Source organism: Oncorhynchus keta, chromosome 13 (assembly GCF_023373465.1).
Source record: "Oncorhynchus keta strain PuntledgeMale-10-30-2019 chromosome 13, Oket_V2, whole genome shotgun sequence".
In the NCBI taxonomy this organism is placed as follows: domain Eukaryota; kingdom Metazoa; phylum Chordata; class Actinopteri; order Salmoniformes; family Salmonidae; genus Oncorhynchus; species Oncorhynchus keta.
The window spans coordinates 12,810,694-12,882,511 of record NC_068433.1 but is presented as its reverse complement, the minus strand read 5'-3'; the positions used below and the strand labels follow the sequence as shown (position 1 = coordinate 12,882,511).

The 71,818-nt window shown below is 45.6% G+C and overlaps 2 protein-coding genes across 4 annotated transcripts; one reads left to right on the top strand and one right to left on the bottom strand.

The window, feature by feature from the left end:
• Positions 1-3,005: 3,005 nt before the first annotated feature.
• LOC118392696 (uncharacterized) lies at positions 3,006-9,161 on the top strand. Its single transcript, XM_052460739.1, has one exon. The coding sequence runs from the start codon at positions 3,250-3,252 to the stop codon at positions 6,223-6,225; it is 2,976 nt and encodes a 991-aa protein (XP_052316699.1). The 5' UTR covers positions 3,006-3,249; the 3' UTR covers positions 6,226-9,161.
• Positions 9,162-48,813: 39,652 nt separating this feature from the next.
• Positions 48,814-65,029, bottom strand: LOC118391879 (somatostatin receptor type 1-like). 3 transcript variants are annotated; one of them, XM_035783354.2, is made up of 4 exons: positions 64,695-65,029; positions 56,540-56,637; positions 52,500-52,523; positions 48,814-52,398 (listed from the first exon to the last, which is right to left on the bottom strand). In XM_035783354.2, exon 4 carries the CDS (start codon positions 51,510-51,512, stop codon positions 50,397-50,399), a length of 1,116 nt encoding a protein of 371 aa, XP_035639247.1. In that variant the 5' UTR covers positions 51,513-52,398; positions 52,500-52,523; positions 56,540-56,637; positions 64,695-65,029; the 3' UTR covers positions 48,814-50,396. The 3 variants fall into 3 exon arrangements, with proteins under 3 accessions (XP_035639247.1, XP_035639246.1, XP_035639245.1); XM_035783353.2 differs by lacking the exon at positions 64,695-65,029 and adding an exon at positions 61,888-62,371; XM_035783352.2 differs by lacking the exons at positions 56,540-56,637; positions 64,695-65,029 and adding an exon at positions 61,888-62,365.
• Between the last annotated feature and the right edge of the window lie 6,789 nt (positions 65,030-71,818).

The following is a 71,818-nucleotide window of genomic DNA, read 5'->3' as shown; positions in this document are numbered from 1 at the left end:
CTCCAGACTGATACCTCATCCCCAGAAGTATCAGTCCTCCCTAGACTGATATCTCCCCCCCAGACTGATACCTCCTCTCCAGACTGATACCTCCCCCAGACTGATACCTCCTCCCCAGACTGATACCTCCTCTCCAGACTGATACCTCCTCCCCAGACTGATACCTCCTCTCCAGACTGATACCTCCCCCAGACTGATACCTCCCCCAGACTGCTACCTACCCCCAGACTGATACCTCCTCTCCAGACTGATACGTCCTCCCTAGACTGATACCTCATCTCCAGACTGATACCTCCTCCCCAGACTGATACCTCCTCTCCAGACTGATACCTCCTCCCCAGACTGATACCTCCTCTCCAGACTGATGCCTGCCCCCAGACTGATACCTCCCTCCAGACTGATACCTCATCCCCAGAAGTATCAGTCCTCCCTAGACTGATATCTCCCCCCCAGACTGATACCTCCTCTCCAGACTGATACCTCCCCCCAGACTGATACCTCCTCCCCAGACTGATACCTCCTCTCCAGACTGATACCTCCTCCCCAGACTGATACCTCCTCTCCAGACTGATACCTCCCCCCAGACTGATACCTCCCCCCAGACTGCTACCTACCCCCAGACTGATACCTCCTCTCCAGACTGATACGTCCTCCCTAGACTGATACCTCATCTCCAGACTGATACCTCCTCTCCAGACTGATACCTCCCCTCAGACTGATACCTCCTCCCCAGACTGACACCTCCTCTCCAGACTGATACCTCCCCCCAGACTGATACCTCCTCCCCAGATTGATACCTCCTCCCCAGACTGATACCTCCCCCCAGACTGATACCTCCTCTCCAGACTGATACCTCCTCCCCAGACTGATAACTCCTCTCCAGACTGATACCTCCCCCAGACTGATACCTCCCCCCAGACTGCTACCTACCCCCAGACTGATACCTCCTCTCCAGACTGATACGTCCTCCCTAGACTGATACCTCATCCCCAGACTGATACCTCCTCTCCAGACTGATACCTCCTCCCCAGACTGATACCTCCTCCCGAGACTGATAACTCCTCTCCAGACTGATACCTCCCCCCAGACTGATACCTCCTCCCAGACTGATACCTCCCCCCAGACTGATACCTCCCCCAGACTGATACCTCCTCTCCAAACTGATACCTCCCCCAGACTGATACCTCCTCTACAGACTGATACCTCCCCCAGACTGATACCTCCTCTCCAGACTGATACCTCCCCCAGACTGATACCTCCTCCCCAGACTGACACCTCCTCTCCAGACTGATACCTCCCCCCAGACTGATACCTCCTCCCCAGATTGATACCTCCTCCCCAGACTGATACCTCCCCCCAGACTGATACCTCCTCTCCAGACTGATACCTCCTCCCCAGACTGATACCTCCTCTCCAGACTGATACGTCCTCTCCAGACTGATACCTCCTCTCCAGACTGATACGTCCTCCCCAGACTGATACCTCCTCTCCAGACTGATACCTCCTCCCCAGACATATCAGTCCTCCCTAGACTGATACCTCCTCCCCAGACTGATACCTCCTCTCCAGACTGATACCTCCTCTCCAGACTGATACCTCCTCCCCAGACTGATACCTCCTCTCCAGACTGATACCTCCTCTCCAGACTGATACCTCCTCCCCAGGCGTATCAGTCCTCCCTTGACTGCTCCTGCACAACCCCCCAGTTTGGTTGGCAACACAGTCTCCATTAACTCATGCCTTGTTTTCATTATAGAACCCTGAGGCCCTTTCCTGTGCAGGGCATTGGCCACTTTCTCTGCTTCCATATCTGCTTCCAAGGAGCGTTATTAGCAAGGTGAGTGGAATGATTGTTGCTATCATGGTTGAAAATGCAATGTGAGCAAGGCTGGTATCTTCTTTCTTGCTTGAGGCTATAGCGTCAGTGTCGGATGACACATTTTATGAGCGAAAGGAATCTTAATTTGATTCCAAAGGACAGATAAGCGAGTGGGGAATGCAGTATTTACAAAATGTATTACATGTGGGTGTACACACACACACACACACACACACACACACACACACACACACACACACACACACACACACACACACACACACACACACACACACACACACACACACACACACACACACACACACACACACACACAGAAGAACAGACGCAAGTATCATTCAGGTACACAGACACCCTTTGAGGATATCCATTCAAACCTTTCGTTACTTCCATTTAACAGACATGCTCGTTAAGCAAAAAGTGTTCATGTTCTCTCTGATAAAACAGAGATATGAAAGACGGACCAAAGAAAAGAGAGAAAGCTTCAGCTATGGACTGAAAGGAGACCAAGGGGAACAGAGTGGTGGGCTCTTGGAACACAGACAGGTCTTTGTCTGGTAATTCTCCTGCTTGTGGAATTATTGAAGAAAACCAAAACATTTTGAAGTGTCATAACTGAATATCTGCCTTGAAGGCCTGGTGGGATGGTGTGTTTTTGTGTGTGTATGTTTGTGTGTGTTTGTGCCTGGGTGTGTGTGCCTGTATGCCTGTGTGTGTGTGTTGTTGGAGGGTAGCGGATATGGGGGGTAGGGGACATGGGGGGTATGGCTGGGTACCAAGCTATTTCCATAAACTGACTTATGAAAACCTTACGACACACTCTTAGAAAGATAAATATACACAGTGCAGTGCACCTCCCCCAGCCTTCCCCGATACACTCACAGGCATCCCCCCTCTCTCTCTCTCTCTCTCTCTCAAACAACACACACACACACACACACACACACACACACACACACACACACACACACACACACACACACACACACACACACACACACACACACACACACACACACACACACACACATTGAGAACCCCCCACCTCTTCCAAAAACATAATTATTTTGTTCAATTCCCTCCCTCTTTCCTTCGCTCATTCCCCTTTTGCCCTCCCTCCCTCCCTCCCTCCATCCCTCCCTCTCTCTCTCTTCCCACTCCCTCTCTGAAATCTAGGGACAATCTGCAAGCACTCAACACCGGCACAGAACTCTGTTAGCAGGGAAGACTGAGGTAGTTGGAGAGAGAGAGAGGTTTGGAGAGGTATTGTGCAGATGAAGAGAGAAAAGTTTGGATGAGAAGAAAAAAAACAAGAAACAAATAGTAAAAAAGTTGAAGAGGAGAAAGAGAAAAAAGAAGAAGAAAAAGCGAGGATTTGAAAAGTAAGCTGTGTGGCGAGTGAACTAACAATGGGCTCCCCAGTGCGCTGTGCTGCTGCTGTAGTTGTCTCACTACTGGGTCTCCTCTACTATAGTCCCCCTGTATGGGGCCAGGAGCTAAAGGAGAGGGACGCTCTGTGCAATGAGGACGGCTGCTTCGTGGTCTACTTCCAGCGCAAGACCTTCCTGGACTCCTGGAGAAGCTGCAAGGAGAAGGGAGGCAACCTGGCCACAGTCAAACTCCAAGAGGGGGCTGACACTATCGCTGCTCTCTTCTCCAGCGTGGAGCTACGGGGCCTCAGAACCAAGGTCCGGGTGTGGATTGGTCTCCAGAGACAGCCTCGCCAGTGTACCGCCTCTCGCCCTCTCCGTGGGTTCTCCTGGATTACGGGTGACCAGGATACCCAGTACACCAACTGGCTGAGGGACGACTCACCCAGTACCTGTTCGGCCCCGCGCTGTGTGGTTATGACCTATGGCACAGCCGCCCACGAGCAGCATGATAATTTTAAATGGCTGGACGGCTCGTGTTCGGTGCCCGTGGATGGCTACTTGTGCCACTACACCTACAAGGGCATGTGCCCGGCTATTTGGAGCGAGGGGGGCGGCAATGCCCTCTATAGTACCCCCTTCAGTCTCCTCAGTAGCCTTCTTACCCACGTGCCCTTTGGATCTGTAGCCACGGTGCCCTGCCCGGGGGGCACCAAGGAGGAGCAGTCAGTGCTGTGTGTGCTGAGGGAGGATGGCACTGTGGGGTGGTCCAGGGAGACGCCCCTCTGCTCCGACACCACAGAGAAGAGCTGGTGTGATCGGGACAATGGGGGCTGCGAGCATTTCTGCCAGGAGGCCAGGGAACACTACTACTGTGAGTGCTCGGACGGCTTTCAGCTCGGTGACGACGGGCAGACATGTGTTGCTGTCGACCCGTGCCACAGTGCCCCCTGTGAGTTCGAATGCCTTCCGCTGTCGGACGGCTACCGCTGTGCCTGCCCCGAAGGATACATGCTGGACCCGGATGAGCGTGGTTGCCTGGATGTAGATGAGTGCCTGCAGAGTCCCTGCGAGCAGCTGTGCGTCAACGCCCCGGGAACCTTTGAGTGCCGCTGCCGCCAGGGCTACCGGACGGACCAGGAGGGCGACTGTGAGGACGTGGACGAGTGCATGGATGACCCCTGTGAACACGCCTGCGAGAACACGCCTGGCTCCCACATCTGCCACTGCCACCTGGGCTTCTCCCCCCTGCCCGAGGACCCCTCCCACTGCCAGGACACCGACGAGTGTCAGATCCCTGGGACATGTCAGCAGATGTGTGTGAACTACGAGGGGGGCTTCGAGTGTTACTGCGAGGTGGGTTACGAGCTACTCTCTGACCAATTCTCCTGCAGGAAGATAGGAGAGGACTCACCCACCGCAGTCACGCCCTCGTACCCCTGGGTCACCGGCCAACCTGGTTCCAAGTGGGACCCCCAGCAGACCTACACCGACTGGCCCCTGGAGGAGGAAGAGTCCCTGGACTGGCTCACAGACCCTCCCAGGCTGGAAAGTGACATCATCTGGGTCACCAGCGCACCCCAGGAGGAGCCAGTCCTAAACCACAACCCATTCCTGCCCTTCCCCACGGAAGAGCCTGAGGAGGAGGAAGAGGAGGAGGAGGAGGAAGAAGAGGAGGAGTATACACCTGGCTGGGACATCATGAATTGGAATGTCCCAGCCAAGGTCCAGCCAGAGTTGGAACCCACGCCCAGTCTCTCTCCCAGCCCCACATCCGACACAATCCCCACCCCAACACCCACATCTGACAGGTATTGGTTTGAGGAGGATGAGGAGACCACTACCAGTCCCTCAGTCCTCCCCACCCCCACTATCTCGGGAGGGGCCTGGAACTGGTTCTGGATCATTTCCACCCCCACCAGCCAGGACCAAGGACTTACGACGTGGCAGGAGCCAATCACTGACCAGTATGTCCCCGCATCCAACTATGGTGAAGCTGATGAGAATGAGGAAGTGGGGGTAACTGACGATGGGTGGGTGACATCCCCCCCAGAGATGGACCAGGACCCAGGCCAGCACACCCCCTCCCTGCCTTTTCCCCTGGCTCCTCAAACCCCCCTCACACCCAACCAGGGAGTGGTGGAGGTGGAGAGGGAGGATGAGAGGGAGCCGCCCCAGGAGGATGTGTTGGAGGTGGAGGGGGAGGATGAGAGGGGGCCGCCCCAGGAGGACATGGTGGAGGTAGAGGATGAGAGGGAGCTGCCCCAGGAGGACGTGGTGGAGGGGGAGGATGAGAGGGGGCCGCCCCAGGAGGACGTGGTGGAGGGGGAGGATGAGAGGGAGCTGCCCCAGGAGGACGTGGTGGAGGGGGAGGATGAGAGGGAGCTGCCCCAGGAGGACTTGGTGGAGGGGGAGGATGATAGGGGGCCGCTCCAGGAGGATGTGGTGGAGGTGGAGGGGGAGGATGAGAGGGGGCCGCCCCATGAGGACTTGGTGGAGGTGGAGGGGGAGGATGAGAGGGGGCCGCTCCAGGAGGATGTGGTGGAGGTGGAGGGGGAGGATGAGAGGGGGCCGCCCCATGAGGACTTGGTGGAGGTGGAGGGGGAGGATGAGAGGGGGCCGCTCCAGGAGGACTTGGTGGAGGTGGAGGGGGAGGATGAGAGGGGGCCGCTCCAGGAGGACGTGGTGGGGGTGCAGGATGAGAGGGAGCCGCCCCAGGAGGACGTGGTGGGGGTGGAGGATGAGAGGGAGCCGCCCCAGGAGGATGAGGGGGAGCCTCCCCAGGAGGATGAGAGTATCCAGAAGCAGGATGGTGCCAACTGGCTGCTGGTAGGCCTCCTGGTGCCCCTTTGTATCTTCATCGTGGTGATGGTGGCACTGGGCATCGTCTACTGTACCCGTTGCGCTGTCACGCCACGCAATAAGTCCGCCACCGACTGCTACCATTGGATCTCCGGGGCGCACGACAAGCAGGGCGCGCTCAATCCCAGCAAGGGGATGCAGTCACATGTTTAAACAGACAAAATGAGTAAAGACTTGTAGATAAATAAACTGGTTTTAATAAATAAGAGGAGAGGATATGAAGAAGGTAAGAGAGGACTTGGGTGGTTGTTTTATTGAATGCGACTCTGTGAAACACTTGGATGTTTCTGTGGAATATCGGTTGAAAGAGAAAAGAGAAGAAACAGGAAGCAATACAACAACAAAAAAACACAGATCCTTTTCTTGGGATGATTTGACATTATTGTTGCTTACGCAGATCTCACAGGACAAGGTATATGATCCCTATATGATTGCACTATAGGGTCATAATAGAAACCATCTATTGGGGTTGAATACGTCATCTGGTTATAGTTACAGATGCTGTGGGTATACACTGTTAATGTATTACCAGTGCCATCTGAAAACCTAAGCCAAAGAACTATACTGTAGCCTATAGCATTTTTTTGTTGTCGATGAAATCTGGGTGTCTGCACCTTTCAAACAAATGCTCAGGTTTTGAGCTCATTCCCCAAAGTGTGGTGTCACAAATTACTGTTTTTTGTCCACTTTGTCAAAGAAGCAGGTTCTTATTTACCTCAGAAGTTGTTGAATGAAGGCGGTTGTGATTCACAACCCTTTGCAGGACAGCAGACATTTCAGCAGTTGAACCAAACTATACAAGCATGACTGTCACGGCGCTGTCGACTGTCATGACGCTGTTGACTGTCACGACGCTGTTGACTGTCATGACGCTGTTGACTGTCACGACGCTGTTGACTGTCATGACGCTGTTGACTGTCACGACGCTGTTGACTGTCATGACGCTGTTGACTGTCATGATGCTGTTGACTGTCATGACGCTGTTGACTGTCACGATGCTGTTGACTGTCATGACGCTGTTGACTGTCATGATGCTGTTGACTGTCATGACGCTGTCGACTGTCATGACGCTGTTGACTGTCACGGCGCTGTTGACTGTCACGACGCTGTTGACTGTCATGACGCTGTTGACTGTCATGACGCTGTTGACTGTCATGACGCTGTTGACTGTCATGACGCTGTTGACTGTCATGACGCTGTTGACTGTCATGACGCTGTTGACTGTCACGACGCTGTTGACTGTCACGACGCTGTTGACTGTCACGACGCTGTTGACTGTCATGATGCTGTTGACTGTCATGACGCTGTTGACTGTCATGATGCTGTTGACTGTCATGATGCTGTTGACTGTCACGACGCTGTTGACTGTCATGACGCTGTTGACTGTCATGACGATGTTGACTGTAACGGCGCTGTTGACTGTCACGACGCTGTCGACTGTCACGACGCTGTTGACTGTCACGACGCTGTTGACTGTCACGACGCTGTTGACTGTCACGACGCTGTTGACTGTCACGACGCTGTTGACTGTCATGACGCTGTTGACTGTCACGACGCTGTTGACTGTCATGACGCTGTTGACTGTCACGACGCTGTTGACTGTCATGACGCTGTTGACTGTAACGGCGCTGTTGACTGTCACGACGCTGTTGACTGTCACGACGCTGTTGACTGTCATGCCGCTGTTGACTGTCACGGCGCTGTTGACTGTCACGACGCTGTTGACTGTCACGACGCTGTTGACTGTCACGACGCTGTTGACTGTCACGACGCTGTTGACTGTCATGATGCTGTTGACTGTCATGACGCTGTTGACTGTCACGACGCTGTTGACTGTCATGACGCTGTTGACTGTCATGACGCTGTTGACTGTCACGGCGCTGTTGACTGTCATGATGCTGTTGACTGTCACGACGCTGTTGACTGTCACGACGCTGTTGACTGTCATGACGCTGTTGACTGTCATGACGCTGTTGACTGTCATGACGCTGTTGACTGTCACGACGCTGTTGACTGTCATGATGCTGTTGACTGTCACGACGCTGTTGACTGTCACGACGCTGTTGACTGTCACGACGCTGTTGACTGTCACGACGCTGTTGACTGTCACGATGCTGTTGACTGTCACGACGCTGTTGACTGTCACGACGCTGTTGACTGTCACGACGCTGTTGACTGTCATGACGCTGTTGACTGTCATGACACTGTTGACTGTCACGATGCTGTTGACTGTCATGACGCTGTTGACTGTCACGATGCTGTTGACTGTCACGATGCTGTTGACTGTCACGACGCTGTTGAGAAGAAGCAGTCACTCGGATATTACTTTTACGCTTCTGCTTTTTTAAGTACCGGAACAAATCAATTCACACCACAGACCAAATTAGTTTTATACAGTATCCGTGTATATATGTGCTTGATTGATTTTGTGTATGTATAGTTTGTAGCAATGACTTTTCCAGACAATGTGTTAGTGTCATGATTCCTGATTCAACGAAGTGCCTTTTGTTTTATATTGACCACAGAACTCTTAGTAATTCCAAGGAATGTCTGTCTGTCTAAGGGGGATGGTTCCTTCCATTCAACTCCAATTAAACTAACTATCTCACCCATTCTCCTCCTGAAGGTTTGAGTGCAGCTGGAAGATGTGTTTGCATTACAGACTACAAGGACTGTAATGGGGGGGTCACAGGCTCCCGATTGACTTTACCATTGGCCTTTTCAGTGAACTCGTGATCTTTCAATCGCTCCCCAGTCACATACTGTAAGTGTTCAGCACGCCCCACTCCCTCTTGTCACAGGCCTGACCTGAGCTTTCTATGAACTTCCTTAATAGCCATGATGGGACAATACCAACATTTACAGTTTGAAGTCAATGCACCCTCTAGCAACTTTGACAGTAACTGCAGTCCCCATTCAAAGGATGGCTTGCACTTGTAAATTACAGACTATCAGAAATGACAAACAATGGAATGTTTGTGCTAAGATGTGCCTTCTGATCTAAGGACTGTGAAATGCTTTTTAAATGTTTTTGTTACCCGTTAGGTTTTAAGTAATTGTTAATTAAAATGATAAGGGTTCTATCGATATTCATGTCTTGTGATTTAATGGTTCATAGTCCAATCACTTCATAATGTAATCCTGAATGTTTTAGGAGACATGCAGAAACCTCAGTTTGAAAATTGATTCCTTGTGCACAGAGAGTATATGGAAGCAGCACTAAGTCGAAGAGGCCCTATTGGGTGTTTAAATAAACATCTTCAGGCGCCCTTCAACGCTGACAGGAGAGGCGGGAGGGTGTGTGAACTTAGGAATATCACAGCTCTGCGACAAACACAACGTTTAGAATCAATCAATCACAGGGGTGGGAAATGATTCATTAAAACTCTCAGACAACAATCTCACTGTATTAGGCAACACCCGTCCCCGATACCGAGGAATTGTTTATTTTTCATGTGTCAAATACAACAGGTGTACACTTTAGCGTGAAAAGCTTACTTGGGAGCCCTTTCCCAGCAACGCAGAGTTCAAAGGATAAATGATAAAATACTCGTCTTATCTTATTAGGCAACACCAGTCCCCAATACCCAGGCTGCATTGTGGTGTGTCATCGTAGCTGGCAGGGTCGGCTCCTTATTGCGTATTAACGGAATGTGTTGATCACAACCAGACTGGGGCTCAGTGTGGAGCTTTAAGGGGGTCTCTTCTGTGTTTAATCTCTGATTCATCCGGGTCACCTCTCAATGGAGGCCTGCTTCACCTCTCACTGGAGGCCTGCTTCATGGCATGCTGCTCTTAAAACCGGAGGTTATGTGATGCCACTGACCATCGAGATCACAGAGTTATTTATTCATCTGCAGCCAGCCCAAGGCCTGCCTGTGAGGCCGGGTGGTGATCAAATCAAATCAAATGTATTTATATAGCCCTTCGTACATCAGCTGATATCTCAAAGTGCTGTACAGAAACCCAGCCTAAAACCCCAAACAGCAAGCAATGCAGGTGTAGAAGCACGGTGGCTAGGAAAAATTCCCTAGAAAGGCAGGAACCTAGGAAGAAACCTAGAGAGGAACCAGGCTAGGAGGGGTGGCCAGTCCTCTTCTGGCTGTGCCGGGTGGAGATTATAACAGAACATGGCCAAGATGTTCAAATGTTCATAAATGACCAGCATGGTCGAATAATAACAAGGCAGAACAGTTGAAACTGGAGCAGCAGCACAGTCAGGTGGACCGGGGACAGCAAGGAGTCATCATGTCAGGTAGTCCTGGGGCACGGTCCTAGGGCTCAGGTCCTCCGAGTGAGAGAAAGAAAGAGAGAATTAGAGAGAGCATATGTGGGGTGGCCCGTCCTCTTCTGGCTGTGCCGGGTGGAGATTATAACATAACATGGCCAAGATGTTCAAATGTTCATAAATGACCAGCATGGTTGAATAATAGTAAGGCAGAACAGTTGAAACTGATCACTCACAGGGGATAGATGTGCCACTGACTACAGAGATTTTATTTTTGTAAATATCTTTATTCCTTTCTGTGCCACAGACAGAATGCAGTCAGATGGTGCCCTGTAAGGTGATAGCTCATGGGCCCTTCTGTGTGTTCAGGGTCAGGCTTAGCCACTCAGACACAGTGGGGTTGTGTTGCTAGGGGTTGTTAAGGGGCGCCTCCTTGATGATGTAAGCCCCATAGGGACAGATCTGGTCAGCTACTCTGCCTGCCTTCCGCCATGTTCTGCCGCATCTATCATCTAATCAGCTGATGACGCAATAGAAGGGCCATCTGGTCATGGATGGACGCACAAGATTTATATACCGCGAAACGGTGACGTCAGCAACAGTTGGCTTCGCCATACGTATATTCCTGCGTACCTGCGCAAGTTGGCCATCTCCAAAAGCACGTGCGTATCAGGGGAATAGTGGTGCGTTGGAGCTCTGTCCGGCAAGTTTCATATTTAATAGACCACAGAAAGGGGTGTACACTGGAGTTCATTCATTGGAGTACATTCTGAAGTTCAGGATGGCGACTCCCATTCGATAGTCTGTAATGCTGAATACCAATTGAATACAATCAGAATACAAAATTGGCGTTGAAACTGAGTTATTGAAACATGATAGAGTAAGGTATTTCTCACTAAACTGTAACATACATCAAAGTAGAGTAGAACGTAAGTCAAATCATGTCCAACTTTATTAGTCAAATGCTCCGATACAACAGCTATTCACCTTACAATGAAATGCTTACTTACGAGCCCTTAACCAACAATGCAGTTGTAAGAACCCCCCCCCCCCAAAAAAAACATTTTTTTTTAAATAAACTTGACTGAAGTAAAAAATGATACATATATATAGTTAGAAAAATAACAAATACTTAAAGAGCAACAATAAAATAACAGTAACAATATATACAGGTGGTACCAGTACAGAGTCAATGTGCAGGGGCACAGGTTAGTTGAGGTAATTGAGGTAATATGTACATGTAAGTAGAGGTAAAGTGACTTTGCATAGATAATAAACTGAGAGTAGCAGCAGACAAAAAATGTGTGTGTGTGTGTGTGTGTGTGGGGGGGGTTCAATGCAAATAGTCCAGGTAGCCGTTTGATTAGCTGTTCAGGAGTCTCATGGCTTGGGGGTAGAAGCTGTTAAGAAGCCTTTTGGACCTAGACTTGACGTTCCGGTATCGCTTGCCGTGTGGTAGCAGAGAGAACAGTCTATGACTACTATGCTTAAGGTGGCTGGAGTCTGGCAATTTTCAGGGCCTTCCTCTGACACCGCCTGGTATAGAGGTCCTGTATGGCAGGACGTTTGGCCCCAGTGATGTACTGGGCCATACGTACTACCCTCTGTAGTGCCTTGCGGGCAGAGGCCGAGCAATTGCCATACCAGGCAGTGATGCAACCAGTCAGGATGCTCTCGATGGTGCAGCTGTAGAACTTTTTGAGTATCTGAGGACCCATGACAAATCTTTTCAGGCTCCTGAGGGGGAATAGGCGTTGTCGTGCCTTCTTCATGAGTGTCTTGGTGTGTTTGGACCACGATAGTTCGTTGGTGATGTGGTCACCAAGGAACTTGAAGCTCTGAACCTGCTCCACTGCAGCGTGCTTAGCCCTCCTTTCCTGTTGTCCACAATCATCTTCTTTGTCTTGATCACATTGATGGAGAAGTTGTTGTCCTGACACCACACTGCCAGGTCTCTGACCTCCTCCCTATAGGCTTCCTCCTAGTTGATCAGTGTCGGTGATCAGTGGAACACAAGTTGAGTTTACTATATTTTCTTGTCTCTAACTGGTCGTTATTCATGTCAAAACGTCTTAAGGGCGTCGTCCACTTCCAAAATGAAGTGAAATCCAGACACACATGCCCTCCCATGTTCAAAAAGTTAAAAACTTGCCAATGTTCATTTTTTCATAGCCCCAACCGTTGCAAAAAGAATAAAAACTCCCATTCATGCTGTTAATGCCCTGGCCTTGAGTTATTGAAATGTGAAACTATTTTCTGACTGAGGGAGAACCTGTAGCATCAGTTTTCCTCATTACACATTCCTAGGTCTTAAAGTTGAAGTCAGAAATGCATTGAACAGAGCACAAAGAAGGATTGGTGCCAAATAGGTATGAGAGAGAAATCAGGAACGTGTGTCTGCACTTGTGTGTCTGCATCTGCTCATACGCAGACTATTGTTAAACATGTGTTTAGATTTAACAGTGACGGCCAACCCCTAACCCAGACGACGCTGGGCCAATTGTGCTTCACCCTATGGGACTCCCAACCAATGCCGGTTGTGATACAGCCTGGAATCAAACCAGGGTGTGTAGTGACGCCTCTAGCACTGAGATGCAGTGCCTTAGACCGCTGCGCCACTCGGGAGCCAAATCAAAGCCATCATCAGCAAATAATACCACACTCCTGCTTGAATGGCCAGCTCTCCATTTTCTTAAGTCAAATCAACAAACGTTGCAAGTCAATTCAGATGTAATACGTGGCGTTTGTATTAGTAGGGACGGGGAACGTTCAGGCAGCAGAGTCACTACAGAAGCTCTAGAGCAGTGCCCAGTTAAATTGTGTTTGACAGCATTTTCTCTAAATGGTTAAATGAGTGAGAACTAGATGTAGTTGTCGCAATAGTTAGTGACATACTTTACACTGTCCTCCAACATTATTTAGCCATATTCAATTATTTGACAAAGCGCTAATATCACCGCGGACAGCTTGTGTTGCTACCTTACACAAGCTCACATTTTCACCTCACACAATTGAGTGAAAATAGACATCATTCTTTACCTCAGATTGGTGACAACAATATAAAGGTATATAGTCATCAAGAGGACACTAAATTGAAACAGCGATTGGCTTAACCCCCCTAACCTAATTTTCCTCTCCCATGTGCCCCCCCCCTCCTCCCCTCAAGACATCTGACAGAGGATCTGTCTCTCCGTGACTCCCTCAATACTTTTCAGAGCCACTGTGGGCTCAGTTTCCATTATGGAGGGCTCAGTTTCCATCATGTTATCCACCTCTGTTGCTGTTGTCTTGTGTTGTGTTAGGTCGATGGGGTGAAGTAATTAGGAAAAAAGTGAGTGATTATCGATGGTAGTGTCGCTCTGTCTCACCCCCACCCCTCCACTGATCAATGGCTTGTAATTACAAATCGTGCTCCTTCGCAAGGGAATTGTGTTGGATTAAATGGAAGGCCAACGGATTGACTCCTAGTGTAGTTGACTGTCTGGCTGTTTTACTGACTGGATTAGTTGACTGTCTGTCTGTTTTACTGACTGGATTAGTTGGCTTCTGGCTGTTTACTTTGAACATACATTGTGTTTCTGGTCGATTGCCAGATAGACCCTGAGGAAGCTGGGCTGGGACTGGTCCATGTGCAGTCCTCCACACAGACATGCCAGTACTTTGAGCATCTTTCTCACAGATCAATGCTCGGCCGTGGCCTCGGGGGCTAAGCAGGGCTTCTTTGGTAATGGCGGTCTGTCAGTACATGCGGAGAAATATGGAATACGGAAATATTTGATCTAAACTAAGTGAGGGAGGAAGGGAGGGAAGAGGGAGAATAAGAAGACAGGAAATAGGGCTTTGGACTGGGGGTCTAGTATAGTCTGTAGTAGTAAACAGAATATATAAGGGATAATGGGGGATCTGGTTACCATGGGGATTCTCAATGTGTCTCTACCATTGGTTGGCTAATTAGAACAGTGTGTAATGGGAACATAATGCTGCAGAACACTGGTGACGGGAATGTGCATCCCCTTCTCACAGAAGGGATCGGTCTCCATCCACATCTGTTTATTGTTCTCTGTACAAGTGTGCTTGTGTGTCCCTGCCTGCCTGCCTGCCTGCCTGCCTGCCTGCCCGCCCGCCCGCCCGCCCGCCCGTCTGTCTGTTTGCCTGCCTGTCTGTCTGTCTGTCTGTCTGTCTGTCTGTCTGTCTGTCTGTCTGTCTGTCTGTCTGTCTGCCTGCCTGCCTGCCTGTCTGCCTGTCTGTCTGTCTGTCTGCCTGCCTGCCTGCCTGCCTGCCTGCCTGCCTGCCTGCCCGCCTGCCTGCCTGCCTGTCTGTCTGCCTGCCTGTCTGTCTACGAGCATGAGAGCATATGAATATGTGTGTGAACGTTTCTCTTTTCACTGTTTGTATTTAGAATTTGTACTTCCTGTTAGAGTGTGTGAATATGCAAATTCACACAGAGTGTAGCTTTTGCTCAGGACTATGCTTGTCAGTCAGTGTTGACTTTCTAGTGTTGAGCGTACAGTACCCTTCAGCCATTCCACACCAGTGCACTCTTGACAGACATAATGACCATTTGCTGTGTCAGGGATCAGTGAATTTCTCTCAGTGAAAGTGCTTAATTCAGTTCAGTAATAGACCATACAGTGTTATATTTGAATATGTAATACAGTATGTGTAATGCGACAAGGTCTTGTGTGTTTGTTTTACGTTCACTCTGAATCCACACGACATGAGAAATTGTGTTTCCCAGGTCGGGTGACATCAGCACCCTAATCCTTTTGTGTCACGTCCTGACCTTAGTTCCTTTTTTATGTCTCTATTTTAGTTTGGTCAGGGTGTGAGTTGGGGTGGGCATTCTAAGTTTTGGTTCTGTCTGTTATATTTCTAGGTGTTTGGTCTAGAAGGCAGAGGCAATTAGGCAATTAGGCAGCCTGTTTTCCCACTATGGGTTGTGGCTAGTTGTTTTCCGTTTCAGTGTTTGCACCATACGGTACTGTTTCGGTTTTCATTTATTATCTTGTTCTTTTGTATTTAGTGTTCAGTTAATTAAAGGAAATATGAACACGTACCACGCTGCGCTTTGGCCTACTCCTTCTTCCTTACATGAACATCGTTACATTTTGCAACCACCGAAATGTCCTATTCGCTTATCTGTGTTTCCATCTACAGCACACATCCAGACACATCAGATGTGCTGCCAACTTGTATCGTCTGGTAATATTTATTTGTAAAGGGATCACACGAAAGCCTGTTGGATTGCCATCGAGTGGCAGTTTGATCCTAGAGCTTGGCCTAGCGTTTGCTTCTCAAGGTCACGAAGGTGGTCTGTTTTTGATTAAAATAACAACCTCAAACTCAAACACCCCCCCATTCCAAATCGCAAGACAGTTTCTTTACAACACTATTAACAAGTCGTCTCAATATCTCTGTGTTTATAAAACAAAGGGGAAACATGAGGATAACTATCGCTGTTCATTCCTTGTAATCTGGTACACATCATAGGCGATCGTAGATTTATCTATTTGCACAAGTGCTGGAGCGGATGATCAGGGTCACGGCGTTTTGGTAATGGTGGAGTTTCTTCGGTCTGTCAGCCAATGTTTTGTCTCGTTTCTCAATCGGACCTCCCCCCTGACTGTGGATCCTGGGGTGAGAAGGACAGTTCTGAGACTGTTCTGGTTGGATAGTTCCTACAACGACGACCAGATGACACATCAGCATGGCCGCGAGGGAAATAAACAATATTGCGTGAATAAAATATCCAGTTACAGTGTTTACGAGCCATTTGAAGTACAGTAGAGATGTCAATAACTTGACAGTTCAGTGAAAAGGTTCTGAGGAAATGGGCAAACTTTGAAAAAGAACCACTGTTTTGCAAGTAATCTTTTGCACTGCCTCATTCCGGTTTCTTCTCGTTCCTAAACTCGGATTGCTTCTTCTATCAAAAAGCACAGATGCCGAATGCATATCAACAGTATATTGGCACTCTATACTTTACTTCCCTCTTCACTCTAATATGAAAGCTTTCTGGTCGTGCTTTAATGCCAACTCCCTACCTCTCTAGCTGAAGACACCATTGATATTTTGATCCAACTCAAGAAGCCACGGGTAAGAGGGCAGGGGTTTAACTGTGATTCAGCCAACGGTTTTAACAAGGCAACATCCTCCTCAGCTTATCTAAATGTCATGCAAAGGGAGATCAGAGTTGATAATGCCTGTTTGTGTGTTCACCTCAGGATCATCCCTAAGGATCTCTGCTTCCATGTACGAAGCACTACAGATGTAGGATTTTAATTTGAGCCAGTTTGCTACAGCAGGAAAATATTCCTACAGCAACAGGGAATGTGAATTATTGTGTGGATCATAATTAATGGGGTGAAAATTAGGGGTTGATACATTTTTTCGATAGGGAAAATCAGGAAATGCAACAGGGTGATCAAATGAAGATCCTACATCTGTACATGAGGCTTCACACACAGTAGGACTCAGAACGTAGTACTGGAGTGGAATATGAGGGACAGCTTTCTTTCCTAAAAAACCTTATGCGTAGCCAACAGTGAGTCATATTCCTTGTCATTTTAATGTCAAGAGACATTTAGGTTTGGCACGTATTTGATTATCATCATAATTACAATATTGTGGTCTTTAAAAAAAACAACAGTACTTCACATTTAGAGCCTCGATGCCACTTCGTATGAATGATAATTACTTCTCGATGGTGATTAAGAAGGTGATTCTATTCTGCTTCCGTCTACCATGAAAGAAAGTCGAAGACTCTGTGCATACAGAGACTCTACCTTTGATGTAAATCCCGACAACTTTCACAAGACTTTGTGGAGAAAAAAAGCCGCAGCGAATGACGAGAAAAGCGATGAGGTCAGAAGTCAGATCCGAAGCTCAGCCAGGTGTGTTCTGGGATACTGAGAGGCCGGAGAGGAGCAGCAACATCACTGGCAAGGCTGACTGGGGGGGGCAGGGGAGAAGGGGAAAGTGCAGGAGGAGGTATTAGAACCAGATGTCTGGAGGAACTCTTGGCAATACAGCCAGGCAGGCTGTTCTTCCTCTGCCTCCCTCCAAACACACATCAGCCTAATAACGGTTTGTTCTTCGAAATGGTAGGACAGGGAGAAAAGAGACAGAGCTCCTCAGCAACATGCAGAGACTGAAGCCCCATCACTCTACATCTCTACATGTCTCCCTTTCTCTCTCAAGACAGTACAATTTCCATTCAATTTCAATTAAATTCAAAGGGCTTTATTGGCAATGGGAAACACATTTCCAAAGCAAATTAAATAGATAATAAACAAAATTAGATTTAAAATGATAATTGAACAGTAAACATTTCACTCACAAAAGTTCCAAAAGAATAAAGACATTTCAAATGTTATTATGTATTTATACATTATTGTAACGATGTGCAAATAGTTAAAGTACAAAAGGGGAAATAAATTAATATAAATATGGGTTGTATTTACAATGGTGTTCGTTCTTCACTGGTTGCCCTTTTCTTGTGGCAACAGGTCACAAATATTGCTGCTGTGATTGCACACTGTGGTATTTCACCCAATAGATATGGGAGTTTAACAAAATTGTATTTGTTTTCAAATTCTTTGTGGGTCTGTAATCTGAGGGAAATATTTGTATCTAATATTGTCATACATTTGGCAGGAGGTTAGGAAGTGCAGCTCAGTTTCCACCTCATTGTGTGGGCAGTGTACACATAGCCTATATTCTCTTGAGAGCCAGGTCTGCCTACAACTGTTTTTCTCAATAGCAAGGCTATGCTCACTGATTTTGTACATAGTCAAAGCTTTTCTTAAGTTTGGATCAGTCACAGTGGTCAGGAATCTGCATGCAGATTCTCAATTTTGGTGTTTGTCCCATTTTATTAGTATGTCGAATTTTATTTTCCTTTTGATGGCATAGAAGGCCCTTCTTGGCTTGTCTCTCAGATTGTGGCGCTGATGTTTAGGCCAAGGTATGTATAGTTTTTGTGTGCTCTTTATTTTTTAAATTTTTAGTTTACCTTTATTTAACTAGGCAAGTAAGTTAAGAACAAATTCTTACTTTCAATGACAGCCTAGGAACAGTTCAGGGGCAGAACGACAGATTTGTACCTTGTCAGCTCGGGGATTTGAACTTTCAATCATCCGGTTACTAGTCCAACGCTCTAACCACTAGGCTACCCTGCCGCCCCTAGACACCGCTGCTCTAGGTCAATGGTGTCTAGATGGAATTTGTATTTGTGGTCCTGGCAACTGGACCTTTTTTGGAATACTGTTATTTTTTGTCTTACTGAGATTTACATCTGTGCAGAAGATGTAGGTGCTGCTGTAGGACCTCCTTGGTTGGGGACAGAAGCACAGCACATCAGCAAATAGTAGACATTTGACTTTCTAGTAGTAGGGTGAGGCCGGGTGCTGCAGACTGTTCTAGTGCCCTTGCCAATTTGTTGATATATATGTTGAAGAGGGTGGGGCTTAAGTTGCATCCCTGTCTCATCCCACAGCCCTGTGGAAAGAAATATGTGTTTTTTGCTCATTTTCACCTCACACTTGTTGTTTGTGTACATGGATTTTATAATGTCATGTTTTGCATCAATTTGCATCAATTTGTATAGCAGACCCTCATACCAAATTGGGTCAAAAGCATTTTTGAAATCAACAAAGACTTTCTCTTTGTTATTGTTAAAAAAAAATGTTTTTTTAAAACAAAATTTAAGGGATGGATCAGCTTAATATTGAGGAAAGAATATTGTAATATATATAATGTAATTGTCTGCATCATTTCCAATCCCCCATATATTTTTGGGGTAAATACATATATATCCATACATACATGCATACATGGTGGGGCGGCAGCCTAGTGGTTAGAGCGTTGGACTAGTAACCGGAAGGTTGCGAGTTCAAACCCCCGATCTGTCGTTCTGCTCCTGAACAGGCAGTTAACCCACTGTTCCCAGGCCGTCATTGAAAATAAGAATATGTTCTTAACTGACTTGCCTGGTTAAATAAAGGTAAAATTAAAAAAATATACACATACCTATATAGACATACATACTTTTTAAAAGAATATACCTTTATTATTTCCCGCAAACCCTACCACCGATCCCCCAAACGGAGTAAACTAATAAACACTTCGGCCTTTACCTTCAATTTATACATCTTAATACACATTTTACATTCACAGTCTATTTTACAATAGTTATATTGTGTTTGTTTTTAGTCCTTCCTCTATTTCTGATGTCCATCCAGTTTGATTTCTATTTGTAACTGCTATTTCACAAAAGTTCTGAACCTATATACATTTTACAGACCCCGTATGTTCTACATGTTTTAGCTTGCTATTAGACCCTTCAGGTCCATTCAACCCCTCCCATCTATCGCTCAACATCATCCATTTTGGATTTCTATTTGCCATATATTTTTCAACTGTGCTGTGATGCTTCACAAATGACTTGAACCTTTCTATTTTCATAGCTTCTACAGATTGTAAATTAAAAATAAACATTTTTGCTAAAATAATTATTATATTATTGATTGATTGACTATGGCTTTTCAAATCACCCAGTATTGCTGTCTGTAGTGTTAGTTCTCGGCAAATGTTGCAATTATTCAGCCATTCCTGGACATGTGACAAAAAAACGAGCTACATATGGACAATACCAAACTAAATGACTCTGCCTCCTCACAGCAGAATCTGCAGAGCTGGGAAGATTGTATCCCCCATATATATAACATTCTATTAGTTGCAGGAATTTTGTATAGTAATTTAAATTGAAAAATGTGAAGGTTTGATTCCGGCGTTGTTTTGCGTATCAATTCCTTAACCATGTGCCATGGAATGGGTACATCCAACATCTCTTCACAACTATTTTGCAGTTTATATGGCACAGCTGTCAGTTTTTTGAAATTGGTATATGTTTTTATTTATCACACTTTTCTTTAACCATTTATGTTCTTTAATAAAGGGCCGACATACAAGTTCCTTACCTTTTTCCCCTTCTACTGGCCTCTTCCATTTTTGTGGTAATGCTGTATTTAATTGGTTGTAATTTTGGGTAGAGCAGACATTTCCATATGCCTGTGTTAGCTGCATGTGTGACATAACTCCACCAGTCCTATTTATGATATATTTCACAAAAATTATACCTTTTTTTGTTTTGTTTGTTTGTCAATTAGGGTGTGCAGGGTGAATACGTGATCTGCAGTACGGTAATTTGGTAAAAAGACAATTTGACGTTTGCTCAGTACATTGTTTTCACTGAGGAAATGTACGAGTCTGCTGTTAATGCTAATGCAGAGGATTTTCCGAAGGTTGCTGTAGACGCATATCCCACTGTAGTTATTGGGGTCAAATTTGTCTCTACTTGTGGATTAGGGTGATCAGTCCTTGGTCCAAAATATTGGAGAAGATGCCAGAGCTAAGTATGATGTTAAAGAGTTTAAGAATAGCCAATTGGAATTTGTGGTACCATCAATTTAGGATACCATCAATACCACAAGCCTTTTTGGGTTGGAGGGTTTGTATTTTGTCCTGTAGTTCATTCAACGTAATTGGAGAATACAGCGGGTTCTGGTCGTCTTTAATAGTCGATTCTAAGATTTGTATTTGATCATGTATATGTTTTTGCTGTTTGTTCTTTGTTATAGGGACAAAAAGATTGGAGAAGTGGTTTATCCATACATGTCCATTTTAGACAGATAAAACATTCATCCCAGCATTTTAGATAGCATTCACACCAGCTGCCTAACCCTGATTCAGATGACCATCCTACCTGTGCTAGATTATGGAGATGTAATATATAGATCGGCAGGTAAGGGTGCTCTCGAGCAGCTAGATGTTCTTTACCACTCGGCCATCAGATTTGCCCCCAATGCTTCCCTTATTGGACACATCACTGCACTCTATACTCCTATGTAAACTGGTCATCTCTGTATACCTGTTGCAAGACCCACTGGTTGATGCTAATTTATAAAACCCTCTTAGGCCTCACACCCCCCTATCTGAGATATTTACTGCAGCCCTCATCCTCCACATACAACACCCGTTCTGCCAGTTACATTCTGATAAAGGGCCCCAAAGCACACACATCCCTGGGTCGCTCATCTTTTCAGTTCGCTGCAGCTAGAGACTGGAACGAGCTGCAACAAACACTCAAACTGGATAGTTTTATCTCAATCTCTTCATTCAAAGACTCAATGGACACTTTTACTGACTGTTGTGGCTGTTTTGCGTGATGTATTGTTGTCTCTACCTTCTTGCCCTTTGTGCTGTTGTCTGTGCCCAATAATGTTTGTGGACATATTTTGTGCTACTACCATGTTGTGCTACTGCCATGTTGTGTTGCTGCCATGTTGTTGTCATGTTGTGTTGCTACCAACAGGTATTAGGTCTCTCTTTAAATAGTTTTGTGTTGTCTCTCTTGTCGTGATGTGTGTTTTGGCCTATATTTAAAAAAAAATATATATACTGGCCCCTGTCCCAGCAGGAGGCCTTTTGCCTATTGGTAGGCTGTAATTGTAAATACGAATTTGTTCTTAACTGACTTGCTTAGTTAAATAAAACTAGATAACTCTTCGTTATCGATTCTATGGATTCTTCATTTAAATTGAGCTGATTTCTGACGTGCTGTTCCTTCTTTTTCCGTAGTGTATTTCTGTATTGTTTTAGTGATTCACCATAGTGAAGGCTTAGGCTCAGGTTTTCTGGGTCTCTATGTTTTTGGTTGGACAGGTTTCTCAATTTCTTTCTAAGGTTTTTGTATTCTTCATCAAACCATTTGTCATTGTTGTTCATTTTCTTAGGTTGTCTGCTTGAAATGTTTCACTTTTATAGGAAAGCTGAGAGGTCAAATATACTGTTTAGGTTTTCTACTGCCAAGTTTACACCTTCACTATTACAGTGAAACATTTTGTCCGGGAAGTTGTGTTAATAGGGATTGAATTTGTTGTTGTCTAATTGTTTTTTGGTAGGTTTCCACGCTACTCTCCTTCCATCTATAGTATTTATTAATATTATTCAGTTCCTTTGGCTTTGATGCCTCATGATTGAGTATTGCTCTGTTCAAGTAGACTGCGATTTTTCTGTGATCTGATAGGGGTGTCAGTGGGCTGACGGTGAACGCTCTGAGTGGCTCTGGGTTGAGGTCAGTGAGAAAATAGTCTACAGTACTACAGCCAAGAGATGAGCTATAGGTGTACTTACCGTAAGGAGTCCTCTCGAAGCCTACTATTGACTATGTACATACCCAGCGTGTGACAAAGCTGCAGGAGTTGTGACCCGTTGTTGGTTATGTTGTCGTAGTTGTGTCGTAGATTATTGGGGGCAAGGAAAAGGTTCTCTCTCTCTCTCTCTCTCTCTCTCTCTCTCTCTCTCTCATCCAGAGAGCTGCATGGAGAAATCATTGGTGCTGAAATAGGTATAACATTTTCCCTCTCTTGCTTTGCTTTTCACCCATCAATGCTCAATTGATTTAAATGACAATAATTTGTGCCTGGGGTCCCGTACTTCCTAATGCTTCCACCTTAAAATTGCCTAGGGGAACCCCTGTAGCAAGCATTGTCTTTTCAGAAAAGATACTGCAAACTACAGAGCCCACTGAATGCCAATTAACTGCTCTTAATTTATTTTGAGCCATTTGTGAACGCTCATCCGTTACGAGCTGTTGTGTCATCACATTGGGAAGTGTCTAGAAATTCTATTAGTTAGTATGCTGCTCATGCAGAAATCAGAGTCAGTGAAGCCTAAAGCCATAATTACCGAAAAGTAAGCAAAAGTTTCTCTGGAGATTTCTGTCTAGGCAATTCAACAAGTTCAACTCCACCCCTGTGTTTAAATTCGCTACTTTCGCTTTCTAAGTCCCCCCATCCGAAGCTCTAAAACAAAAAACTTTAAAAAAACTCAGAAAAGAGTTCAAGCTTTGAACCTTGAAGTAAATTTTCACGGGTAGCTTTGACAAGAAGAGAAATCTACGCTTGCTTTAACGAGGTGAAGGGTTAAGCAACAGTGATGGGACTGAGGAAGGATGGTATATTATAGCATTAGCAGCACCATCCACGTGCCATTCATCTCAATAGGCGCCCCTTGAAGGCAGAGATCTGGTACCTCGCAAACTCCAGCTGAACTGGTTATTTTCTGCAGGTCGAGGGGGTCAGGAGCGTGACTGCTATCAGCTGCAGCCTCAGCCCATCTGTCATCACTTAGCTCTGGACTTTGTTTAAAACTAGAGACTAAGGGATATCCTCTCCTCTGAGAAAGAGGTCAGGCTTGGGTCCCTGAGTTCTTCCTCCAGACCAGGAAAGCCTCTGGGTCCCTGTTATAGACTATGTGGGGCCTGGTCATGTCCTTATTAGTGCTCTAGCTGTATGACTGGTAAGGGTTTAGGGTTCAGACACACCAATAGCTTTTACTGGCCGAGAGAACTTAGCACCTCTGAACAGAGGGCCAGCTGTCATTTGTAAACCGAGTGCACACTGATTTTACATGTACAATCGCATGAAAATGTCAGCAGTCAGACATCTACAGCGGGAGGTCCCCAAAACACAGCGCGCTGAACGATTGGCAGATGGAACACTAGATCCACATTCAGTGCGATGTGTGCCAGCCTTTAGACTTGAATTTCCTTTACTGATTAAGTCGATAAGGGAAAATGATGTGAACGCTGATGTCTTTACAGTCAAAGGGAGCTCCAATCCCACGGCAGTCGGGTCTATCCTACCAGGCCAAGATGGGACGACCACTCTTTCATCCTAGTGGCTGATTTAGACTGTGAGTGAAGCGGTGGTATGTAGATTGGAAAAGAGCAATTAGAACTCCACTCTCTCCCGTCCATCAGTGTTCCTTCCATTAGTGTCCCGTCCATCAGTGTTCCTTCCATCAGTGTCCCGTCCATCAGTGTTCCTTCCATCAGTGTCCCGTCCATCAGTGTTCCTTCCATCAGTGTTCCTTCCATCAGTGTCCCGTCCATCAGTGTCCCGTCCATCAGTGTCCCGTCCATCAGTGTTCCATCCATCAGTGTCCCGTCCATTAGTGTCCCGTCCATCAGTGTTCCTTCCATCAGTGTCCCGTCCATTAGTGTCCCGTCCATCAGTGTTCCTTCCATCAGTGTCCCGTCCATTAGTGTCCCGTCCATCAGTGTCCCGTCCATCAGTGTTCCTTCCATCAGTGTCCCGTCCATTAGTGTCCCGTCCATCAGTGTCCCGTCCATCAGTGTTCCATCCATCAGTGTTCTGTCCATCAGTGTCCCGTCCATCAGTGTTCCTTCCATCAGTGTCCCGTCCATTAGTGTCCCGTCCATCAGTGTCCCGTCCATCAGTGTTCCTTCCATCAGTGTCCCGTCCATTAGTGTCCCGTCCATCAGTGTCCCGTCCATCAGTGTTCCATCCATCAGTGTTCTGTCCATCAGTGTCCCGTCCATCAGTGTTCCTTCCATCAGTGTCCCGTCCATCAGTGTTCCGTACATCAGTGTCCCATCCATTAGTGTTCCGTCCATCAGTGTCCCGTCCATCAGTGTTCCGTCCATCAGTGTCCCGTCCATCAGTGTTCCGTCCATCAGTGTCCCGTCCATCAGTGTCCCGTCCATCAGTGTTCCGTCCATCAGTGTCCCGTCCATCAGTGTTCCATCCATAAGTGTTCCATCCATCAGTGTCCCGTCCATCAGTGTCCCGTCCATCAGTGTTCCGTCCATCAGTGTTCCGTCCATCAGTGTTCCATCCATCAGTGTTCCGTACATCAGTGTTCCTTCCATCAGTGTCCCGTCCATCAGTGTTCCTTCCATCAGTGTCCCGTCCATCAGTGTTCCTTCCATCAGTGTCCCGTCCATTAGTGTCCCGTCCATCAGTGTTCCTTCCATCAGTGTCCCGTCCATTAGTGTCCCGTCCATCAGTGTCCCGTCCATCAGTGTTCCTTCCATCAGTGTCCCGTCCATTAGTGTCCCGTCCATCAGTGTTCCTTCCATCAGTGTCCCGTCCATTAGTGTCCCGTCGATCAGTGTCCCATCCATTAGTCCCGTCCATCAGTGTTCCGTCCATCAGTGTTCCGTACATCAGTGTTCCGTACATCAGTGTTCCGTACATCAGTGTTCCGTCCATTAGTGTCCCATCCATCAGTGTTCCGTACATCAGTGTCCCGCCCATTAGTGTCCCATCCATCAGTGTTCTGTCCATCAGTGTTCCGTACATCAGTGTCCCATCCATTAGTGTCCCGTCCATCAGTGTCCCGTCCATCAGTGCTCCGTACATCAGTGTCCCATCCATTAGTGTCCCGTCCATCAGTGTCCCGTCCATCAGTGTTCCGTACATCAGTGTCCCGTCCATTAGTGTCCTATCCATCAGTGTTCTGTCCATCAGTGTTCCGTACATCAGTGTTCCGTACATCAGTGTCCCGCCCATTAGTGTCCCATCCTTCAGTGTTCTGTCCATCAGTGTTCCGTACATCAGTGTCCCATCCATTAGTGTCCCGTCCATCAGTGTCCCGTCCATCAGTGTTCCGTACATCAGTGTCCCGTCCATTAGTGTCCTATCCATCAGTGTTCTGTCCATCAGTGTTCCGTACATCAGTGTTCCGTACATCAGTGTTCCGTACATCAGTGTTCCGTACATCAGTGTCCCGTCCATTAGTGTCCCGTCCATCAGTGTTCCGTACATCAGTGTTCCGTACATCAGTGTTCCGTACATCAGTGTTCCGTACATCAGTGTCCCGTCCATTAGTGTCCTATCCATCAGTGTTCTGTCCATCAGTGTTCCGTACATCAGTGTCCCGTCCATCAGTGTTCCGTCCATCAGTGTCCCGTCCATCAGTGTTCCATCCATCAGTGTTCCATCCATCAGTGTCCCGTCCATCAGTGTCCCGTCCATCAGTGTTCCGTCCATCAGTGTTCCGTCCATCAGTGTTCCATCCATCAGTGTTCCGTACATCAGTGTTCCTTCCATCAGTGTCCCGTCCATCAGTGTTCCTTCCATCAGTGTCCCGTCCATCAGTGTTCCTTCCATCAGTGTCCCGTCCATCAGTGTTCCGTCCATCAGTGTCCCGTCCATTAGTGTTCTGTCCATCAGTGTTCCGTACATCAGTGTTCCGTACATCAGTGTTCCGTACATCAGTGTCCCGTCCATTAGTGTCCCATCCATCAGTGTTCTGTCCATCAGTGTTCCGTACATCAGTGTTCCATACATCAGTGTTCCGTACATCAGTGTCCCGTACATCAGTGTCCCGTCCATCAGTGTCCCGTACATCAGTGTTCCGTACATCAGTGTCCCATCCATCAGTGTTCCGTACATCAGTGTTCCGTACATCAGTGTTCCGTACATCAGTGTCCCGTCCATTAGTGTCCCATCCATCAGTGTTCTGTCCATCAGTGTTCCGTACATCAGTGTTCCATACATCAGTGTTCCGTACATCAGTGTTCTGTACATCAGTGTTCCGTACATCAGTGTTCCGTACATCAGTGTTCCGTACATCAGTGTTCCATACATCAGTGTTCCGTACATCAGTGTCCCGTACATCAGTGTCCCGTCCATCAGTGTCCCGTACATCAGTGTCCCGTCCATCAGTGTTCCGTACATCAGTGTTCCGTACATGACCAAGTACAATGCTGTTCAGGGTCAGACAGATGAGTGATGGTTCATTATGTGGGGGTTCAGTACATGTAGAGCCACCCTCTTTAAGGGTAATTGCTTTGTGTTGTTTACATGACATGTCAGGTCCATATAGTGTTGAGTCCATGCCTAGAGGAGCTATACGGACAGCCTCATTGACTTTCTGACACTAGGGCTTTACGCCTGTGACCATTGTCATAATGTCCTCCGTCACTTAATCTAATGACCAGACACTGTTTTTGAAACCGTATTTATGTGTGGATAATGATGCGATTATGACCTGAATATAGATGAATTGAATTTCATCCATTGTGAATGGTAATTGATCATTGTAGGAAGTGTATGGTTTCCATTGGTCAAATGCATGTTGGGTAGTCCTATTTAAGCCCTGTCATTTCCTTGTTTGAGAGACAGGACAGGATAAGGACGGCATGCTGCAGGTTTTTCCAGGATTACTGAGCCTGGGTTTCTCTGTGATATAGTTCTACTCATTTTGATTCAGTTCAGTTTGTATTTCTTGCAATGACCACTTTGTTATTTTGTTTTGGAAATACCTGTTCAGTCTCCGGCATTATTCCTCACTCCGGCAAGAACAACCACATCTTCATCATGTGCCTTCTCACTGTAAAATCTCCGCCTTGCCAACTGTTGTTTAGTTCCTAGCCGTGTTGCTGATTCAGTCAATGGCGTGTTTTCTCTGGGTCTTCAGGTCAAACATGTGCTTCTGAAACCATCTCTCTCTGTTTATTGTGTTGAAACAGAGAGCCAGGAAGGATGGGTAGGACAATTCCCTGGACTATTAGAAAACGTAGAGCCCCCTCTCTCTCATCCTCCCCTTTGATATCAGGTCAGGCATGTCTTTGGAGCGGCTGTGTCTTTGAGGTGAGGGTCCTCAGTTTGTGTTGCTAATCTCCGGATAGAAGACTGGTGCACAATAGCTGCTTCTTAAGACCCCTATGTAGAACCAGATGTGGAGGCTAGCTGGCAAATAAATCCACTTTGAAAATCATCAGCGGTGTGTTGTGTTCTTTATTGCCACCATAAATTGGGATATTGGATATCATCACATCATCCTCATACATGTTTAGGGGGCAAAGGTCAGGTCAAGCCAGACGTTTTGTCCAAGTCATGCACATTAAAAATGTATGTTGTTGACTCTTTTACTTTACAGGGGAATCGAAAACCCCTGCTTTAGTTGAAAACTGATAACAAGCGGTTAGTGATGGGGAAAAAATGTATAGTTACATTACGGGATATTATTTTTGACAATACATCATATCGTTTTGACAATATTGCAATATCATTTTTGCCCTAGTTGGCTGTACCTGCACCAAAACAGTATTCTTCCTTCATAGCTTGTTCTCCATTTTCTTTTAAATTGGGATCCAATTTGTTTTCAGCACTTTTATTTCCATGACTGATCAAACTAATTTTCTCATGACTCTCTCTTGTCCCTCTGCAGCAGAAATACGGTGAGCAATATGTTTGGAACAATAAAATCACAGTTTCGAAAGGCAATACATATAGAATCTTGAGAATGGTGAGAATCGCAGTACATATATTGGCACCTAAGTATGGTGATAATATCGTATGCCAAGGTCCTACAAGCTATACTTCCCAACACACTTCCCCACAGCTACCTTAGGGGTTTGATATTACAGTGTTTCACAAACTTGGTCCTGGGAAGCCGAAGGGCAGTATGTTTTGGTTTTTGCCCTAACACTACACAGCTAATTCAAATTATTAAAGCTGGATGATTTGTTGATTATTTGAATGAGCTGTGTAGTGCTACGTCAAAAAAACAAAATGTGCGCCCCTTTGGGGTCCAAGGACCGATTTTTTGGCTATTTCAGCAAAAATCATCTGTCCTCTGTTTCAACGCTCACTACCGAGTTCCACACTGCCTCCAAAAGCAACGTCGGCACAAAAACTGTTAGTCAGGAGCTTCATGAAATGGGTTTCCATGGCCGACCAGCTGCACACAAGCCTAAGATCACCATGCACAATACCAAGCATCCCCTGGAGTGGTGTAAAGCTCCCTTCCAATGGACTCTGGAGCAGTGGAAACGCGGTCTATGGAGTGATGAATCACGCTTCACCATCTGGCAGTCTGACGGACTAATCTGGGTTTGGCGGATGCCAGGAGAACGCTACCTGCCCGAATGCATAATGCCAACTGTGAAGCTTGGTGGAGGAGGAATAATGTTCTGGGGATGTTTTTTGTGGTTAGTTCCAGTGAAAGGAAATCGTAACTCTACAGCATAAAATTACATTCTAGACGATTCTGTGCTTCCAACTTTGTGGCAACAGTTTGGGGGGAAGCCCTTTTCTGTTTCAGCATGACAATGCCCCAGTGCACAAAGCGAGGTCCATACAGAAATGGTTTGTTGAGATCGGTGTGGAAGAACTTGACTGGCCTGCGCAGAGCCCTGACCTCAACCCCATCGAACACCTTTGGAATGTATTGGAACGCCGACTGCGAGCCAGGCCTAATCGCCCAACATCAGTGCCCAACCTCACTAAAGCTCTTGTGGCTGAATGGAAGCAAGTCCCTATAGCAATGTTCCAACATCTTGTGGAAAGCCTTCCCAGAAGAGTGGCTCTTATAGCAGCAAAAGGGGGACCAACTCCATATTAATGCCCATAATTTAGGAAGGATAGTGCTGGGTATATATATTTCTCTATAACCCAGCACTGTCCTTTTCGAAGTTGGTTTCAGATTATTGGGGGCAGGGAAAAGGTTTTTCACAAGCAGCCTCAACTTTTAAGGTCTGCATAATCCCTTTCTGATCCAGAGACCATGTTTCTCTAAAGGGCCTCTCTCTCTCTCTCTCTCTCTCTCTCTCTCTCTCTCTCTCTCTCTCTCTCTCTCTCTCAGCAGTAAGGCTTAGTTACCGTTGTGCAGCAGAACTTTTAATAAACAACTTCCCAGCCACCAAAACAACAGTACTATAATGTAAACTGGATTGTAAAGGCTGTAGTCATCATTCAATTCCAGTTCAACCTGTCTGTCTGTCTGGAGGACGCTGGATAATGGTATATTTTTAAACATCTGGAAGGCTCAGCTTTGTTTAAAGGTGGTATTGTTGGGTGAAGCATTGTTTAAAATGTGTGCTATCTATTGTGAAGAAGTTCGGTTCGGGTAGAAGATGCACGCACACACATGGTTGGCAGGCAGGCATGCACACACACACACATATATACACACACACACACACACATTAAGTTGTCTCTCTCTCTCTCTGGCTGTTTAGACAGGCAGCCCAATTCTGATATTTTTTCCACTAATTGGTCTTTTGACCAATCACATTAGATATTTTTCAGAGCTGATCTGATTGGTCTAAAGACCAATTAGTGAAATGAAAGGGTCGGAATCAGGCTCCCTGTCTAAACCTTTTCTCTGAATTAATGAAATCTGTGGAGATCAAACAACCATTGAATATTAGCTCTCAGCAGTGTGTATCCCTCCCTACACAATGCGCTCGCTGTCTCTGCAAACCCTTACAGACTGAGAGGAATATTATACAATTGTGGATCGACATGTGGTATTATACTGTTTAACCCTACAACTTCTCCCTATACAGAGCATATGTCCCTCTCCTCAGAGTACCTTGGACCTGGATATATGAATGTGAAAGATATGGCACACAGGTGAAAATGCTAAATATCTTTCAACCTCTCTAACCTGACCTCTGAAGTATTGTGGTTCCACCGTTCTATAAAAAAAGCACAATGGAACATAATGGGAATGAATGAATACATGAATGAAGAGAGAGGGAACATCTGCAATAAAAGTGTCTTTCGTCTCCATTGGTGTCATGGAAATAGAATATATTTCTGTGATAGGTGGGCTCTGTCATAGAATCTATTTCTATGATAGGTGGGCTCTGTCATAGAATCTATTTCTATGATAGGTGGGCTCTGTCATAGAATCTATTTCTATGATAGGTGGGCTCTGTCATAGAATCTATTTCTGTGATAGGTGGGCTCTGTCATAGAATCTATTATTCTGTACAGTATGTGCGTTCTCTGGGCTGTGTACAATGACCTGCCTCCTCAACTTTTCTATGGATGATCACTATAGCCTAATGTTTCACTCGGCGCCATTGGGGAAAAGTACAGAACAAATTAATTTGAATTTAATTGCATTTCCCAAAGTAGAATAGAATATAAATATATTCCACTAAGAGTGAAAATGTATTTTGTCTTCACTGTACCTTATTAAATTCATATTTCTTCACTTACTGTACATTGACCCTGATCTGGTAGCCTGCAGCACATAAAGTCAGTAGGGGGACAATTCTCACTACCTTCCATAGCCTGTTCTGCTGACTGTGTTGGTTGGGCTGTGTGTATCTCTAGAGTCTTAATTATCACCACAAAAATGGCAAACTATAAACCACTCAAGAATCCCACTGTTTCAGACCAGAGGGGATGGTTAAATGGGATAATGGTTAGGGGGCTAGTCCACTGGCCCCCATACTGACTCTGCACCCCCTAACCAGTGTCCCCCTCTCTTTCTCCGTGTACATAATGGAGGCTTTATTCATTGGTAGCCTTGTGGTGTAGGCAGGGACTTGGTTAGTGCTCTCTCTATTTTTCCCCTCCCTCAATCTCTTTGTCTCTTTCACTTTACCACCCTATCCCCCTGTGAAAGTGGGAACTGTCTACATAGATACTCTCTCTCTCTGTCCTATGGCTTTGGTTTGCTCTCTCCCCACCTATCTTGTTTCTCTCCACATCACCACCACCTCCCACCTCACTGCCCTTCTCTGACTATGTAGTGGATATGTTATTACTTTGACTAAGACTCTTTCTCGGCCTCTCTCTCTCTCTGCCCCCCTTCTCTCTCTCTCTGATTATGTAGTGGATATGTTATTACTTTGACTAAGACTCTTTCTCGGTCTCTCTCTCTCTCTGCCCCCCTTCTCTCTCTCTCTGATTATGTAGTGGATATGTTATTACTTTGACTAAGACTCTTTCTCTCTCTCTCTCTCTCTCTCTCTGCCCCCTTCTCTCTCTCTCTCTCTCTGATTATGTAGTGGATATGTTACTACTTTGACTAAGACTCTTTCTCTCTCTCTCTCTCTCTCTCTCTCTCTCTCTCTGCCCCCTTCTCTCTCTCTCGCTCTCTCTCTCTCTCTCTCTCTCTCTCTCTCTCTCTCTCTGATTATGTAGTGGATATGTTATTACTTTGACTAAGACTCTTTCTCTCTCTCTCTGCCCCCCTTCTCTCTCTCTCTCTCTCTCTCTCTCTCTCTCTCTCTCTCTCTCCCCCCTTCTCTCTCTCTGATTATGTAGTGGATATGTTATTACTTTGACTAAGACTCTCTCTCTCTCTCTGCCCCCTTCTCTCTCTCTCTCTCTCTCTCTCTCTCTCTCTCTCTCTGATTATGTAGTGGATATGTTATTACTTTGACTAAGACTCTCTCTCTCTCTCTCTCTCTCTCTCTCTCTCTCTCTCTCTCTCTCTCTCTCTCTCTCTCTCTCTCTCTCTCTCTCTCTCTCTCTCTCTCTGCCCCCCTTCTCTCTCTCTCTGACTATGTACTGGATCTGTTATAATGTTGACTTATAGTATAAGATTACATACATTCCTATACAGTCTAAAGCTATCCTGACCACCGTCCCTCCCCAACATAATTATTTTAGGCAGGGACTCAACTTTTGACCCATCTCTTAATACAAGCCTATGACGTTTGTGTCCATAATTACAAAAGAGCATTTCTTAAGCCTTTAATGAATTTAAGATGTCTAAAAGCCATGTGTAAAATTTTTACGCAGAGTCTAACAGAAATTGTCACAGCGAGGCATGCTTATATATGGGCTAGCAGTGCTCAGTGACCTTCTAGCCATTTAAAGTAATCTACAGTCTCAGACAACCTTTTAGGCATGCTGCAGTGAACGTGTTTGATGTGCAGCCAACACTTGTTTAATCACTGGAAGACCCAAACAGCCCCTTAATACAGTACCTCTTAGCAAGGGCGCAACTTTGGTTTTAGAAGTGTGGGGAGGGCATAATTATTATTATTCATTCTTTTTGTTTATTTAATTTATACCCATTTTTCTCCACAATTTCGATCTTGTCTCATCGCTGCAACTCCCCAACGGGCTCGGGAGGCGAAGATCGAGTCCTCCGAAACATGACCTGCTAAACCGCGATTCTTAACACCCGCCTGCACCAATATGTCGGAGGAAACACTGTTCAACTGGCCACCGAGGCCAGACTGCAGGCACCCAGCCCGCCACAAGGAGTCGCTAGAGTGCTATGAGCCAAGTAAAGCCCCCCCGGCCAAACCTTCCCCTAACCCTGATGACGCTGGGCCAATTGTGCGCCACCCTATGGGACTCAAGATAACGGCCGGCTGTAACACAGCCCAGGATCGAACCCGGGTCTGTAGTGACGCCTCTAGCATTGCGATGCATCGCCACTTGGGAGGCCCATTATTGATATTATTTGACTTTTTTTATCCAGTCAGATACTCTACAAACAGCCTACCCGACTCCATGTAAGATAGCCTACACCTTCACAATAAATCCATTATTTATTTAAGACCGGGAAGCATGATATGAAGAAAAAGTAGTCTATTTCAGAAGAACAGAATAGCATAGTTCTTATGTTAGGTCCTGATGTGGCTAAGCCAGATGGCTGTGGGCTACACTAGTTAATTTAGCAGACAAGATTTGCTTATAATTCAGTGGCATTGTTTTATATTATAGTATGAAGAATACAATTGAACAAAGCTGAATAAAATATAAATATTTTCTCCAAACGATTTGAGAGAGTGAACTAATGCAGCTATTCTGTGTTGATCGGAAAACAAAGAAACTGGTCCTCCTATATGTTTCAGTTAGAGTTAAATCAAATCAAATCACATGTTATTGGTCACATACACATGGGTAGCAGATGTTAATCTGAGTGTAGCGAAATGCTTGTGCTTCTAGTTCCGACAATGCAGTATTAACCAACGAGTAATCTAACCTAACAATTCCACAACTACTACCTTATACACATAAGTGGAAAGGGATAAAGAATATGTACATAAAGATATATGAATGAGTGATGGTACAGAACGGCATAGGCAAGACGCAGTAGATGGTATCGAGTACAGTATATACATATGAGATGAGTATGTAAACAAAGTGGCATAGTTTAAAGTGGCTAGTGATACATTTTTTACATCAATTTCCATTATTAAAGTGGCTGGAGTTGAGTCAGTATGTTGGCAGCAGCCACTCAATGTTAGTGGTGGCTGTTTAACAGTCTGATGGCCTTGAGATAGAAGCTGTTTTTCAGTCTCTCGGTCCCAGCTTTGATGCACCTGTACTGACCTCGCCTTCTGGATGATAGCAGGGTGAACAGGCAGTGGCTCGGGTGGTTGTTGTCCTTGATGATCTTTATGGTCTTCCTGTGACATCGGGTGGTGTAGGTGTCCTGGAGGGCAGGTATTTTGCCCCTGGTGATGCGTTGTGCAGACCTCACTACCCTCTGGAGAGCCTTACGGTTGTGGGCGGAGCAGTTTCCGTACCAGGCGGTGATACAGCCCGACAGGATGCTCTCGATTGTGCCTTCTGCCGCGCCTTCTTGACAACACTGTCTGTGTGGGTGGACCAATTGAGTTTGTCTGTGATGTGTACGCCGAGGAACTTAAAACTTACTACCCTCTCCACTACTGTCCCGTCAATGTGGATAGGGGGGTGTTCCCTCTGCTGTTCCCTCCTGAAGTCCACAATCATCTCCTTTGTTTTGTTGACGTTGAGTGTGAGGTTATTTTCCTAATACCACACTCCGAGGGCCCTCACCTCCTCCCTGTAGGCCATCTCGTTGTTGTTGGTAATCAAGCCTACCACTGTAGTGTCGTCCACAAACTTGATGATTGAGTTGGAGGCGTGCATGGCCACACAGTCGTGGGTGAACAGGGAGTACAGGAGAGGGCTCAGAACGCACCCTTTTGTGGGGCCCCAGTGTTGAGCATCAGCGTGGTGGAGATGTTGTTACCTACCCTCACCACCTGGGGGCGGCCCGTCATGAAATCCAGTACCCAGATGCACAGGGCGGGGTCGAGACCCACCCAATTCCGAGGTGTTTTTTGAAGATATTGGAAAAACTGTTCCTGTTTACTTTTTGTCAGCCAACAAGATGAGTAGGCCTAACAAACAGCAAAAACACTAGACTATGTCAATCTACTATTCCACATAGTACAAAGGTTGACCTATTCTATTCTGTGTGAGAAAGAAATATACCAAACATAGTCTGGGACAGTTGTGGGATGTGATAGATCCCAAATGAATACAACCACTCGCATAAAAAAATATGTTTTTATGCAATGTGGCAGATGCAACAGATCAGTACGTTAAGCTTAAACTGTTGATAAACTAGTCTATTTCTTCACATTATAAGTGCAGCAATGCGCAGACGGCAGAAGGCAAATGTTCCATTAGTGCAAAACACCGTTATCAAAGTGACTGCAAAAGCAATTATGCAATGAATGCTTTTATTATTAAAGTGCATTTTTATGGCAAAAAATGTCATCCCCAAAATTGAAAGTCACGCGCTGCTTATGTATGCCAGTTAGTATGTATGTAAAGCGGATCAATGTGCTTAATTTTAAGAAGTGCTTTGGCCACTTTAGTTGTGATACAAACCTTATTAAAACATATAGGCCTATGGGCTAGGCTACATGAGGTGTGATACTAACCTTACTAAAACATATAGGCCTATGGGCTAGGCTACATGAGGTGTGATACTAACCTTATTAAAACATATAGGCCTATGGGCTAGGCTACATGAGGTGTGATACTAACCTTATTAAAACATATAGGCCTATGGCCTGGACTACATGAGGTGTGATACTAACCTTATTAAAACATATAGGACTATGGGCTAGGCTACATGAGGTGTGATACTAACCTTATTAAAACATATAGGCCTTTGGGCTGGACTACATGAGGTGTGATACTAACCTTATTAAAACATATAGGCCTATGGGCTAGACTACATGAGGTGTGATACTAACCTTATTAAAACATATAGGCCTATGGGCTAGGCTACATGAGGTGTGATACTAACCTTATTAAAACATATAGGCCTATGGGCTAGGCTACATGAGGTGTGATACTAACCTTATTAAAACATATAGGCCTATGGGCTAGACTACATGAGGTGTGATACTAACCTTATTAAAACATATAGGCCTATGGGCTAGGCTACATGAGGTGTGATACAAACCTTATTAAAACATATAGGCCTATGGGCTGGACTACATGAGGTGTGATACTAACCTTATTAAAACATATAGGCCTATGGGCTAGGATACATGAGGTGTGATACTAACCTTATTAAAACATATAGGCCTATGGGCTAGGCTACATGAGGTGTGATACAAACCTTATTAAAACATATAGGCCTATGGGCTAGACTACATGAGGTGTGATACTAACCTTATTAAAACATATAGGCCTATGGGCTAGGATACATGAGGTGTGATACTAACCTTATTAAAACATATAGGCCTATGGGCTAGGCTACATGAGGTGTGATACTAACCTTATTAAAACATATAGGCCTATGGGCTAGACTACATGAGGTGTGATACTAACCTTATTAAAACATATAGGCCTATGGGCTAGGCTACATGAGGTGTGATACTAACCTTATTAAAACATATAGGCCTATGGGCTGGACTACATGAGGTGTGATACTAACCTTATTAAAACATATAGGTCTATGGGCTAGGATACATGAGGTGTGATACTAACCTTATTAAAACATATAGGCCTATGGGCTAGGATACATGAGGTGTGATACTAACCTTATTAAAACATATAGGCCTATGGGCTAGACTACATGAGGTGTGATACTAACCTTATTAAAACATATAGGCCTATGGGCTAGACTACATGAGGTGTGATACTAACCTTATTAAAACATATAGGCCTATGGGCTAGGCGACATGAGGTGTGCAACTATGAATCGAAAACAGGTTGCAAAAAAACACACTGTTTCTTATGCTGGGCATAATTCACAAGTGATAGGCTAATATTGTCACCCATCACTGTCACGACTCCCACCGAAGTTGGCTCCCCTGTCTGTTCGGGCGGTGCTCGATGCTCGTCTTCACCGGCCCACTAGCCACCACCAATCCCTTTTCCCTTTTCTGTTAGTTTAGTCTAATGAGTTGCACCTGTTCCTATTAGTGTTTTCTTGATTTGCTTTCCTATTTAAGCTTCTGTAGCCCACCCTTGTTTGTGCGGGATTATATTTAGTTCACGTCTTGTATCGGAGGTGTTATTGTGCTCCAGACCGTTGTTACCCTGTGTTTGGGTTGGTCTGTGTTTTCCACCCTGTGTTTGGGTTGGTCTGTGTTTTGGGTTGGTCTGTGTTTTCCACCACTTGTTTTGGGTTGGTCTGTTTTTTCCACCCTGTGTTTGGGTTGGTCTGTGTTTTGGGTTGGTCTGTGTTTTCCACCCTGTGTTTGGGTTGGTCTGTGTTTTGGGTTGGTCTGTGTTTTCCACCCCTTGTTTTGGGTTGGTCTGTTTTTTCCGCCCTGTGTTTGGGTTGGTCTGTGTTTTGGGTTGGTCTGTGTTTTCCACCCTGTGTTTTGGGTTGGTCTGTTTTTTCCGCCCTGTGTTTGGGTTAGTCTGTGTTTTGAGTTGGTCTGTGTTTTCCACCCTGTGTTTGGGTTGGTCTGTTTTTTCCACCCTGTGTTTGGGTTGGTCTGTGTTTTGGGTTGGTCTGTTTCTTCCGCCCTGTGTTTGGGTTAGTCTGTGTTTTGGGTTGGTCTGTATTTTCCACTCTGTGTTTTGGGTTGGTCTGTTTTTTCCGCCCTGTGTTTGGGTTGGTCTGTGTTTGGGTTGGTCTGTGTTTTGGTTTGGTCTGTGCTTTGGGTTGGTCTGTGTTTTCCACCCTGTGTTTGGGTTGGTCTGTTTTTTCCGCCCTGTATTTGGGTTGGTCTGTGTTTTGGGTTGGTCTGTATTTTCCACTCTGTGTTTTGGGTTGGTCTGTTTTTTCCGCCCTGTGTTTGGGTTGGTCTGTGTTTGGGTTGGTCTGTGTTTTGGTTTGGTCTGTGTTTTGGGTTGGTCTGTGTTTTGGGTTGGTCTGTGTTTTCCACCCTGTGTTTGGGATGGTCTGTGTTTTCCACCCTGTGTTTGGGTTGGTCAGTGTTTTCCGCCCTGTGTTTTGGGTTGGTCTGTGTTTTGGGTTGGTCTGTGTTTTCGCCCTGTGTTTTGGGTTGGTCTGTGTTTTGGGTTGGTCTGTGTTTTCCGCCCTGTGTTTTGGGTTGGTCTGTGTTTTCCACCCTGTGTTTTGGGTTGGTCTGTGTTTTGGGTTGGTCTGTGTTTTCCACCCTGTGTTTGGGTTGGTCTGTGTTTTCCACCCTGTGTTTTGGGTTGGTCAGTGTTTTCCGCCCTGTGTTTGGGTTGGTCTGTGTTTTCCGCCCTGTGTTTTGGGTTGGTCTGTGTTTTCCGCCCTGTGTTTTGGGTTGGTCTGTGTTTTGGGTTGGTCTGTGTTTTCAGCCCTGTGTTTGGGTTGGTCTGTGTTTTGGGTTGGTCTGTGTTTTCCACCCTGTGTTTGGGTTTGTCTGTGTTTTGAGTTGGTCTGTGTTTTCCACCCTGTGTTTGGGTAGGTCTGTTTTTTCCGCCCTGTGTTTGGGTTGGTCTGTGTTTTGGGTTGGTCTGTGTTTTCCGCCCTGTGTTTGGGTTGGTCTGTGTTTTGGGTTGGTCTGTGTTTTCCACCCTGTGTTTGGGTTAGTCTGTGTTTTGAGTCGGTCTGTGTTTTCCGCCCTGTGTTATGGGTTGGTCTGTGTTTTCCACCCTGTGTTTGGGTTGGTCAGTGTTTTCCACCCTGTGTTTTCCGCCCTGTGTTTTGGGTTGGTCTGTGTTTTCCGCCCTGTGTTTTGGGTTGGTCTGTGTTTTCCGCCCTGTGTTTTGGGTTGGTCAGTGTTTTCCGCCCTGTGTTTTGGGTTGGTCAGTGTTTTCCACCCTGTGTTTTCCGCCCTGTGTTTTGGGTTGGTCTGTTTTCCGCCCTGTGTTTTGGGTTGGTCTGCATTTTGGGTTGGTCTGTGTTTTCCACCCTGTGTTTGGGTTGGTCAGTGTTTTCCACCCTGTGTTTGGGTTGGTCTGTGTTTTCCGCCCTGTGTTTTGGGTTGGCCTGTGTTTTGGGTTGGTCTGTGTTTTCCGCCCTGTGTTTTGGGTTGGTCTGTGTTTTGGGTTGGTCTGTGTTTTCGACCCTGTGTTTGGGTTGGTCTGTGTTTTCCGCCCTGTGTTTTGGGTTGGTCTGTGTTTTGGGTTGGTCTGTGTTTTCCACCCTGTGTTTGGGTTGGTCTGTGTTTTCCGCCCTGTGTTTTGGGTTGGTCTGTGTTTTGGGTTGGTCAGTGTTTTCCACCCTGTGTTTGGGTTGGTCTGTGTTTTCCGCCCTGTGTTTTGGGTTGGTCTGTGTTTTCCACCCTGTGTTTGGGTTGGTCTGTGTTTTCCGCCCTGTGTTTTGGGTTGGTCTGTGTTTTCCACCCTGTGTTTGGGTTGGTCTGTGTTTTCCGCCCTGTGTTTTGGGTTGGTCTGTGTTTTCCGCCCTGTGTTTTGGGTTGGTCTGTGTTTTGGGTTGGTCTGTGTTTTCCACCCTGTGTTTGGGTTGGTCAGTGTTTTCCACCCTGTGTTTGGGTTGGTCTGTGTTTTCCGCCCTGTGTTTTGGGTTGGTCTGTGTTTCCCGCCCTGTGTTTTGGGTTGGTCTGTGTTTTCCGCCCTGTGTTTTGGGTTGGTCTGTGTTTTGGATTGGTCTGTGTTTTCCGCCCTGTGTTTTGAGTTGGTCTGTGTTTTCCGCCCTGTGTTTTGGGTTGGTCTTTGTTTTGGGTTGGTCTGTGTTTTCCGCCCTGTGTTTTGGGTTGGTCTGTGTTTTGGGTTGGTATGTGTTTTGGGTTGGTATGTGTTTTCCACCCTGTGTTTTCGGGTGGTCAGTGTTTTCCACCCTGTGTTTGGGTTGGTCTGTGTTTTTCCGCCCTGTGTTTTGGGTTGGTCTGTGTTTTCCACCCTGTGTTTTGGGTTGGTCTGTCTTTTCCGCCCTGTGTTTTGGGTTGGTCTGTGTTTTCCGCCCTGTGTTTTGGGTTGGTCTGTGTTTTGGGTTGGTCTGTGTTTTCCGCCCTGTGTTTTGGGTTGGTCAGTGTTTTCCACCCTGTGTTTTGGGTTGGTCTGTGTTTTGGGTTGGTCTGTGTTTTCCACCCTGTGTTTGGGTTGGTCTGTGTTTTCCACTCTGTGTTTTGGGTTAGTCAGTGTTTTCCGCCCTGTGTTTGGGTTGGTCTGTGTTTTCCGCCCTGTGTTTTGGGTTGGTCTGTGTTTTCCGCCCTGTGTTTGGGTTGGTCTGTGTTTTGGGTTGGTCTGTGTTTTCCACCCTGTGTTTGGGGTTAGTCTGTGTTTTTGGTTGGTCTGTGTTTTCCGCCCTGTGTTTTGGGTTGGTCTGTGTTTTGGGTTGGTCTGTGTTTTCCACCCTGTGTTTGGGTTGGTCTGTGTTTTCCACCCTGTGTTTGGGTTGGTCAGTGTTTTCCGCACTGTGTTTTCGGTTGGTCTGTGTTTGGGTTGGTCTATGTTTTCGCCCTGTGTTTGGGTTGGTCTGTGTTTTCCGCCCTGTGTTTTGGGTTGGTCTGTGTTTTGGGCTGGTCAGTATGTTTTCCACCCTGTGTTTGGGTTGGTCTGTGTTTTCTGCCCTGTGTTTTGGGTTGGTCTGTGTTTTCCACCCTGTGTTTGGGTTGGTCTGTGTTTTCCGCCCTGTGTTTTGGGTTGGTCTGTGTTTTCCACCCTGTGTTTGGGTTGGTCTGTGTTTTCCGCCCTGTGTTTTGGGTTGGTCTGTGTTTTCCGCCCTGTGTTTTGGGTTGGTCTGTGTTTTGGGTTGGTCTGTGTTTTCCGCCCTGTGTTTTGGGTTGGTCTGTGTTTTCCGCCCTGTGTTTTGGGTTGGTCTGTGTTTTCCGCCCTGTGTTTTGGTTGGTCTGTGTTTTGGGTTGGTCTGTGTTTTCCGCCCTGTGTTTTGGGTTGGTCTGTGTTTTGGGTTGGTATGTGTTTTCCACCCTGTGTTTGGGTTGGTCAGTGTTTTCCGCCCTGTGTTTTGGGTTGGTCTGTGTTTTCCACCCTGTGTTTTGGGTTGGTCTGTGTTTTCCGCCCTGTGTTTTGGGTTGGTCTGTGTTTTCCGCCCTGTGTTTTGGGTTGGTCTGTGTTTTGGGTTGGTCTGTGTTTTCCGCCCTGTGTTTTGGGTTGGTCTGTGTTTTGGGTTGGTCAGTGTTTTCCACCCTGTGTTTGGGTTGGTCTGGGTTTTCCACCCTGTGTTTTGGGTTGGTCAGTGTTTTGGGTTGGCCTGTGTTTTCCGCCCTGTGTTTTGGGTTGGTCTGTGTTTTGGGTTGGTCTGTGTTTTCCACCCTGTGTTTGGGTTGGTCTGTGTTTTCCACCCTGTGTTTGGGTTGGTCTGTGTTTTCCGCCCTGTGTTTTGGGTTGGTCTGTGTTTTCCACCCTGTGTTTGGGTTGGTCTGTGTTTTCCGCCCTGTGTTTTGGGTTGGTCTGTGTTTTCCACCCTGTGTTTGGGTTGGTCTGTGTTTTCCACCCTGTGTTTGGGTTGGTCTGTGTTTTCCGCCCTGTGTTTTGGGTTGGTCTGTGTTTTCCGCCCTGTGTTTTGGGTTGGTCTGTGTTTTCCGCCCTGTGTTTTGGGTTGGTCTGTGTTTTGGGTTGGTCTGTGTTTTCCACCCTGTGTTTGGGTTGGTCTGTGTTTTCCGCCCTGTGTTTTGGGTTGGTCTGTGTTTTGGGTTGGTCTATGTTTTCGCCCTGTGTTTGGGTTGGTCTGTGTTTTCTTCCCTGTGTTTTGGGTTGGTCTGTGTTTTGGGTTGGTCAGTGTTTTCCACCCTGTGTTTTGGGTTGGTCTGTGTTTTCCACCCTGTGTTTGGGTTGGTCTGTGTTTTCCGCCCTGTGTTTTGGGTTGGTCTGTGTTTTCCACCCTGTGTTTGGGTTGGTCTGTGTTTTCCGCCCTGTGTTTTGGGTTGGTCTGTGTTTTCCACCCTGTGTTTGGGTTGGTCTGTGTTTTCCGCCCTGTGTTTTGGGTTGGTCTGTGTTTTCCGTCCTGTGTTTTGGGTTGGTCTGTGTTTTCCGCCCTGTGTTTTGGGTTGGTCTGTGTTTTGGGTTGGTCTGTGTTTTCCGCCCTGTGTTTTGGGTTGGTCTGTGTTTTGGGTTGGTCTGTGTTTTCCGCCCTGTGTTTTGGGTTGGTCTGTGTTTTCCGCCCTGTGTTTTGGGTTGGTCTGTGTTTTGGGTTGGTCTGTGTTTTCCGCCCTGTGTTTTGGGTTGGTCGGTGTTTTGGGTTGGTAGGTGTTTTCCGCCCTGTGTTTTGGGTTGGTCTGTGTATTCCGCCCTGTGTTTTGGGTTGGTCTGTGTTTTGGGTTGGTCTGTGTTTTCCGCCCTGTGTTTGGGTTGGTCTGTGTTTTGGGTTGGTCTGTGTTTTCCGCCCTGTGTTTTGGGTTGGTCTGTGTTTTGGGTTGGTCTGTGTTTTCCGCCCTGTGTTTTGGGTTGGTCTGTGTTTTGGGTTGGTCTGTGTTTTCCGCCCTGTGTTTTGGGTTGGTCTGTGTTTTGGGTTGGTCTGTGTTTTCCACCCTGTGTTTGGGTTGGTCAGTGTTTTCCGCCCTGTGTTTTGGGTTGGTCTGTGTTTTGGGTTGGTCTGTGTTTTCGCCCTGTGTTTGGGTTGGTCTGTGTTTTCCTCCCTGTGTTTTGGGTTGGTCTGTGTTTTGGGTTGGTCAGTGTTTTCCACCCTGTGTTTGGGTTGGTCAGTGTTTTCCACCCTGTGTTTGGGTTGGTCTGTGTTTTCTGCCCTGTGTTTTGGGTTGGTCTGTGTTTTCCACCCTGTGTTTGGGTTGGTCTGTGTTTTCCGCCCTGTGTTTTGGGTTGGTCTGTGTTTTCCACCCTGTGTTTGGGTTGGTCTGTGTTTTCCGCCCTGTGTTTTGGGTTGGTCTGTGTTTTCCGTCCTGTGTTTTGGGTTGGTCTGTGTTTTCCGCCCTGTGTTTTGGGTTGGTCTGTGTTTTGGGTTGGTCTGTGTTTTCCGCCCTGTGTTTTGGGTTGGTCTGTGTTTTGGGTTGGTCTGTGTTTTCCGCCCTGTGTTTTGGGTTGGTCTGTGTTTTCCGCCCTGTGTTTTGGGTTGGTCTGTGTTTTGGGTTGGTCTGTGTTTTCTGCCCTGTGTTTTGGGTTGGTCGGTGTTTTGGGTTGGTAGGTGTTTTCCGCCCTGTGTTTTGGGTTGGTCTGTGTATTCCGCCCTGTGTTTTGGGTTGGTCTGTGTTTTGGGTTCTGTGTTTTGTGTTGGTCTGTGTTTTCCGCCCTGTGTTTTGGGTTGGTCTGTGTTTTGGGTTGGTCTGTGTTTTCCGCCCTGTGTTTTGGGTTGGTCTGTGTTTTGGGTTGGTCTGTGTTTTCCGCCCTGTGTTTTGGGTTGGTCTGTGTTTTCCGCCCTGTGTTTTGGGTTGGTCTGTGTTTTGGGTTGGTCTGTGTTTTCCGCCCTGTGTTTTGGGTTGGTCTGTGTTTTGGGTTGGTCTGTGTTTTCCACCCTGTGTTTGGGTTGGTCTGTGTTTTCCACCCTGTGTTTTGGATTGGTCTGTGTTTTGGGTTGGTATGTGTTTTCCACCCTGTGTTTGGGTTGGTCAGTGTTTTCCACCCTGTGTTTGGGTTGGTCTGTGTATTCCACCCTGTGTTTTGGGTTGGTCTGTGTTTTCCGCCCTGTGTTTTGGGTTGGTCTGTGTTTTCCGCCCTGTGTTTGGGTTGGTCAGTGTTTTCCACCCTGTGTTTTTCGCCCTGTGTTTTGGGTTGGTCTGTGTTTTGGGTTGGTCAGTGTTTTCCACCCTGTGTTTGGGTTGGTCTGGGTTTTCCACCCTGTGTTTTGGGTTGGTCAGTGTTTTGGGTTGGTATGTGTTTTCCGCCCTGTGTTTTGGGTTGGTCTGTGTTTTCCACCCTGTGTTTGGGTTGGTCTGTGTTTTGGGTTGGTCTGTGTTTTCCGCCCTGTGTTTTGGGTTGGTCTGTGTTTTCGGTTGGTCTGTGTTTTCCGCCCTGTGTTTTGGGTTGGTCTGTGTTTTGGGTTGGTCTGTGTTTTCCGCCCTGTGTTTTGGGTTGGTCTGTGTTTTCCGCCCTGTGTTTTGGGTTGGTCTGTGTTTTCCGCCCTGTGTTTGGGTTGGTCTGTGTTTTCCACCCTGTGTTTGGGTTGGTCTGTGTTTTCCACCCTGTGTTTTGGATTGGTCTGTGTTTTGGGTTGGTATGTGTTTTCCACCCTGTGTTTGGGTTGGTCAGTGTTTTCCACCCTGTGTTTGGGTTGGTCTGTGTATTCCACCCTGTGTTTTGGGTTGGTCTGTGTTTTCCGCCCTGTGTTTTGGGTTGGTCTGTGTTTTCCGCCCTGTGTTTGGGTTGGTCAGTGTTTTCCACCCTGTGTTTTCCGCCCTGTGTTTTGGGTTGGTCTGTGTTTTGGGTTGGTCAGTGTTTTCCACCCTGTGTTTGGGTTGGTCTGGGTTTGTCAGTGTTTTGGGTTGGTCTGTGTTTTCCGCCCTGTGTTTTGGGTTGGTCTGTGTTTTGGGTTGGTCTGTGTTTTCCACCCTGTGTTTGGGTTGGTCTGTGTTTTCCACCCTGTGTTTGGGTTGGTCTGTGTTTTGGGTTGGTCTGTGTTTTCCGCCCTGTGTTTTGGGTTGGTCTGTGTTTTGGGTTGGTCTGTGTTTTCCGCCCTGTGTTTTGGGTTGGTCTGTGTTTTGGGTTGGTCTGTGTTTTCCGCCCTGTGTTTTGGGTTGGTCTGTGTTTTCCGCCCTGTGTTTTGGGTTGGTCTGTGTTTTGGGTTGGTCTGTGTTTTCCGCCCTGTGTTTTGGGTTGGTCTGTGTTTTGGGTTGGTATGTGTTTTCCACCCTGTGTTTGGGTTGGTCTGTGTTTTCCACCCTGTGTTTGGGTTGGTCTGTGTTTTCCGCCCTGTGTTTTGGGTTGGTCTGTGTTTTCCACCCTGTGTTTGGGTTGGTCTGTGTTTTCCACCCTGTGTTTTGGTTGGTCTGTGTTTTCCGCCCTGTGTTTTGGGTTGGTCTGTGTTTTCCGCCCTGTGTTTTGGGTTGGTCTGTGTTTTCCGCCCTGTGTTTTGGGTTGGTCTGTGTTTTCCGCCCTGTGTTTTGGGTTGGTCTGTGTTTTCCACCCTGTGTTTGGGTTGGTCTGTGTTTTCCACCCTGTGTTTGGGTTGGTCTGTGTTTTCCGCCCTGTGTTTTGGGTTGGTCTGTGTTTTCCGCCCTGTGTTTTGGGTTGGTCTGTGTTTTCCACCCTGTGTTTGGGTTGGTCTGTGTTTTCCACTCTGTGTTTGGTTTGGTCTGTGTTTTCCACCCTGTGTTTGGTTTGGTCTGTGTTTTCCGCCCTGTGTTTTGGGTTGGTCTGTGTTTTCCACCCTGTGTTTGGGTTGGTCTGTGTTTTCCACTCTGTGTTTGGGTTGGTCTGTGTTTTCCACCCTGTGTTTGGTTTGGTCTGTGTTTTCCGCCCTGTGTTTTGGTTTGGTCTGTGTTTTCCGCCCTGTGTTTTGGGTTGGTCTGTGTTTTCCACCCTGTGTTTGGGTTGGTCTGTGTTTTCCACTCTGTGTTTTGGGTTGGTCTGTGTTTTCCGCCCTGTGTTTTGGGTTGGTCTGTGTTTTCCACCCAGTGTTTGGGTTGGTCTGTGTTTTCCACCCTGTGTTTTGGGTTGGTCAGTGTTTTCCACCCTGTGTTTTGGGTTGGTCTGTGTTTTCCACCCTGTGTTTGGGTTGGTCTGTGTTTTGGGTTGGTCTGTGTTTTCCACCCTGTGTTTTGGGTTGGTCAGTGTTTTGGGTTGGTCAGTGTTTTCCACCCTGTCTTTTGGGTTGGTCAGTGTTTTCCACCCTGTGTTTGGGTTGGTCTGTGTTTAGGGTTGGTCTGTGTTTTCCGCCCTGTGTTTTAGGTTGGTCTGTGTTTTCCACCCTGTGTTTGGGTTGGTCTGTGTTTTCCACCCTGTGTTTGGGTTGGTCTGTGTTTTGGGTTGGTCTGTGTTTTGGGTTGGTCTGTGTTTTCCACCCTGTGTTTGGGTTGGTCTGTGTTTTCCACCCTGTGTTTGGGTTGGTCTGTGTTTTCCACCCTGTGTTTTGGGCATGACCATTTTGTGTCGGATTAAAGTGCATTTCTCAGTGAACCCTCTACTCTCTGCGCCTGATTCCTACCTTCTCCAACATGAGCTCATGGGCTCTCGTGAGGTGTTTGAAACGATTTTGCATTGATATCAGAGTGATTAGAGGGACAATAGAGTGCTGAGTACCAGGCAGTTAGCAAGTTTGGTCGGCTACTAATTACCAGCAGCAGCATCAGAGCTGGGAGAAGCCTAAATACCAAGACTAAACGGTAATACGGTCACCGCAACAGCCCATGTCCCCTCTGTCCCCTGTCACCAGTGAAGGTTGCGCCCCTGCATCTTAGTGTACAGTACATGTATATATGCTTGGAGGGCATTCTGTACTTATTTGGATTCAATGTGGTCTAAATCAGTGTTCATCTCATATCCGGTATACGGTCTGATATACCACGGCTGTTAGCCAATCAGCATTCGGGTCTCGAACTACCCAGTTTATAATCAGTGTTCTCCTTTGTTCTGCTTGTTATGCTTTAACTGGGTCATGTGACTAATATGTTTCCTCACATATTTATTAATTGATTGAGAGAAACTTGTCAAGCCTTGGTCTTAGTATTTTGTGTTTTCGTTATTTATTTGGTCAGGCCAGGGTGTGACATGGGTTTATTTTGTTGTGTTTCGTATTGGGGTTTTAGTAGGCATTGGGATTGCGGCTGAGTAGGGATGTCTAGCATAGGCTTGGCTGCCTGAGGTGGTTCTCAATCAGAGTCAGGTGATTCTCGTTGTCTCTGATTGGGAACCATATTTAGGTAGCCTAGGTTTCACTGTGTGTTTTGTGGGTGATTGTTCCTGTCTCTGTGTTTGTAGTCACAAGATAGGCTGTATAGGTTTTCGCGTTTCGTTTGTTGTTTTGTATATATTTAGTTATTTCATGTATTGTTTATTTTCATTAAAGAACATGAGTAACCACCACGCCGCATTTTGGTCCGACTCTCTTTCAACAGACGAACGCCGTTACAAAACTAACCAAACCAGATCAATACCCGAGTTGTGATCCCCTGGAGAGTTGTTGGAAAGGCTGAAAACAACTTCAAATAAATTATGTAACATGTTTTCATCTTAAGGGATGTTTCTTAACTTTTTCGTGAGATATTTCTGTATTGATTCGGGAGATTGTTGGGTTTAGAGGCTGAATTACAATACTTGAGTCTATATTTGTTGTGACCCCATCTTGGAGTTGTCTGAAAGACTGAAAATGACTTAAAAATGGAAAAATGTTTACTAAAGGGCATTCAGTAACAGAACTGTCAATGACCAATATAAAGCTGGCTTTAAAAGTAATTGTTATTGAAACCGACCCTTTTCAATTGAATTGAATCATGCGGTTCTCATGTAACGAACCTCACATTCTATTGCAGCCTGTCTCTCCTTCCATTGTCTACAATGTGAGAGCACTGTGAGAGCACTCTGAACCTGACGTGCATTTGATTTGTGTTTTCCTGCAAGCAGCAATTTGTTACTCTCCTCGTTGTTATTCACTTTCATTGTAGAGCAGTGTGTAACATATGGAAGCTGCCTGGTCTCACAGACTTTAATCTCAACATCAAACGGGGAATCATGCTTCACCATAGATGCATGGGGGGGGCGTAGACCAGATACGCAACATATGTAGTCATTGACGCCCATTACATGTATAGCTCTACGTCATGTTTATGCAGGCATTATGGCTACACGGTCAGGAGTTTTTCCTGGTCAGGTTACTTGGTCATAAATAACGACCAGGCCTTGTTTTCGAGTCATCACTGGATCCATGAGTTTTTCCTAGGCAGATTGCTCAAGAGAAACGTATAAATTGGACCTCTATCCATGTCCTGAGGACATCGGGAAATGCCTTCAAAACCGTCCACAAGGGGCAACAGTGAGAGCTATTACCATCAAGTAGGTTGCGTGTTCAATCCCATTGGTGGACATTCGATTTTAGTTTTGGGGGTTTTATCCCTATCCCAAACCTTATCCCTTAACTTAACCATTCGGAAGGAGTGCCTAACTTAACGTTTTAACCCCATCCAAAGACATGAAGAGCAACTTCAAGATTTGACGTTTGGAAAAACAGAATGATATGAGATAACCCAGGTTGTCAGAAACACTTTGAAATGTGACGTTCGGAGCAACGTGTTGTTGTTTCAAGGTCATGTGAACTGACCAGGAAAAACTCCTGGCCCTAGTCATAACCTCTGCGTGACATTGTCATAAACTGGACGTAGGGTCCTGATTATGACAGAACACACAGGTGAAGAGTCACTGCGGTGCTTGTCCAAAACGCTGAGGCACTTTATATAGAATCCATCCAAACAGAGTTGGTCTCATTGAATCAGCAGCAAAACTAAACACACGCTAAACGGGGCCATCTGGAGGAGGGATTTAAAGAGTGTGTGTGTGTGTGTGGACAAGGTTTGGCTCTGCTGTCATGGCTTAACTATATAGATTAGATACAGTGGTGTCACCTGTTGGATGGAGGAGATAGTGGTAATGTGGATAAAGTTTCCTGATTGGCCAGGTCGACCTGTTGGTCCATACCTCACGGGGTTGATCACCAGACACAGTCTCATTCATTCATTGTGACGTCTCCACGGCGATATCATTCCATAAGCGACGCAAGGCAAATCAATTGGACAGACCTCACCGATGATACAGAACCTTGAGAAAATGATTGATTGTACAGATCGGTTGCTGAAATAATGTGTGTGTGTGTGTGTGTACAATTCTTGTTGTAACAGGATAACCGCAGGTCCAAATGCAACATTTATTTCATTTTGGCTATTTACAATTGTCCCTTTGGGCAGCTTGTCTGAGCTTGTTTGAACAAGTGAAAGAAACAGAGAACACAGCAAACACCCAAGAGACTTTTGGCATGAATACTTTTTAACCCCTAGAATGATTCAGAGACTTGACCTCTGTGGCAAATGAGCCTGTCAGTTATTCAATTATTGTCCATGTACTTAATTATTGTCCATGTACTTAATTATTGTCCATGTACTTAAGCCAAGCACAATGTTTGGCCTAGTTTAATAAAAAAAATAAACAATATGATAAACCCCAAAATAAATAAACAAATGAGTTATTTAATATATAGCAGATACAATAGATTTACAGACAGGCAGACACAGGTCAAACAAACATATGTACTGTAAACTCCAGCTAAAAGACCAATGCAAAGTCAAAATCATGAACTCGTCATAGCTGCACCACTTCAATACGAGAAGTCGTTGTCCTGACTTGGCTTTAAATCAACCAACACACTGACATCTAAAGTCTCCATTTTGTGCGTACATTCTCCTGTGCTATGCGTTGGGATAAACGCCGACGTTCTGTACATTACCTTGGAAATAATGCAGCGGGATGAGGCAGAGGTAATGTACAGAACGGAGGAGTTTATCCCGCTTATACCACAGTTTCCAACAAACAATATTAAAGCACACATTTATCGATATAAATAACAATCATGATATTTTCATTTTGGTAAGTGATGTGATACTTTAATCTTTCCACTAAATCTGGTCGTAGTTCTATCGCTGTTGTTCATTGTTTTTGTTCTATATCTATGGACCAGACCCATTGTTATTTTGTATTTATTTTTATTTCCATGCTGTCTGTTAACGTTCGTATCCCTTGCTTTCTAGCTAGCCAACCACGGCTAACACAGTCACGTCAACATCTGCAGCCAGAATTAACAGAAAATTAGCCACATTTGCGTTTAAGCTGTTTTCTACTGACATTCATTTGGATACATCCAAATGATGTAGAGAAAAGTGGCAGAGAAGTTTCCCTTCTCGTAGGGGCACCTTTCCTTCTTTTTTTACGAGGAGATCGCACACAAGGCTAGAAGCTAGCTAAATAATTTGTTGCTAGCAAACCTGCCAATATGACAACCTAAATCAATATCAGTGACTGAAAACAGGTCAAACTAGAAACATGTGGATTTGACAGCATAGAAATTCATGTTCATTCCATCACTCACCACGTTAGGTCATCAGATGTCTCTGCAAAAACAAATGAATGCTAGCTAGCTAGGTTCTCGTTGGACCTGCGTCTACATTGTATCCAGTAATCGGTTTGTGTGGTTGCTAGTTTAGCTTTCTGTAACTTTGTAGCTTGTGCAGTGCTTTATACTGAGTCTTGATCTTGTTTAATGCCCATTCTAGATTGCCCTTCCAGCCAATCAGAAAAGAGTATTCAACAATGCTGTGGTATGAAATTAAATTGTGCTCGTTTAATGGTCACAGCATATAGTGAGAGAACATAATTTATTTCATATTTTGAGTTGGTCCTTATCAAAACTGGCCTCCGTCATTGTTCGTGTGTGGTTTTATTCGTTGTCATTCGTTGCTTCCCTATCACTCTCAGTGTGGGGTTCCATCCACAACACCTTGTCCCTGTCACAATGTAGTAGTGCGTGAGGTATATGTTCCATTCCGGAACACCATATCAGATGCCAGACATTCTTTAGGGAAGTCTTTTTGTCCATTGGTGGCCTGTCTCTTCAGGGCTACAGCACGGTAGTCTACCTGTTCACAGTCCAGCCCAGACTCCAACCAACGGAAACACACAATCCTCTGGAACGACCGGCGGAAGTTATCCGACACAAAGCCATAGAGGATCGGGTTGGCGCCGCTGTTGGCATAACTTAGGATGACGAAGAGTTGGGTGACCATGGGGTTGGGAGGGTGGTGGAACACGCTGACCAGCTGGACGATGTAGAAAGGCATCCAGCAGAGGACAAAAACCGCCACCACACACACCACCATCCGTGTGATCTTTTTCTCAGAGCGTCGCCGCTGCAGCCAACCGGCTTTCAGCCCGACCGCCCGCATGCGCGCCACCATCAGGCAGTAGCAGAGGCAGATTGCGCCCACAGGAAGCAGGAAGCCGAGCAGGAAGGTGTAGACCACGAACGCCTCCGACCACGCTGCCTCAGGCCACAGAAAGTTGCAGTCCACACCGCCATCCTGCGCCGGGACCGTGTCGGCAAAAATTATAATGGGGAGGATGACGAGGAGCGAGAGGCCCCACACGCAGACGTTGACTACTTTGGCAACTGTCGGTCGGCGGTAGCGGGCAGCCTTGATAGGGTGAACCACGGCCACGTATCGATCCACGCTCAACACCGTCAGACAGAAGATGGACGTAAACATGTTAATGCCATCCACGCTCAACACCAGACGGCACATGAGCGAGCCAAATGGCCAATGACGTACAGCCGCCGAGGTCGCCAGAAACGGCACACTCAACATAAACAGTTCATCTGCAATTGCCAGATTCAATATATAAATATTGGTGGCGGTTTTCATCTTGGCGTACTTAAGGATAACATAGATAACCATGGTGTTGCCTGTTAGACCCACGCAGCAGACCAGGGCGTAGATGGAGGGGATGATGATCTTGCTGGTGTCAGGTTCCTGGTCGTAGTCCTCATAGTCTAGGCTGGAGTTGTAGGGGAAGTCGGTGGGGTATGCTGGGTAGTTGCTGGTCCCATTGGTGGCCATGTTGTCCATTTTGTCCAGTTTACCTCAATTTTGGGTTTCTCCTACTGGGAGTTAAGATCTGACTTTGTGTATAATCATTTTTTATACAACAGCTGGGTCTAATCCTGAATGCTGATTGGTTAAAACCACATTCCAACCGGTGTCTTTTCCCACAAGTTACCACCGGCTAAATCTATGAGTCTCTATGTCACATTATAGAATATAGTACACGTCTCAATGTGCTTAGCTGGCTCTTCGTTACCGCCAAAGTGTTGCTTTAGTGTAAAGTACCACGGGTCTCTGTTAAACTCCTTTAAAGAAAGGGGTCAAAAAGGAGGGAGGAAGGAGCAGCAGGAGCAGGGGAGATCCTCATTCTTTGTATACTGTAGGTGCGGCCCTGAAGAGAATGTAATATCTGATCAATGTTATTCTCTTATCTCAAGGTCCATAGATGGGGTTAATCTGACCTAAATCAGAGTCCTCAAGTCTCTCTCAGTTCTCATGTTTCCCAGGGATTTCTAATAATAGAACCGAGCTCCTCAACCAACCGATAAGGGCTAAGGGCACTGAAGCAATTTATGAGGCTGAAACAATGAATTCTTGGCAGCCAAACACTTAACATTCCATATTCATTCACAAATAAACTCACATCTTATTACCCATCTGTTTGTAAGTGGTTCTTAGGAGTATTTTCTTTAATTAAAATCAGGCAAGGTTTCTGGGTATCACTCAAAACTTGGCCAAGGGAGAACATTCCTTGGGATTGATTACAATGTCCTGTTGGAGAGAATTCTGGAGTGGTTGGGAGTTGTTCTGCCCTGTTCTGTCTGGTCCGTCCCAGCTGGTCCAATGGCACTCAGGAGTGGTGTGTGGTAAGAAGTGTTGCGGTGAATTCTGCACCCTCACCATTCTGTGTCTGTGTGGATAGAGGGGTGATTATTTCATCGTTACACCCAGGCTGAACAAGTCCATGTAAATCACTGGCTTTTGGTTTGAGCTCTTCCCTGCTACACCGACCTTTTTTCTTTGAGTCCAGGAAGCCTGTAAGAAAACACAAAGAGCAATCACTGGCATAGTCCCTAAAGGAACTCAAACCAAAACAGCAGAAGAGTTCTGTCTCTAAGAGCTCTGAGGTTTCATTAGATGACCCCATGGGGCAGATCAGCGTCAACATTGCAGACAGACCATGGGTTCTTTCAAAGTAAATGAGACCATGGGTTCTTTCAAAGTAAATGAGACCATGGGTTCTTTCAAAGTAAATGAGACCATGGGTTCTTTCAAAGTAAATGAGACCATGGGTTCTTTCAAAGTAAATGAGACCATGGGTTCTTTCAAAGTAAATGAGACCATGGGTTCTTTCAAAGTAAATGAGACCATGGGTTCTTTCAAAGTAAATGAGACCATGGGTTCTTTCAAAGTAAATGTTTGCATTATTTCTAATCCACCTAGTTCTTAAATAAAAAAAAATTAAAAGACATTACCACCCTTCAATTGATTGGAGTAAGCGAATGGATGGACAACAATACGTCTTCTGCTGATACTTACTACGATTACATATACAGTACACTAATCTTAATTCTAACCCTCAGATGTCTACAGACTAACCAATATTTCCCAGTACACTACCATTTTACTATTTATTTATATTTGTCTGTGATGTCTTACGAGGGTCTTGAACCTCTCCATTTGGACCATTTGTAAAAAAAATAAAAAATAAAAATAAACTTTATCTAAGAGAATAATCATATTTCCCCATTGACTGATGGTGGTTGTTCAGATCTCCTAACAGTACTGTGTGTAGGTCCATCTGAACACAGACATTATGACTTAACAACCACTCCTGGACCTGACTCCAAAAGCGAGCCATCGAAGGACATCACCAAAAGGGATCAGATGATTCTGTTTCCTCATGACAGAGTCTGAACAGGGCTGACTGTTGAATTCCCCGTATATTGTGCATTATTTTTGTGGCAAGAATTGTATTTAATAGTTTAAATTGAAAAGACAAGGTTGATGCATCAATTGTTTTGTATAGCTGTTCATCAACCAGTTTGGGATTATTTCATAGACAAGAAAACATTCGGCCTTGAGTCTTCCTTTGACAGCTTCTGATTAAATATTGAGGTATCACTGTCTCTCTGCACCCTAATGGAACAAAAAGATAATTGAGGTCACATGATCACAACAAGCTACAATTCCATGTCGCCTTCGTATTTCCCAGTCGTCACACCGACATGACCTATGAATTCCCTGTAGTGTTTGTACAAGACTGAATAGTCATAAGGGGAAATGACATCTGTATAACCTAGCTTGTTTTTGTTTTGAGTGTGTGAGTGCACCTATGTGAGGTCGCCTCTCTCCTCGTCCAATTACAGCCGGATGTGAGAGGCAGAGAGGCTCCTTTGACACCTAGCTGAACAGAATTAAGATGTTCAAAGCTGTCTACACACGAACAGGATAAAGACTGAATAGTCATAAGGGGAAATGACATCTGTATAACCTAGCTTGTTTTTGTTTTGAGTGTGTGAGTGCACCTATGTGAGGTCGCCTCTCTCCTCGTCCAATTACAGCCGGATGTGAGAGGCAGAGAGGCTCCTTTGACACCTAGCTGAACAGAATTAAGATGTTCAAAGCTGTCTACACACGAACAGGATAAAGACTGAATAGTCATAAGGGGAAATGACATCTGTATAACCTAGCTTGTTTTTGTTTTGAGTGTGTGAGTGCACCTATGTGAGGTCGCCTCTCTCCTCGTCCAATTACAGCCGGATGTGAGAGGCAGAGAGGCTCCTTTGACACCTAGCTGAACAGAATTAAGATGTTCAAAGCTGTCTACACACGAACAGGATAAAGACTGAACAGACCCCCCTCCCTCTCTTTCCACCACCCTCTCCTCCACTCCCCAACCAACAGAACAGCTAACGGGCCCAGTCATAAGAAAGCAGGAATATAATTGCATTTGTGGCTGGAATATGACATTCCGTTTGAATGCCAGTTTTTCCTTTATTAAAAGAGATATAAATTAATATCCCATTTTGCAGATGATTTTATACTAAGCGACTGACAGTCACGTGTGCATCCATACAGAATACCGAGGCTGATCTCAAAATAGTGCAAGACTGCGTGTGTGTCTGCATGCGTGCGTGTATGTTCGTAGGGTTTTGAGGGGGAAGATTGACGTAAAGCATTCAAAGGCAGTAATAAAATTCATGCCACGCATGTTCTCTGAACACTCAGCGAAACAGATATTGATGAATGTAGGAGGGAGAGAGAAAGCGAGAAAGGGAGGGGAGGAGATGGACAGCTGGATAAGCATTGTCTAGCAATGATAGGAGAGAGAGAGCAAGAGAAACTACAGGAAGAAGACACATGGTGTAAATGAATATATGAGGGAGAGGGCAGAGAGAAAATGACTGTGCGAGAGAAAAGATGAGACAAACACAGACAGAGATAGAGACAGAGGAGACAGACAGAGACAAACAGAGACAAACAGAGATAGAGGAGACAGAGACAAACAGAGATAGACAGAAGAGACAGAGGAGACAGACACAGACAGAGATAGAGACAGACAGAGACAGAGAAGACAGACAGAGACAGAGATAGATAGAAGAGACAGAGACAGGAACAGCAGGAGAAAGTGACATGCAAAGGGTGTATATCAGAGGGAAAGAGAAAGGCTGTGAAAGAGAGCAAAGTAACAGTAGCAGGTCAATATCTCCCATAGAACCTTGTGAATGAAACCTCAGTTTTGAGACACATGACAGTAGACATATCTCCCAGGGGACACCGTCAGACAGGGTTCAACGCCATTACTGCTGACGAATAGAATATTCTTCTACCCGATCCATGTGTCCTATTATGTTCATTGTATTCAGTTACTAATGTATAGTAGTATTTATATGTTTTTGTTGTTGAATATATTGATATCTGTACCGTATTGTTAAAGGGAGCTTGCAAGTAGACATCATTTATACCTGCTCTATGTACGTGACGAATAAACATTGATTTTGATTTGATATTGAACACACCGGTATGTTTTATTTCAATAGATAAAGAGCTCGGTGATGACTACTGTATTTGAGTGGGACACAGATAATAGAAGACAATTCCCTAAATCAACAAAACCAGTGCTGATTTCTGGCCAACACAAAAAGTCTAATCTTTGTGACTACTCTAAACTAACCACAGTTTACTTACTACAGGGTGTCAATGGGAGCTAGTGCCCCCTGGTGGACAGTGAGGGAAACTCCAAAACTCAGGCAATGGTAGTCACAGTGAACCTCTAATAAAACATGCAGACTTTATAATTGGTGGGAGATGGGGTTGGGGGTTAGAGGGACCAAGGAAATTTAATCAGCCGGAAAGTTTCCCAATCAGGTCGACGCAACATCACGTCCATGCGGCAGGTAGCCTAGTGGTTGTAGCATTGGGCCAGTAACCGAAAGGTTGCTGGTTTGAATCCCCGACCTGACAAGGTATAAATCTGTAGTTCTACCCCTGAGCAAGGCACCCCCGGTTCCCTGGGCCCTGAAGACTTGGATGTCGATTATGGCAGCCCCCCGCACTTCTCTGATTCAGAGGGTTTGGGTTAAATGCGGAAGACACATTTCAGCTGAAGCTATTCAGTTGTACAACTGACAAGGTATCCCCCTTTCCCATTTTGAAAGTCCCTGTGGATGGCAGCGCGACATTAGTCTAAGTTGCTGCCATCTCTAGTCAGTCCACCATCCTTTTAAAACACATTGTTGGGACAGCATCGAGGAAGGTGTAGCTTTGTTTGGGTAATGAAGTTTGGACGGATTTGGGCTGTCTGTAGTGGAGGCTGCTGAGTGAGGGGAAGATGGATCATCATGTCTGGAATGGAGTAAATGGAATTGTATCAAACACAAATGGTTTTCATATGTTCTCTCCATTTTAGCCATTATTATGAACCATACTTCCACTCAGCAGACTCCACTGTCTGTCTGTCTGTCTCTCCCACTCTCTCTGCCTTGCTCTGATTGTCTCCCTCTAATCATGCCCTCTCACCCGTTACTATTTATTTCTCCATCACTCACCTCGTCTTCCCCTGACAGGTTCCAGCCACCTTGATTCATCGGAGACAGGCAGCAGCAGTGATAATTCTCCGTCCACCGGAGTGCACTGAAACGACCACCTTTGAAGTTGACAGCAGTGTTTTATGTTGCCGAATGGATATTGTAATATCATACACTATCCATTAGCAGTTCAGGATTTGGTAATGGCCACTCGATCGAGGCACAAATTACACAAATACCATCAAAGTCTATGTTGATTTTTCATTGAGCAACACCTTGTTAGTCATGTCTATAGTGCTTTTGAAATGGTCAATAAGTCACGGAACCATCATGTAACTACCATATCTGTTTTTATCTAAAAGGCATTATGCAGACACGTTTTTTTTTTAAGCAGATGCAAAGTACACTGTTCCCCATCACACGCGCACACACACACTGGTTCATTACCACACCTCTATAACATCTCTAAAAGACCCATTTCCTTTCACATCCTGTATCATTTCATTTGCTTTGGAAAACAAAAGCCACAGCATAACTCCTGCTTTAATGATTCCATAAGTATTCAAATAGTACATTTGTCACCATGCAATTTAGAACCAAACTGGTTTGTGTCATAGTAGTGTTTACGAAATTGCTTCTTCAGAAATGTTCCCCCTATTTTCATATGATCAGTTGGGTGGATTACAAAGTAGTGGGAAAAGGAACTGTGGGGAGAACCCATCTATAAAAAAAAGGGGCAAACATTTGTAAGCACTTCATACACTGGATGGGTCCACTGGCTTAAGGTACTCAGAGCCTGGAGCCTTTCCTCATCTCAATGCAATATTGGCATTTCACATAAGAGTGAAGTGCTATAGAGAGAGACTGGGATAAGAGAGCCTGACTTGATATATTTAAATATAGAAATAAAGCTCAAGTCAGGCTGTCTTATCCCTGTCTCCCTCTACAGTGTTTGATGGAAGTGGAATTGATGGAAACACTATCCTCTGATGTCTTCAAAGGGCAATCAGAAAGAGAGAAACTGAATATGTGACATGCGAAAGTCTCTGTGATTGTATTCTCTCATCGAAGTGCACTAAATATACAAAAGTATGTGGACACCCCTTCAAATGATTGGATTTTGCAATTTCAACATCACCCGTTTGCTGACAGGTGTAGAAAATCGAGCACACAGCCATGCAATCTCCATAGACAAACACACACAATAGAATGGCCTTACTGAAGAGCTCAGTGACTTTCAACGTGGCACCGTCATAGGATGCCACCTTTCCAACAAGTCAGTTCATAAAATTTCTGAACTGCTAGAGCTGCCCCGGTCAACAATAAGTGCTGTTGTTGTGAAGTGGAAACGTCTGAGAGCAACAACGGCTCAGCCGTGAAGTGGTAGGCCACACAAGCTCACAGAACGGGACCACTGAGTGCTGAAGCGCATAGGGTGTAAAAGTTTTGCAAAACTCACTGAGTTTAAAACTGCCCCTGGAAGCAACGTCAGAACAATAACTGCTCGTCGTGCTTCATGAAATGGGTTTCCATGGCCGAGGAGCCGCGCACAAGCCTAAGATCACCATGCACAATGCAAAGCGTCGGCTGGAGTGGTGTAAAGCTCTCCCCATTGGACTCTGGAGCAGTGGAGACGCGTTCTCTGAAGTGATGAATCACGCTTCACCATCTGGCAGTCTGACGGACTAATCTGGGTTAGGCGGATGCCAGGAGAACGCTTCCTGCGCAAATGCACAGTTCCTACTGTAAAGTTTGGTGGAGGAGGAATAATGTTCTGGGGCTGTTTGTCATGGTATGGGATAGGCCCCTTAGTTTCAGTGAAGGGAGATCTTAACACTACAGCATACAATGACATTCTAGAAAATTCTGTGCTTCCAACTTTGTGGCAAAAGTTTGGGGAAAGCCCTTTCCTGTTTAAACATGACAATGTCCCCATGCACAAAGCAAGGTCCATACAGAAATGGTTTGTCGAGATCATTGTGGAAGATCTTGACTGGCCTGCACAGAGCCCTGACCTCAACCCCACCGAAAACCTTTGGGATGAATTAGAACGCTGACTGGGAGCCAGAGGCCTAATCGCCCAACATCAGTGCCCAAGTCCCTGCAGCAATGTTCCAACATCTAGTGGAAAGCCTTCCCAGAAGAGTGGAGGCTGTTACAGCAGCAAAGGGTGGACCAACTCCATATTAATGCCCATGATTTCGTAATGAGATGTTCGACGAGCAGATGTCCACATAATTTTGCTCATGTAATGGGGGACCAATTATAGACGCATGGCAGTTTGCTTTTCGGTTTGTGTGTGTGTGTGTTTGGAAGTGTATGTCTGTGCACGTGTGTGCATGTTCTGTGTCTGTTGGTTGGCTGTCAGGGCATTGACAAGGAAATGGTGTGCTCTCTTTCATCCTGTGGTCAAATGACAAGTACCATGACGACATTGAAAGCTCCAGAGAGCACACGAGGTCCTTACTGAAAGACATGCATTTATTCTAATGACTTGGTGAAGGGAAACAGACACACAACAGGACAACATGAGACAGAGAGTCATTGAAGTGGAACTGGTCTGTCGCATAGTGAATTATGTTTAAACTGTCATTGTTGATAACGGTCTGCTGCACACCCCCACACGCGGAACAGTCACAACTTGACAGGCAAGTGGTTGGTGCTTAATTTGCAAGTTTCAGTGAGAATAAGAACAAAGTAACCTTCTCAACAGTGTAGTTTGTGGTATTCATCATTATATGGCATCCTTGAAATTTAATTGAATTCTTGATTTAATTGTGAGCAATGCTCGAAAAATGTAGGATTTTGGGGGGGTTTCTGTTTTCAGTTGCATTACGCTTTAGGCTACACATCTTCCGACACATCATTTATGAATCTCTGATTCCATAATGACATGTCAGGAGGCGAGTTCTCCAGCCGTGCTGTAGAATTCATTAAATGCCTCTTAAATTAATTGCATGTTTAATATTTCTGCTCTGCAACAGTTGGTGCACCAGCACCTTCATTACACATGACGTTTAGCCTCGCTAACCAACCACATGTTGTGTAGTTCAACAAATAGAGAAGCGATGTGTACCGTCAAGTTGATGGTCTGAGAAAAAGGTCCTGAAGACAGATTTAGATACAAGTCTCTGTGCAAAGCATTTCATAACTGTCTAAAGAGTTAATATATATATATATATATTTTTTAAACTTAAGCTATAGGCAGGTCTCACTCAACTCTTTGGGGACATTAATATACAAGACACCATGGATTTTTTCTGAGACCCTGAGGAATAGTCTGTCAGAGGGAAGATAGCTTGAGTCCGTCTGGCTGTTTGAGTTTGAGTCCGTCTGGCTGTTTGAGCTGCTGTCTATCTGCCCAGTCAGCCCCTTCACTCGACAGCAAGGCTGTCTGCCACCGGTAATACTGTAACTGTTTCAGCTCCTCACTGAATAAACTACCCACACAGTATCAAACACCACATACTTGTATAGACTCACTAACGTCACAGAAGGCTCAGACTTAGTTTCACACACCATAGAGCAGGGTTCCACAACTGGTGGCCTGCCGGCCGAAATTGGCCCGCTGGGGGGTTTATTTGGCCACCCAAGTTTTCAAATTATTATTATTTTAATTAAAAATATTTTTTTTTCACTGTTGGACATGAAAGACTAATAAAAAACAGGAAATCATCTCCAGGTGATTTGTACATTTTGGAAAACTGTTCCCAAGTATTCCAATGCATTATAGAGAGACATGTGATCTTGAAATGATTATTTTAGTAAAATGTTATATCTGTTTGGGCTTCTTGCGGTCAATTTGCATCTACAAGTTATTGGTAATTATGTTCTGGCCCCCTGACCATCAGCCCCCTGACCATCCTCCCCTGACCATCCGCTCCCTGACCATCCGCCCATCCGCCCCCCATCAACCATCAGCCCCCTAACCATCAGCCCCTAACCATCCTCCCCTGACCATCCTCCCCCTGACCATCCTCCCCCTGACCATCCTCCCCCTGACCATCCTCCCCTGACCATCCTCCCCCTGACCATCCTCCCCCTGACCATCAGCCCCCTGACCATCCGCCCCCTGACCATCCTCCCCCTGACCATCCTCCCCCTGACCATCCTCCCCCTGACCATCAGCCCCCTGACCGTCAGCCCCCTGACCATCCGCCCCCTGACCAGCCGCCCCCTGACCATCAGCCCCCTGACCATCCGCCCCCTGACCATCCGCCCCCTGACCATCAGCCCCCTGACCATCAGCCCCCTGACCATCCGCTCAAGAAAAAAATTAAATCAATTGTCTCGCGGCTGAATCTAGTTGACGATCCCTGCCATTAGACTCACTAATGTCACAGAAACCAAAATCAACAGCCATACATTACAATACAAACTACAGTTCTGTCATAAACCATTTCCAATTTACATGGACACTGAATCAGACATATAATATACAAATGATTAGTATTATAGGCATAGGTAGACACTAACAGGATATAATCAGTAACAGACAACCAACTCACTATCACTGATCACTGGTACACAGGTGTTGTTGCCTGGCTACCCAGCCACATCATTCCTACCAACTGTTTCTTCTCCAAAATAAATCTGGATTTGCCTCCCTCCCTGACGATGTCTAGAATGGAAACACATTGACTGTTCTGATTGGTCCCAGAAACCTATGGGTTGGGCCAGAGTAGGGCTGTTTTGGTAACCATATTATTGCCACATAATCTCCTCTTGTGCACTCTGGACATGGTTGGTAGTACCCAAGTCACTAACAACCATCAGGACCTAATGGCCTGGTACTCATGGCTCTATTGTCCCCATCACCATTCTGACATCAATGCAAATGCCATCGAAAAATCACATCAAACACTTATCATCAAAACAGGCCTATCTTACTTTTAAAACTCACCTCACTGAGTACAAAACATGTTTATTGTAGATGTTTCATAGCCTAATACAATGAAATGTACAGCACTTTCTAAGATGATGATTCATTCAAAACACCTATTAGAGTTCCTGCATAGGCCTCCCCCAGAAAACTGAATTCAAATGTGCATTGTTCCTTTATACAATAAATAGCCTACAGCATATTAAACATAAAACAAAACTCATTTAAGATGTCTTTGGTCTCTAGCCGATGCTCCAACATTGAAGAAATTCTAGTAATCACCTTTGAGTGATAGACTGTATTATTATCCATACTGGATGGACTGGTTACCTTATGCTACGCTTCAAACTTTATATCCGTTGAGTCTGGGAGAAAATGTACAGGTCTAGCTGATGCGGTTGGTTCAATGATTGTGCAAAGCGGCTTATATTTGATTTTGAATAGCCTGGTAATAAGGGACGTTTGTATTAATTAGGTGACACATTACCTTTAGCTATACAGGATATCTCACCACCATGCGTTTCAATCTCCTCCTCTCTCTCATTTATTCCTTTCTAGAGCGCTCAGACGGGGTGTCAGCAGTTCAGTGAAATATGTTTAGTTGTGAAAACATGTTGCTATCGATGTTCCCAAACAGAATTCACTTGGTTTTCCAAATTAAGCACTTGGTAGCTGTAGGAACAAGGTTCTTGAGCCCTTGGCATAGAGCGTTTGGGTGGAATATCACCTGTCGCGCAGGGAGAACGTGCTCCTCAAACAGTGGTTGACGCGTGGACTGAAACAAGTGTTCTTATATGTATTTCTCAGCTGCTCATATTAAGCACATGGCCGCCAGAGCCTGCCTACATGATGACGTTATCAGCTTTGATACACTGATTGGTCAGATTTGTTAGAGATTTTCCAATCGCTGATTAATTTGTTTTGTACCGACGCCCCTAATTTTTTTCTTAAATCACACAAACAACTTCTTGGATGTCCGTTTCAGACTGAACGTATGTAGCGATTGATAGAGCAGAGGAATTCAAATAAAGGAGAGTCGTCAGGCAACAGGTGTACCTCATCAGTCAATCACAACGTCACCTTTTCCACGTTTACTATCAGAACCCAAGCAGGTGCAGTCTTGGAACTGCATCCGTAGTCAATAATATAACCATCCACCCACAGAGCTACAATAGGCTACACTACATGATGTATATATAATCACATTCTATGTCGTGGACAGCCCCTTTGGAATTGTGCGTGCTAGCTTAAAGGGTAGCCTAGTGGTTAGAGCTTTGGACTAAACTTGCTTTCAACTGCAACATTAAAAATACTCGGTCTGTCTCTTACTCTCTCTCTCTCTTTTCCTCCATACCTTTTTGAAAACATCCATGCAGATTTTCCTGATTCACTTGAATTCACAGGATTTAAAATAATTAATTATTCAAAGAAATAAACTATTTGCTCTTTGGCCCAGTCCATAACTAGCAGCAAAGCAGGGAAGCTCTTACAAGCTCTTAGCATCATCATGCTGTGGGAATGCTTTTCATCGGCAGGGACTGGGAAACTGGTCAGAATTGAAGGAATGATGGATGGAGCTAAATACAGAGAATTTCTAGAGGGAAACCTGTTTCAGTCTCCCAGAGATTTGAGACTGGGACGGAGGTTCACCTTCCAGCAGGACAATGACCCTAAGCATAGTGCTAAAGCAACACTCCAGTGATTTAAGGGGAAACATTTACATGCTTGGAATGGCTTAGTCAAAGCCCAGACCTCAATCCAATTGAGAATCTGTGGTATGACTTAAAGATTGCTGTACACCAGCAGAACCCAGGAGCTGGAGCGATTTTGCCTTGAAGAATGGGAAAAAAAATCCCAGTTGCTAGATGTGCCAAGCTTATAGAGACATACCCCAAGAAACTTGCAGCTGTAATTGCTACAAAAGGTGTCTCTACAAAGTATTGACTTTGGGCGGGGCGAATAGTTATCCACGCTCAAGTTATTATTTTTTTTGTCTTATTTCGTGTTTGTTTCACAAGAGAAAATATTTTGCATCTTCAAAGTGGTAGGCATGTTGTATAAATCAAATGATACCAACCCCCCCCCAAAATGTATTTTAATTCCAGGTTGTAAGGCAACAAAATAGGAAAAATGCCAAGGGGTATGAATACTTTCGTACGCCACTGTAAATCCAATGTCATGGTGAAATGTTTTGTTGGTTTCACGTTGAGATCACATTACTTGACAACTCCTTCTGAGTGGTGCAGCGGTCTAAGGTACTCTTGTTCAAATCCAGGCTGCATCCCATAGGGCAGCGCACAATTGGCGCTGGGGTAGGCCGTCATTGTAAATAAGAATTTGTTCTTAACTGACCTGCCTAGTTAAAGGCTACAAAAATGAACTCAACCAAATGTACATCCAAAACTAGATGTTGAACTGAAGTCTGTGGGAAGGTGTGTTTGTACAAAAAAAATAATCTGAACCTGCCAGTTTCTACTGTAAAGGTTAATATTTATCAATTTTGAACTTGACGCGAAATTGTGTGCATCTCCAAGCATAGCTCAGACTATGCTTACACACAACTTCTAGTGGTTGATCAATTGTATTACAAGAAAATATTGTTATTTGGGGGAAAAGGGAGTGTTTGACGCATGTAATAATGGTTGACTTACAAACCCAAAAAATTGGTAGCCTACAGTATTGAGCTGAGAGGCACGACATCACAATTCATCTCAAAGACAGAAGACAATCATAATCAACAATAATCAAACATAGTCATCTATTGATAAACAAAATATTGAACAACAATTTGTCTTTTGCATAGAACTGTGGGCTGTAGAATTTACATATACATTGTTTGAATAGACAATAAATCATGCTAAATAGCCCCATATCATCATAGATCCACCACCATATTTGACCATGTGTATGACGTACTTTTCTGCATACGCTTCTGTTTTGCAACGCCAAACCCTCTACAGGTGTGCGTGGCCAAAGAGCTCTATGTTCATCATCTGACCGTAGAGCCGGTTCCAAACCAAGCGCCAATGCCGTCGATCAAACTTCAGGTCGGTGCTTTGGTCAGATGACATGAACATAGAGCTCTTTGGCCACACACGCCAGTGGTGGAAAAGTACCTCATACCTACAGTAATATATGGTGGTGGATCTTTGATGATCTTATTTATATCATACAGTCTTATTTGCTCCTCTTTATCAAGGGTGCCAATAATTATAGACCTGACTGTACATAATGTAACTGCCATATAGTGAAAATCTAATATTTTCCTGGAAGCATAGGAGAGGAGAGACTCACCGTATCCAGGTGACTGAGTACTGTCAGAGTCCCATCCCAGTCAGCCTGTTCAAGTCCTCCGTTCTCTCCTTCTCCCTCTCCAGGATGGATGGATAGATAAAAATGTGATAGACCTGTGGAGAACTGTCTTTCGTCTCACTTTGTCCATTATCTGCTATCTTTTAACAGTCCACTTACCCATAGCACTCACAAATTCTCAGTGTTGCTGTTGCTGCTCACTACCGCTCTCTGCTCTCTCTTTCTCTTTCTCTCTCTGAGGATCTCGAGGCTTGCACACTCACGCGCTCTTCTCACACACACACACTCTCTCTCTCTCTCTCTCTCTCTCTCTCTCTCTCTCTCTCTCTCTCTCTCTCTCTCTCTCTCTTTCTCCCTCTCTCTTTCTCTTTTTTTTCCTCTCTCTCTCTCTCTGTCTGTCGATCACCATCCCTCAAGTCTCTACTCCTTTATCCCTCTCTCTCTCTCTCTCTCTGTCGATCACCATCCCTCAAGTCTCTACTCCTTTATCTCTCTCTCTCTCGATCACCATCCCTCAAGTCTCTACTCCTCTCTCTCTCTCTCGCTCTCTCTCTCTCTCTCTCTCTCTCTCTCTACTCCTTTATCTCACTCTCTCTCTTTACATCTCTTTGTCTTTAGTGGGGCTTTCAGCACCTCAGTGGGTATTTTTGCCACTGGCAGCATCCGTTGGAGTGAGCTCACTCTCACTCTCTCTGTCTGTCTTTCTTTACCCCTGTGTGTTTGTCTTTTTTTTGCTGCAAGGTTGATTCCTCCCCAAGCATTCAGGTGGACCAGAAGGAGATAGTGACGAGGGAGCCTACCACTGTACTGTGTCGCTTAGACTCAGATCCCCTGCTATTTGTGTTAGAATGATCCAGAGCCAGTAAATAGCTAACAAGTTTGTGTGTGAAGTGAAGTCAGAATATTGGCACGGGGCATCCTTGAGTTGGGTTATTTTGCTTTCCAAGGGGCCCCCAAAAGAAAGTGAATCTCTGTGATCTACATACATGTATGTGCACTTCTGAGAAGGGGAGAAAAACGTCTCGCTTGATTTTCTGAGTTTGAAGAGGGCTCTCTCTCTCTCTCTACTCTACTCTACTCTACTCTACTCTACTCTACTCTGCACCCCTCTGTCCTCTTTACCCTAGACTCTATTCTCTCTGTGTGTATGTGGAAACAATTATTGTGTCCCTATGCCTTATAGAGTTCACTCTCCCCAACCCAAGTAACTCTCAGAAGATAGGCTACATTTCGTACATCAACAAGATGTCTTGAATGTCAATTTTTGCAATGTAGGCCTATTGCTTTCTTAATGCCTCAGTAAACATGTTACATTGTAGAAGGCTCCTGTGGCGAAACATGCTTCCTCCGGTACTTTTAAAAAGCAATTCAAGAAACAGGAAAATTAAGTAAAAGCTTTAAACTTTTGGAGTGCAAAACATACATTTTCTACTTTAAATTAATGAAGAAGTCTGTTCTACACACCAACCAAAGACAACACTATTGAATTATCTCTTATTTTGAACCTTCTCTACCACCTAAAAACATTGCCTCAGCCTCCCCGAGTGGCGCAGCGGTCTAAGGCACCGCAGTGCTTGAGGCATCATTACAGATCCGGATTCGATCCCGGGCTGTGTCGCAGCTGGCCATGACCGGGAGACCCATGAGGTGATGCACAATTGGCCCAGTCTCGTCCGGGTTAGCGGAGGGTTTGGCCGGGATGTCCTTGTCCCATCGCGCTCTAGTAACTCCTGTGGCGGGCCAGGCGCCTGCATGATGACATGGTCACCAGTTGTACGGTGTTTCTTCCTACACATTGGTGCGGTTGGCTTCCGGGTTAAGATAGCAGCGTGTCACGAAGCAGTGAGGCTTGGCAGGGTTGTGTTTTGGAGCACGCACAACTCTCGACCTTCGCCTCTCCCGAGTCAGTACGGGAGTTGCAGCGATGGGACAAGACTGTACAGTAACTACCAATTGGAAGCCACTGCATCCACAGAATATAATTCTGGGCTTAACTTTGAGGGGTGCATTTGATTCTAAATTAGCGTAAAACCAAAAAAGAGGTAGATTTGCATATTTTAATCAAATGTGCCTTGTGTCCTAATGAGATGTGTCTTCTGTTTTACTGAATTAGATTATTTTTTTTAAATGTCACCTTTATTTAACCAGGTAGGCCAGTTGAGAACAAGTTCTCATTTACAACTGTGACCTGGCCAAGATAAAGCAAAGAAGTGCGACAAAAACAACAACACAGAGTTACACATGGGATAAACAAGCGTACAGTCAATGACACAATTGAAAAATCTGTTTACAGTGTGTGCAAATGAAGTAAGGAGATAAGGCAATCAATAGGCCAATAGTGGCAAAGTAATTACAATTTAGCAATTTACACTGGAGTGATATATGTGCAGTTGAGGATATGCAGGAGGCTGAAGAAATTCGGCTTGTCACCAAAAACACTCACAAACCTTTACATATGCACAATCGAGAGCATTCTGTCGGGCTTACGGCAACTGCTCCGCCCACAACCGTAAGGCTCTCCAGAGGGTGGTGCGGTCTGCACAACGCATCACCGGGGGAAAACTACCTGCCCTCCAGGACACCTACACCACCCGATGTCACAGGAAGGCCAAAAAGATCATCAAGGACAACAACCACCTGAGCCACTGCCTGTTCACCCCACTATCATCCAGAAGGCGAGGTCAGTTCAGGTGCATCAAAGCTGGGACCGAGAGACTGAAAAACAGCTTCATTCTCAAGGCCATCAGACTGTCAAACAGCCATCACTAACATTGAGTGGCTGCTGCCAACATACTGAAATCTCTAGCCACTTTAATAATTAAAAATTGGATGTAATAAATGTAGCACTACCCACTTTAAACAATGCCACTTTATATCATGTTTACATACCCTACATTACTCATCTCATGTGTATATACTGTACTCTATACCATCTACTGCATCTTGTCTATGCCGTTCGGCCATCGCTCATCTATATATTTTTTATGTACATATTCTGATTCATTCCTTTACACTTGTGTGTATAAGGTAGTTGTTGTGAAATTGTTAGATTACTTGTTAGATATTACTGCACTGTTGGAACTAGAAGCACAAGCATTTCGCTACACTCGTATTAACATCTGCTAACCATGTGTATGTGACCAATACAATTTGATTTGATTTGATACCGGTGTGCAAAAGAGCAGAAAAACAAAAACAAATATGGGGATGAGAAGAGGAAATGTGCCTATTTGGTGACAATTTTTCACTTGCAAAAAAAAGTTTGACATGTTCATGACGTTTGTTTGAAAGATAAAACCTTTATCCGCGCTGACTCACTGTCACGGTTTTCTAATGGTGAAGGAGAGTCGGACCAAACTGCAGCGCGTATATTGTGATCCATGTTTATTTACACAACGTAACACGAATCCAAAACACAAACTCTACAAAACAATAAACGTAGTGAAAACCGAAACAGCCTTAACTGGTGCAAACTAACACAGACAAAGGACATCAAGACACTCAGGACAATCACCCACCATACAACCAAAGAATATGGCTACCTAAATATGGCTCCCAATCAGAGACAACGATAAACACCTGCCTCTGATTGAGAACCACTTCAGACAGCCATAGACTCTCCTAGAACACCCCACTAAGCTACAATCCCACTAAGCTACACACCACATACAAAAACCCATGTCACACCCTGGCCTGACCAAATACATAAAGAAAAACACAAAATACTTCGACCAGGGCGTGACACTCACCTCTCCCTGTGAATCCACATCACACACTAGGTGTGCTAACAAAGTGTCAAAGAATGTCTACTCTTTTGAAATGTTATTTATTTTGGGGAGTTACATTTCACTTTGACTGGCATTTCACATTTTCTTGGGTTGGACATATGGGTTCTCGTTATGGGTTGAACCCCCCCACTCCCCACCCGCCCGCCCACTCTAGTCTATCCACTTTGTAGGAGTAGCACCCCATTCACATCCAACAGCAGGAACAATTCCATCAGTATACAGTTTTAAGTAGCAGTAGAGAGAGCGTTCAGAAACAACTCAGACACACACACACACACACAAACACACACACACACACAAGGGCCTTCATCCGGTCCCATTCTTCCTTTCCCCAGGCTGGGCTAAAGGCCTGACTGGATCCTCAGTGGCTGGTGACTCAGAGATAATACTGGAGCCCAGTGGACCAGCCAGGTGAGACCAGGTGAGACGAAGAAACAAGATCAATACGAATTGAGCTGAAGTGGCCTGGCCAGAGAGAGGGAGAACCGCAGTGCAGTAAAGTAGTCCTCCTCAACAACCCACCCAGCAACATCCAATTACAGTGCACGAGCACCAGAGCAGAAATGCTGAGTGACAAGATGGGAGTCCAGAATGCTAAGTCGAAGCTGTGTGTCATCGTTACGCCACCGTCGGAGTCAGGACCTACTCTCTCGCTAATGATGCAGTCTCAGCGTGCCGCCACATTAGAGGAACGGTCTCGCTCAGTTAGAAGCAGACCTTTCCTGGAGGATCATACCACCCACCCCCAGGTCTCGGCTATTTTCAACTCATGCATATTATATTTCAGTCCGGCGGAATCTTTACAGAGTATCGTTTGAGGTTCTGGACTCGACCGGCTTTGAAGTTTGGTTTAGACTTAAAAGTCGCTGTGGGAGTGATGTCATGTCTCAACCACTTAACCCTTAGATTCAAGTTAAAGGCCTTCCATTTTGTGTGGGATCGAAAGGAATAGAGCAGCGGCTGCCATATCAAATCAAAGCAAATGTTATTGGCCACATACACGTGATTAGCAGATGTTATTGCGGGTGTAGAGAAATGCTTGTGCTTCTTGCGCCGAGAGTGCAGTAATATCGAACAAGTAACATTTAACAAATTACACAACATACAGTGGGGCAAAAAAGTATTCAGTCAGCGACCAATTGTGCAAGTTCTCCCACTTAAAAAGATGAGAGAGACCTGTAATTTTCATCATAGGTACACTTCAACTATGACAGACAAAATGAGAAAAAGTGTTAACCTGTTCAAATCAAATCAATCAAATTTGATTTGTTTCATACACATGGTTAGCAGATGTTAATGCGAGTGTAGCGAAATGCTTGTGCTTCTAGTTCCGACAATGCAGTAATAACCAACAAGTAATCTAACTAACAATTCCAAAACTACTGTCTTATACACAGTGTAAGGGGATAAAGAATATGTACATAAAGATATATGAATGAGTGATGGTACAGAGCAGCATAGGCAAGATACAGTAGATGGTATCGAGTACAGTATATACATATGAGATGAGTATGTAAACAAAGTGGCATAGTTAAAGTGGCTAGTAATACATGTATTACATAAGGATGCAGTAGATGATATAGAGTACAGTATATACGTATGCATATGAGATGAATAATGTAGGGTATGTAACATTATATTAGGTAGCATTGTTTAAAGTGGCTAGTGATATATTTTACATAATTTCCCATCAATTCCCATTATTAAAGTGGCTGGAGTTGAGTCAGTGTCAGTGTGTTGGCAGCAGCCACTCAATGTTAGTGGTGGCTGTTTAATAACAGTCTGATGGCCTTGAGATAGAAGCTGTTTTTCAGTCTCTCGGTCCCAGCTTTGATGCACCTGTACTGACCTCGCCTTCTGGTTGATAGCGGGGTGAACAGGCAGTGGCTCGGGTGGTTGTTGTCCTTGATGATCTTTATGGCCTTCCTGTAACATCGGGTGGTGTAGGTGTCCTGGAGGGCAGGTAGTTTGCCCCGGTGATGCGTTGTGCAGACCTCACTACCCTCTGGAGAGCCTTACGGTTGAGGGCGGAGCAGTTGCCGTACCAGGCGGTGATACACCCCGCCAGGACGCTCTCAATTGTGCATCTGTAGAAGGTTGTGAGTGCTTTTGGTGACATGCCGAATTTCTTCAGCCTCCTGAGGTTGAAGAGGCGCTGCTGCGCCTTCTTCACAATGCTGTCTGTGTGAGTGGACCAATTCAGTTTGTCTGTGATGTGTATGCCGAGGAACTTAAAACTTGCTACCCTCTCCACTACTGTTCCATCGATGTGGATAGGGGGTGTTCCCTCTGCTGTTTCCTGAAGTCCACAATCATCTCCTTAGTTTTGTTGACGTTGAGTGTGAGGTTATTTTCCTGACACCACACTCCGAGGGCCCTCACCTGCTCCCTGTAGGCCGTCTCGTCGTTGTTGGTAATCAAGCCTACCACTGTTGTGTCGTCTGCAAACTTGATGATTGAGTTGGAGGCGTGTGTGGCCACGCAGTCGTGGGTGAACAGGGAGTACAGGAGAGGGCTCAGAACGCACCCTTGTGGGGCCCCAGTGTTGAGGATCAGCGGGGTGGAGATGTTGTTGCCTAACCTCACCACCTGGGGGCGGCCCGTCAGGAAGTCCAGTACCCAGTTGCACAGGGCGGGGTCGAGACCCAGGGTCTCGAGCTTGATGACGAGCTTGGAGGGTACTATGGTGTTGAATGCCGAGCTGTAGTCGATGAACAGCATTCTCACATAGGTATTCCTCTTGTCCAGATGGGTTAGGGCAGTGTGCAGTGTGGTTGAGATTGCATCGTCTGTGGACCTATTTGGGCGGTAAGCAAATTGGAGTGGGTCTAGGGTGTCAGGTAGGGTGGAGGTGATATGGTCCTTGACTAGTCTCTCAAAGCACTTCATGATGACGGAAGTGAGTGCTACGGGCGGTAGTCGTTTAGCTCAGCTTTCTTGGGAACAGGAACAATGGTGGCACTCTTGAAGCATGTGGGAACAGCAGACTGGTATAGGGATTGATTGAATATGTCTGTATACACACCGGCCAGCTGGTCTGTGCATGCTCTGAGGGCGCGGCTGGGGATGCCGTCTGGGCCTGCATCCTTGCGAGGGTTAACGCGTTTAAATGTCTTACTCACCTCGGCTGCAGTGAAGGAGAGTCCGCATGTTTTCGTTGCAGGCCGTGTCAGTGGCACTGTATTGGCCTCAAAGCGGGCAAAAAAGTTAATTAGTCTGCCTGGGAGCAAGACATCCTGGTCTGTGACTGGGCTGGTTTTCTTCTTGTAGTCCGTGATTGACTGTAGACCCTGCCACATGCCTCTTGTGTCTGAGCCG

Excerpts from the sequence above, each read along its gene's own strand:
- LOC118391879 (XM_035783354.2), bottom strand. The coding sequence starts at position 51,512 with ATGGACAACATGGCCACCAATGGGACCAGCAACTACCCAGCATACCCC.
- LOC118392696 (XM_052460739.1), top strand. The coding sequence starts at position 3,250 with ATGGGCTCCCCAGTGCGCTGTGCTGCTGCTGTAGTTGTCTCACTACTG.